The sequence below is a fragment of the Medicago truncatula genome, chromosome 7, assembly GCF_003473485.1.
Source record: "Medicago truncatula cultivar Jemalong A17 chromosome 7, MtrunA17r5.0-ANR, whole genome shotgun sequence".
Lineage (NCBI taxonomy): Eukaryota > Viridiplantae > Streptophyta > Magnoliopsida > Fabales > Fabaceae > Medicago > Medicago truncatula.
The window spans coordinates 55,811,637-55,882,884 of record NC_053048.1 but is presented as its reverse complement, the minus strand read 5'-3'; the positions used below and the strand labels follow the sequence as shown (position 1 = coordinate 55,882,884).

General features: G+C 33.4%; 8 protein-coding genes and 2 pseudogenes across 20 annotated transcripts; 4 read left to right on the top strand and 6 right to left on the bottom strand.

Annotated features, from left to right (window-relative positions):
• Positions 1–12,885: 12,885 nt before the first annotated feature.
• Positions 12,886–14,728, top strand: LOC11435384 (3-ketoacyl-CoA synthase 1). Its single transcript, XM_003626553.4, has one exon. The coding sequence runs from the start codon at positions 13,007–13,009 to the stop codon at positions 14,609–14,611; it is 1,605 nt and encodes a 534-aa protein (XP_003626601.1). The 5' UTR covers positions 12,886–13,006; the 3' UTR covers positions 14,612–14,728.
• Positions 14,729–15,075: 347 nt separating this feature from the next.
• Positions 15,076–16,365, bottom strand: LOC11431347 (3-ketoacyl-CoA synthase 1-like; annotated as a pseudogene).
• A 5,233-nt stretch (positions 16,366–21,598) lies between these two features.
• LOC11425701 (uncharacterized) lies at positions 21,599–22,322 on the top strand. The gene has a single exon (XM_003626550.4). The coding sequence runs from the start codon at positions 21,715–21,717 to the stop codon at positions 22,090–22,092; it is 378 nt and encodes a 125-aa protein (XP_003626598.1). The 5' UTR covers positions 21,599–21,714; the 3' UTR covers positions 22,093–22,322.
• Positions 22,323–23,771: 1,449 nt separating this feature from the next.
• On the bottom strand, positions 23,772–30,019 carry LOC11423198 (heterogeneous nuclear ribonucleoprotein Q). Of its 2 annotated transcripts, none has more exons than XM_003626549.4 (9): positions 29,864–30,019; positions 28,624–29,055; positions 28,398–28,514; positions 28,149–28,289; positions 27,882–28,061; positions 25,034–25,238; positions 24,591–24,775; positions 24,396–24,481; positions 23,772–24,308 (listed from the first exon to the last, which is right to left on the bottom strand). In XM_003626549.4, exons 2-9 carry the CDS (start codon positions 29,017–29,019, stop codon positions 24,179–24,181), a joined length of 1,440 nt encoding a protein of 479 aa, XP_003626597.1. In that variant the 5' UTR covers positions 29,020–29,055; positions 29,864–30,019; the 3' UTR covers positions 23,772–24,178. The 2 variants fall into 2 exon arrangements, with proteins under 2 accessions (XP_003626597.1, XP_024626248.1); XM_024770480.2 differs by lacking the exon at positions 29,864–30,019 and adding an exon at positions 29,593–29,752.
• A 2,298-nt stretch (positions 30,020–32,317) lies between these two features.
• LOC11425700 (sugar transporter ERD6-like 7) lies at positions 32,318–37,005 on the bottom strand. 10 transcript variants are annotated; one of them, XR_005643019.1, is made up of 8 exons: positions 36,637–37,005; positions 36,471–36,540; positions 36,049–36,152; positions 35,107–35,482; positions 34,107–34,150; positions 33,954–34,016; positions 33,762–33,821; positions 32,318–32,825 (listed from the first exon to the last, which is right to left on the bottom strand). XR_005643019.1 is itself a non-coding variant. In XM_039827593.1 (6 exons), exons 1-5 carry the CDS (start codon positions 34,203–34,205, stop codon positions 33,471–33,473), a joined length of 309 nt encoding a protein of 102 aa, XP_039683527.1. In that variant the 5' UTR covers positions 34,206–35,100; the 3' UTR covers positions 32,318–32,825; positions 33,436–33,470. The 10 variants fall into 10 exon arrangements, 2 of the variants coding, with proteins under 2 accessions (XP_039683527.1, XP_039683528.1); XR_005643018.1 differs by having other exon boundaries at positions 36,654–37,005; XR_003007148.2 differs by having other exon boundaries at positions 32,331–32,825; positions 36,049–36,177.
• Positions 37,006–38,830: 1,825 nt separating this feature from the next.
• LOC25499782 (probable L-gulonolactone oxidase 6) lies at positions 38,831–42,415 on the bottom strand (annotated as a pseudogene).
• A 1,271-nt stretch (positions 42,416–43,686) lies between these two features.
• On the top strand, positions 43,687–44,196 carry LOC112416754 (uncharacterized). Its single transcript, XM_024771140.1, has one exon. It carries the CDS (start codon positions 43,687–43,689, stop codon positions 44,194–44,196), a length of 510 nt encoding a protein of 169 aa, XP_024626908.1.
• A 2,279-nt stretch (positions 44,197–46,475) lies between these two features.
• LOC11426712 (subtilisin-like protease SBT3) lies at positions 46,476–49,248 on the bottom strand. The gene is made up of 3 exons (XM_003626546.3): positions 48,437–49,248; positions 48,055–48,320; positions 46,476–47,886 (listed from the first exon to the last, which is right to left on the bottom strand). The coding sequence occupies exons 1-3, from the start codon at positions 49,179–49,181 to the stop codon at positions 46,600–46,602; spliced, it is 2,298 nt and encodes a 765-aa protein (XP_003626594.2). The 5' UTR covers positions 49,182–49,248; the 3' UTR covers positions 46,476–46,599.
• A 5,603-nt stretch (positions 49,249–54,851) lies between these two features.
• Positions 54,852–55,666, top strand: LOC11433356 (60S acidic ribosomal protein P1-3). Its single transcript, XM_024769617.2, has 2 exons — positions 54,852–55,016; positions 55,114–55,666. Exon 2 carries the CDS (start codon positions 55,121–55,123, stop codon positions 55,460–55,462), a length of 342 nt encoding a protein of 113 aa, XP_024625385.1. The 5' UTR covers positions 54,852–55,016; positions 55,114–55,120; the 3' UTR covers positions 55,463–55,666.
• Positions 55,667–58,892: 3,226 nt separating this feature from the next.
• On the bottom strand, positions 58,893–63,671 carry LOC11432273 (probable protein S-acyltransferase 12). Of its 3 annotated transcripts, XM_024769433.2 has the most exons (7): positions 63,045–63,670; positions 62,851–62,942; positions 62,102–62,234; positions 61,910–61,995; positions 61,417–61,482; positions 59,217–59,347; positions 58,893–59,007 (listed from the first exon to the last, which is right to left on the bottom strand). In XM_024769433.2, the coding sequence occupies exons 1-6, from the start codon at positions 63,472–63,474 to the stop codon at positions 59,231–59,233; spliced, it is 924 nt and encodes a 307-aa protein (XP_024625201.1). In that variant the 5' UTR covers positions 63,475–63,670; the 3' UTR covers positions 58,893–59,007; positions 59,217–59,230. The 3 variants fall into 3 exon arrangements, 2 of the variants coding, with proteins under 2 accessions (XP_024625201.1, XP_003626591.1); XM_003626543.4 differs by having other exon boundaries at positions 58,913–59,347; positions 63,045–63,669; XR_005643135.1 differs by lacking the exons at positions 58,893–59,007; positions 59,217–59,347 and having other exon boundaries at positions 61,448–61,482; positions 61,910–62,014; positions 63,045–63,671.
• Positions 63,672–71,248: the final 7,577 nt, after the last annotated feature.

Sequence of the window (71,248 nt, the reverse complement as noted above, 5' to 3'; positions counted from 1 at the left end):
CCTCGCCTAGCTCTCCCAATTGCTTCCTTTGCCACTTGTCGTACCTTCAAAACATCCATTCCATCAACATGAACCCCCGGCATTCCAAATGTTGGGCCTTTCTTCCATATCTGAGGATCAGAAGTTGCCCTGAGATGCGACATCCCAATAGCCCACAAAAAATGCCAATGTGACATAATCAGCATCGAACGACAAGACATTGCTTTCCTCCGAAGAATGAGAGACGGAGGAAACAACTCTCACTCTTCTTTAACAAAAAATTAAAAGCTATCTAGCTTAAAATTTTGATATTAAAAGGGCCCAACCGGTGACCTCTTGATCTGCAGTCAAATGCTCTACCACTGAGCTATGGACCCCTTCCTAAGATTATTTCAACTTAAACTCTATTTTAACGACTTCCGCATTTTTTGCAGACTACATAGAATCTGGATCATCGAGAAACAAGTGATCGTTATATTATTTGCTTTCAATTCCTTTCAGGTTTTGGCAAGGATGATGATCATACCAAAAATCATATAGGCTGCAGGAAACTCTCAAAATGTCAAACCACTATTCATTATTCATGTTTTTTTTTTTTTTTTAAGAAGAAGCTATTCATTATTCATGTTAATTTTAGTTTGTAGTATATCAATTAACAAACATCTATGCAAAAATAATTAAATGAGAGATGAGAGAACATAATATCATTATTATTATTATTATTATCCCTTCACTTCCGTCAATTCAAAAATTGCTTCTTCAAATTCTACACCACTCTTCCGATACCAATTTATTTATTAAATTTAAATTGGTTATTTGAACTCTATCATATATTCATGTTTACTCAGTAGAAAATTTAAAATCTGATTGGTTATTTGAACTTATTTCTAAATTACTTTGGTTGAAGAATTTGTACATATTTCAATTTTTAAAGAAATCGTATATAGAGATGGTGGCTGGGCTGAGATTGTTGGTGGTTAAGCTCCTTATGATTAAGATTTGAGGTTGTAATTGGAGACTGAACAAAGGAAGAAGATAATTAAAAGAAATCAACACAATCTTTGGCAAAAATAAAAGATAGCTCATAGTTTATAATCGATGGTTCATGACTAATATAATATAATTGATAACATGACTTATACTTAATAAGCTACTCGAAGTGTTTGATAAAATTAAAGGTTCAACTAATTGATAAATGTAAATTGACGTAAAAGAGTATTTTTTTTTAATTAATTCATAATAAAACTTTATCAATTATTTTTTTACAAGAAATAACTATCTCATTTTATTAAAAATAATTTTTTTTAAGGATTAAAAATAATTAAATATTATGTCTTTATCCAACTTCATATCATATTAATATCATATCCCGACCATAAAAAAGAACCAGATAGTTAAATATAGTATAAAAAATAAATTAGTGGAGGATGACTTATAAAGTTTGGCTAACATTTTATAGTTATGTATAGACACTTAAATGCAATTGTCCGTAATAATTTATTTTTTTGGGTCAAGTAGTGTGGTGGTTAGAGCTCGCACAATTAAATGTGAAAAAATGGGGTCTCTGGGGTTCGAACCCCAGTCCCTGCATATAATATGCAATATTCGTACCAACTGAACTAAGCTCACAGAGACTAAAATTTAATTTTCTTATAGGGTTAATATGTTTTTCGTCCTTACATTTTAAGTCTCTTTGAAAAATAATCCCTACATTTCATTAAAAGTTTTTAAAATCCTCACGTTTTATTTTTCATTATCAAAATTAGTCTATGCTATTAATGCTCTAACGGAATGTTGATGTGGCAATTAGTGGGTCCCAATTATTTTATGGTTAAATATGTTTTTGGTCCATACATTTTGGGTGACTTTGAAAAATAGTCATTGCATTTCAATAAATGTTTTTAAAATTCTTAAAATAATAAGGATTATTTTTCACAGTCACGTAAAATGAGAGGACCAAAAATATATTTAACCCTAAAATAATTGGGACTCACTAAATATCACATCAGCATTCCGTTAGAGAATTAACAACATGACTAATTTTGATAACGAAGATAAAATATGAGAATTTTAAAAAAAATAATAAAATGTATGTACTATTCTTCAAATGGGCACAAGGAATAAAAACATAATTAATCCTATTTTCTATTTATCTTCATTTAAGTGACTATACTTTATAAAAGAAAATGAATAACGATGTACGATGGACAATTAACTGACTGATACTTTGAAAAACGATGGACAAAAAAAAAAAAAAAACTATGGACGATTTTTTTTTTTTTTTCTTTTTACAGAAATACAGTAGTTAATTTAAAAAATTGAGACCGACCAAAGACCTCATGATTTTATTTTTTTTACAATAAGGACCCCATGATTATCAAGGCCATTATTTGAATTACATTACATTGATTGAATCAGTTTCTAGTTGGAGAGAACCAAGATGTGATGCTTAATGCTTAATGAGACCCAAAAATCTTTAATCTCACTTGCTAACTGAACACATGAATATATTGCCTTTAATTGCTGTGCTCTGCATCTCCACTGTTATGGGGGACCATTATCAATTTGCATAATCCAAAGGGTCCTACACGTGGAATCAATAAAGGATTATTTTTTTTTGAAAGAAGCATCCTCGAGGATATGTTATTGTCATTCTCAGATAACGGTTCACCACCAGCTCAATTTCACTGTGTTTGGATGGGGAATGTTTGAGGAATGTAATGTTTTGAGGGAATTCAACTACTTTAAGGTGAATTCTATTGTTTGAATTCAACTCAAAGTAGTTGAATTCACTCAAAACATTACATTCCCTCAAAACATTTTCTCATCCAAACACACTCTTAAGAAAATGTTCATTCAACTGTCACACCCTCGTCTGGACACTATTTTCATGGCCATTTAAGAGGTATACTTATTTGAGAATTGGTCTTCTTCTGTTTAAAATTGTTGGTTCCAGTAAAAAAAAAGTTGAACGAGAGTTAATTTACATAAATGTATTTTTAGCGTGAGTTAACTTACGTAAGTGCATTTTTCAGCGTAAATTAACTTACGTTGGACAAAATGAGCAAAAATAAATGGAAGAAGAGAAATTCTCTACTTGCTTAGATACAAGCCCAGATAAATAAATAAATAAAATTTGTGGATTTTTTTCTAATCCCAAATAAATATATTTTAGCACACACACAAAACCAAAAATAAAATAGAGTAAAATTGAATAATGTCAATTGATGTGACTAAATATTTTTTTTCTTAAACTTTACTCATTTAATGTGAAAGGACCTAAATGATATTGATTTGTGATTGTGTCCATACAAGATTTTTCGGGTAATTCACTTTCATATCTTGCAGTTTTTTGTTTTCTACCAAAGAACAAACTACATGATTAAAATATTTCACATGCTAATACATCTTTGTTTCAATATTTGGGCAGTAATGGTTTCTGCCACAGTTTTTTTAAGCAAAAAGAGGTGCAGATGGTGAACCAACTGCAACATCCTAAAAATATATAGATATAAAGAACTCACTTGAATTGGCCTAGTGGTATTTGTAACGCCCACTTTCGTTTAATCGTTATTTAATCGAGTTTAGGCCATTATATTATAATTATATAGTATATGCGTGATTTTGTTATGTTTTGGTGATCCACGATGAATTTAGTGATTTGATTGATGACGTGATAAGTTATGAGTTTTGGAGGATTTGATAAGATTAGAGAATTTATTTTATTGTTAAATAAAATAAAGATTTGAAAAGTATTTAGTTGAGGGCTGTTTTGATATTTTAGATAGTTTTGGGGGAGAAAGTGAGATAAGATAAGTTATTAGAAAGAGATATAAATAGGAGAGGACCTAATATTTTAGAAACTCATTGTACGTGAAAACTTTTGGAAAAGGGAGAAAAAGCTTAGTTTGGGAGTTGAGTGGTACTCGCCACGGCGAGTAAGAACTCTCGCCTCACGAGTACAACCAGAATGTAGTTTCCTGAGTGTTTGTGCGATCTGTGTCGCACTTGTTGATCAAGAGTGAACCCCTAACTGGTAATGAGACCTAGTGATGTCGTTTAATGCAGACTGTAGAGTTGTTTAAGTTATATTAATAATAATTGAATATGAACTATTGTATTGTATATTCATGCAAGATAAGAAGATGTGATAATGATACAAATTATGTGCTTTGATATAATGATATCATCTTGTTATGTGACCTGTTTATGCTGCTTCCGTTATTTAACTAAGTGCATAATTATATGATGAAGTTTAGCTCCAAATTATTGGATGCATGTTGATAAGTGATTACGATGTTTTGTTCATATGTGTCCATGCATAGCATATCATTGAGCTTAGTCCTCACCACGAAAATTAGGAGCTTTGTCCTCCGCACGTTTTATAGGAGCTTTGTCCTCCGCACGATTAAAGTATATTAATACTTATGATGACGATTGGTACCACATGCATATAAGGAGTCTAGGAGCATTGTCACATTGCCATGATTAAGATGCCTTGTTGATGATGAATGGATATGTGATTACGTGATAAGTGTTCATTGATTATGTTATGTTGTTTATAATGATTGGATATATGATTACGTGATAACTGTTTAGCATTTATGCAAAGTTAATAATGGAATGATTATGATATTAATTTATGATTCGCAATTACATTGATTAATGTTATTTTATTATGAAATCTCACCCCTTCTGCTTGAAAATGTTGCCCTTCGTATGGGTAACTTGCAGGTGATCGTGCTTAGTGTGCAGTTGCCGTCGTGAGTGGCCTTGCCTTCACTGTGTCGTCTAGGTCGCTCTGATACGTAACGGGATGGGGTTTAATGCTATAACATGCTTCATTCTTTTACGTGAACTGCTTATGTTTTGATAAACTCTTTTGAGATACTTGTTGGGCCTGCGTGCCAAAACGTTTATGATTTATGTTTATGATTTTCCGCTGCTATGTTAAAGATATTTGTGAAGGTTAAATTATCATTTAACTGTTTTTGGATTACGTTTCTATGTGATATCCCGTTTATGGTTTTTACTCTGATAATTGTTTATGAAATTTGTATATTGGGAAAACGGGGTGTTACAGTATTAGCTTGGGATCTGCGAGTGTACTCCTCCTTGAGGTCTCAGGTTCGATTCTCCCCGGTGCCAATTTAGGTGGGACATATACCAAAACCATCTCATACAAGAAAAAAGCAAAACAAGAAAAACAAAGCAAGAAAATAACATAAAAAGCAACAAAAAAAACCCAAAAGAGAGCAAGGAAAGAAACGAAACCCACAGATGGAACTCAAATCAATTTGGTGGTCTGCCCTTAGAACGAGAGTTATGGACCTGAAAACGTTTCTGCACTTTTTTTTTCTTAGTCTTTGACACCTCAATAAAAGGCTCTTCTTCGGCAACAGAACGGTTATTCAAGTAGTTGATAGCTGCCTCTCTTTGTTCCTCATCAGTATAAACTCGAGGCTCACTTGTGTAACACCCTATTTCTATTAAAGCAATAAAACATGCAAATAATACATTTATTCAAGAAACAGATGCTACGTCATCATACAAAATTCAAATTTAACATGAATGCATAAAAATATCAACAGTCGCAGCGGATATAAATCAGAATTCTTTAAGGCATACATATTATGAACCAAATAATACATCAACATAGATGAATCTCCAAATCCCAACAATGAAGTAAATCTCCAACATGAATAAAAATCCAAACAGATAAATCTAGGAAATCTAACAGACACCTAGATCAGAGCCAACCTAGACTCGACTAACACCGATACCGAAGATAGCTCCCGATATCCACCAAGCAACAATCAACTCACCAGAGCAACTAATCCTGCACAGCGTCTACCCATCCATACAGACAGGTAGGCGGTCAAAACCACTGGGGGTAAGTATTACATCATCATAATCCACATAACAGTTAACATGAATAATTCAATTCAAATATCATGTACTTAATCAAATAATAATATCCACATATATATTCATACCATAATCCCAATATCTTACATCAATTAATCACCAATCACATGTGTCATGAACAATCATCAAATCACATTTATTCATGCACACTAATCATTCACATTTCATCAATAAGACTCATGTCATGATGTGCACCTAGTTCGACACATATATGCATGTGGTACCATTTCACTTCAAGGTCGTCACCTATATCTAGACCGCCAAAGGTCTCTGCAAGGCCGAAGCCCACAATCTAGATCACTAATGGATCTCTGCAAGACCGAAGTCCACAAAACTAGATCACTCTGCTAGGCCGAAACCCAATGATGCAACAAAAACATCATATAAAATCTCAACACGACTATGATGCATGGACATGTAACAAAGACTCGATAATGCGACATCAACTCACAATTTCCACCACAATATAAAGGACAACTTTCAAATATGTTGATCATCTCCACCACAATTGCATTATCAAGAAATCATGTCTATACACAATCAAGTCATATTTCAAATAAGATTCATCATCACATCATCAACATGATCATCATAATTAACAATGTCATTCAACATCAACTACCTCATACAGTTTTACCATTTCAAGCATTTCTTACATTCTAAGTAAGAGAACATACAACATCCCATGATAAACATCATATCCAACACATAATCATTCATTCATACAACTTCACTTAGTCATATAAGAATAGTCACGATAATTCATAATCCGGATTCCTCAAAAGAACATTTCTGACAAATCCGTATCAAGTGGCAAACGGCCAACATTGATAATTCCCAAGGCAAAATAACATAGACAAGTTAAAAGTTCTCAAACAATCTTAATCAATCATGTAGTCATGAGCTTAAGCCACTTACGGACTATTAGACATTAGTCTAAAGAATAGCTTAAGTTCGTAGGAAAAACCTAATTTCACAATCTATCACATTCCCACCCGAAATATCACTTTTGACATGATTAAGATGTTTGACCAATCTCACAAGCCTTACCTAAGTCTATATGAGTTGTAGGTTCAACTTGCAAGCTCCATTAGTTTGCAAAAGTTTGTTTCGACAAAAGTCTAAAATTCCCAAAAACTTCCAAGTTATGACTCAAAGCGGAAAATTTCAAGTTTAGGTAAGCTAATCATGTTCCAGTAGGTTTAGGGGTTTAAACAGTAGTTAAAGATGTTGAAAGAATCATTTTACAAAGCTCGGATTGGCCCCCTAAGACCCGGAACAAAAGATTAAAGTGGCTGAAACTGGGCTTGCTCGCTTAAGCAATCACCTGGTTCGCTTAAGCGAACGAGTCTAGTAGCCACCTGAAGTGTACGCTTGTTGGTCGCTTGTAGTACGCTCATCAGTTCGCTTAAGCGTCCACATGGTTCGCTTAAGCGAACGAGTTCCAGTAGCTACCAGAAAGTACGCTTATCGGTTCGCTTGTAGGGCGCTTAAGCGAACTGAACCCAGAACACCATATGAATGCTCGCTTACCGGTTCGCTTAAGCGACCCCTTAAGCGAACGTTCATAGTTCTGCAGAAAATGTTACGGGTTTCAACCTCTTTTCACCCAAAATCCTCAATTTTGATCCCTCAATGCCCAAATGTGTTTTCAGATGTTGTTTACAGGTCAATATGACTAATATGACTCACAAGGACTCAACAAACATGAAAACAATTGACATTTGGACCAATTCACCAATTTTTACCAAACTACCAACAACATCTCGTTTCTCAACAACAAATCATGAATCATGCATACCCAAGCCATGAATTATCAGCAACAACATCACTTAGCAACAACAACATCAATTGATCATGAATCTTATCACAATTCAACAACAACATAACATAATTCAACCAATTGAGCATATTTCAACATATACCACTCTCTCATACTTTGAACATGAAATTTCACCAACAACAATTCAATTATCAACAACTTCATGCATTCAAACATGTCATTATAATTGGAGCACAAATTCTAACAATTCTGAACAATTAATCAATTACTCAATTAAGCACTTATTCATATAACAATTGAAAAATGGCAATAAATGATTATGATGAATTCTAACCCCCTTACCTTAGTTAGATTAATTCCCTAGTTCAAGCTTCAATTTAGCTCCTAGCTCTCTTCCAATCCTTGAATCTTCAAGTTCCTCTTCTCTCTAACCCTTTTCCTCTTTGCTCCCACTTTCTCTCTCTAACTCTCTCAAAATATCTTGTAAATGAAAGTGTGAGGAAATTTTCTCTAAGACAAGGTTTATATAGAATGTCCCCTTAATGGGCCTAACCCTAAAGCTTAGTGGACTTAACCCACTCCAATTCAATTCTAAAATGTTTCTACACTCTAACGGTAAAACACTACAACAGTCACTTAACGGTAAAGTTTCTAATAGCTAATCACTACGATAGTAACTTAGCAAAAATAACGGTCCTCAATAACCACTAAAAGTAATTCTCACCAAAAGTTACTAATTTACTCTAACACTCAAAATGACCAAAATATCCCTGAGTCCAAAATGGCTAAATTACCCTTCTAACACAGAAACCCATGAAAATGCACCCAATGATGAATGATCACACACAAGCACATATAAACACATAATAAAACAATTAAAAAATAAATCTAGCAAAAATTGGGCTGTTACAACTTGCGCAAGCATCCTTGCCGTTCATATATGGCCTCAAAATCTCCAAGTCATGTGTAATGTTAGGATTTAAAACATATTTAGAAATCATGAAATTGGAAGAACATAAATCATACCAAGATGGGGGATCTTGATTATAATCTAAGTCTGTCACAACGCCATTCCAAGGACCAGCGATGCGCATATCAAGAAGTTTGTTGCTCAGTTGGTCTTCAACTTGTATTTCAGTCATCGCTTCAACATGTGTTGATTGAAACTGAATTGCCCCAACGGAAGAGTTAGAATATAGTTCTTCCTCAAGGTTTATAACATCACCCACCAACACATTAGTTGTTACTTTCTTAAACCTTATTATGTCAAGAATAATAGAATCTTCATCAACCACAATATTACTACAACCTTGCACATGCCTTTTAGGGACATTCTTAACAAAATTATCTTTAGTGATCACCTTTTCACGAGCAATTTTGTTGGCATGATCTTTTTTACAATGATTCGATGAATGGCCAATAGAATTACAAGTGAAACAAAAGTATGGTGGATGTTCATACTCAATCTCAATACATAAAGTATCAGGAATAAATCCAGCAAAATTGAAATATACTAGAACATAAGCATAATGACCAAATGAATTGTTTCTAGTATTCTCATAAATTATTATAGGGGTACCAATAGCCTCATCAATCTCAAAAAGGATTCTATCATGCCAATATTCCAATGGAAGATAATGAAAACATACCCATATCTGACTATGGGTTTGAGTCTGATTAGAGAGATTAAAATCCAGAGACAAACGCGATATGCGTAACAATCCAGGCTTCAAGTTCCAAGCGTCATTCGACCAGACATTTCTAAGATCATTCGTAGTGGAGAAACGAAATTAAAAAAAAATGTACCTAAATGAATCATCTTCATCGATAAAGAGGTTTTCACAATCGTAAGAGTTTAACGTATAAGTCTTTAGACGATAAAGGCTTACCCCCTTTAGACATCACTAATCTACCATGGAGGTCATTGTTGCAATTAGCTAGACAAGATTGGTAAACATCCTCCAAAATTTTGATTGAAAGTGAATTACCTTTCAAACAAAATTTTGGGAGATCATACAAAGGAACATTCACTTTGTTGAGAAGAGCCTGTGCAAAACTTCGAGTTGAGACAGATTTCGGCGTAGGCTTCGGCATATGTGAGACCAAGCAAGGCCAATGACATACGAATTGCACCGTAAGAGCAGACATAACAAGATCTTCAAAACCTAGAAATCAGAAAACAACAATTTAAAAATAGCAGACAACAGAACAGTTGCGCAAATAGCAAAGAACATAACAATTGCGCAAATAGCAGTCAAACCCCCAAAATAGTTGCGCAAACAACAACAGATTGCAGTATCAAATCAAGCTCCAAATCGAACCCAAAACCAAGCCAACAGTACTAAAATCGGAACAATCAATCACACCCAAAAACTGTGATACAATCGGAACTGAAGAATACAAAGCTGGCAAACACCGAGAAACGAAAACAGAAGAGATCCGAAGAATAGGTGACTAGAAGGACCACCGTGTGAGGTGGCGCCGTTCAAACCCTTGTCGGGTTATTGTTCATCGGAATGGGTTACGCCTCTTCTCTCTCATTGTTAATAAATGTTGTATTAGGAAATGGTGAAAAGTATTAGTTTTGACTTTTGAAAAGTTAAAAAATTATTTAATTCAATGCAAACTTACCATTTTTTGTTTTCTTCACTAGCACCCTAAAGGCACTTTTTTTTTTTTTTTTAATAATCATAAAACTTTAAATGAACCCATAATTTGATACGGATGGATCATTCATTTCGAAGTGAAGAAGTATAGTACTACCTCCGTCTCTAATTATAAGACCCTTTTGAAAAAATAATTTGTCCCTTTTTATAAGACCTCTTTGATATTTCCAAGTACATTAATTATTTCTTTACCAATATACCCTTAATTATTTTGCATCTTTTTCTTCAATCAACAATAAATATTATATTGAAAACATAAATTAACTCTCTCTCTTAAGGATAAAATTGTAAAAACAATAGTAATTGTATACAAATTTAATACTACAACCCACTTTCTTAATCTCCGCAATTTTGGCAAAAGGCTCCTATATTTAGGGACGGAGGTAGTAGTTTTTTTTTTTTTTTACTAGATCACAAACTTAGGGTAGCATACCCAATTAATGAATTGTGCCATTAATTTCACATTCTGTTGACCAATGACTCTGAATAAATGAATCCTTGTGGTCAACTAAATTAGTAAAAAATTGAGAACTGTTGAACGAGGTCGGTGAGCTACATCCTAATTCCTACAACATGTAATTCACATGTTGTTATAGTATTCATTCAGCTTAATTCACCAACGGTAAGAAATCCCCATTCTATTCTATAATTTGAGGGGCTCTTCCTGCATCTATGGATTGAAATTTGAAAGTTATGTTTGCGGTAGGTTATGTAGTAGGGAATAGGATATTTCCCTTTGGATCAAGCTAAACCATAATTAGAATGTGGAAAAGAAAATCAAAATACTTAAATAATCTGCTAGCTAATAAAGCCATGCCTTCCTCCTTTCACACTCAATAAATAAATTAATACATATGTAACCAGAGGCTGTAGCATGTAACTCATTCACGTGTTGTTAGGGTAGCCACGAAATGGATTTAAAGCAAGATATTATAATGTCTTAAGGATTTGGTAATTTCCAAATTTCTAGTCAGGATGTTTGAGCAAATTTCAATTACAAACCTTAACTTAACTTAACTTGCATCTTAAAAATAGTTTACAGTGTTAATTGGGTTGAATGACGAATGGGTTTGTAAAACTAGGTTATGAAATTTGAATTTGTTGGCCTAATGAATTTTCCACCAACCAATATATATATGATCCGATTGCATTTTAAGTTTAGTCAGAGAAGTCAAATAATATCTAATTCTACCATCCATCACCAAACTGACTCGCATTTCTAGCTTCAGCCCAACAATTGATAATTTAGATTAGCTACTTAGAAATCATATCAATGTTATATTCGGTTTCCTGTATCCAACTTCCTTCATTAAAAATTGAAATGTATTACCTTTTAATTGAAATTGATAATTTTTAGAACAATCCTTTTTTGTATAGTCACATTTTATTCTTATTTTCTTTTTCTTCATTCAAAAGTAATCATAAAAATAAATATCATTTATTTTAGGATAAAGACATTGCATTTTGTTAGTCGGAAATCATATCATAATAATTCGGTAATCACATGATTGATATAACACAAAACTGATCATACTTTAAAAATTGGGTTTAAGACTTTGTCAAATTCAAATATGTGAACAAACCTACCACACAATACCATTTATTGTTCCTTGATGACCAGCCAACAACAACCACCAGCCTTCCCATCAATCTGCCCATTTCCCTATTGTCTTGCCAACTGCTGCACGACACCCACAAAAATGGGAATAACTTTTTTTTTTTTCATTAGTCCATTTTATTTTGAGGTGTTATTTGAACAACCATTTGTGTGATAATTTTTGACACAATCATAAATTTATAAAGAAAAGATACGGAAATCAAAGCAATAAAGAAATAAAGTAAAAATATAATATGAATATGAGAGAGAAGTTATTATAAAATGGTTGTACAAGTATCATTTTACTATCAAAAACATACACGACAAAATATCATTTTGCACCCAAAAAAAGACATACACGACAAATAAATAACGCAAATGGTAAAAAGACCAAAATGCAAACAACGAGAAAACCTCACCTCCTTACACTCTAGTCTTTGTCCATTCAATTGGATCACGCTATATATCAACTAATGCAAATCATTAAACCCAAAATTAAGCAATCTAATCTATAACCCATAATAATAGTTTTCCTTTTAAAAAAGAGGTGGTTTAATTTTCTTTAAGTAGTTGACCAATATATCCATAACTCCATCTTTCTTTAAACTACTTTCCCACAATTAATTTCACATGAATAAAAATGATGGTTGTTACGGTTAAAACTAAAAGTATCATGTGATCTAAGTATTCATTGAATCTTAAAGGAAAGTTTATATTTTCAAATACTTCCTTAAAGTTGATAACGAGTTGACTTATACTCCTATAAAGACGAAATTTACTTATTATCATCTTTACAATCTATTTAAATGGTAATTTATAAAGATGAATGGATTTAAACTTTTGATTTAATAATGAAAGAAAGGAGAGGGACAGCTTCCGTTGAAGCAAATTTTGTAATTTTCCCTATAAAGAAATGACAGTTGAGCTTGCTCCAAACGCAAGTCCCTCTGCTTTATAAACCAACGATACCCAAGTCTTTTAGAGAAACATCACAATCCCAAACACAAACACAAACACACATTGCAGAATAGCTTAAAAGGAAAAGAGTAATTGATGGGTCGCAACAGCATAGACATGGATAAAGAAAGACTAACGGCGGAGATGGATTTCAAAGATTCAACCTCCGCCGTTATCAAAATCCGGCGACGTTTACCGGATTTTCTACAAACGGTGAAACTCAAGTACGTAAAGTTAGGTTATGGCTATTCATGCAATGCCACAACCATTCTCATTTTCACATTCGTCGTCCCTCTCTTACTCTTCCTCACCGTTCAGTTCCAACTCACCGATCTAAAACTCCACCGTCTCTCACAACTCTTACTCGAACACACCGTCCAACTTGACACCGATACAGCCATCGGTTCAATCTTTCTACTCTTCCTTTTTGGTCTGTACTACGCTAAACGATCCCCACCAATTTACCTGGTGGACTTTGCTTGCTACAAACCTGAGAATGAGCGGAAAATTGCAGTTGAATCTTTCGTTAAAATGTTAGAAGATAGTGGCGAATTCGGAGAAGAAACACTTCAATTTCAACGCCGCATTTTGTCAAGAGCAGGTCTTGGTGATGAAACTTCCTTGCCAAACGGAATAATGTCAAGTCCACCAAATCTATGCATGAAAGAAGCGCGTTTAGAAGCCGAATCTGTAATGTTTGGATCATTAGACGCACTTTTTGCTAAAACAGGTGTTAATCCAAGAGACATTGACATTCTTGTTGTAAATTGTAGTTTGTTTAACCCAACTCCTTCACTTTCTGCAATGATTGTGAACCATTACAAGCTTAGAACAAACATTAAAAGCTATAATCTCGGAGGTATGGGTTGTAGTGCTGGTCTTATTTCAATTGATCTTGCTAAAGATCTTTTGAAAGCAAATCCAAATTCCTACGCTGTCGTCTTGAGCACCGAGAATTTAACCCTCAATTGGTACTTTGGAAATGATCGTTCAATGCTTCTTTCTAATTGCATTTTCCGAATGGGTGGCGCCGCCATACTTCTTTCCAATAAGTCCTCTGATCGAACCCGTTCCAAATACAAGCTTGTTCATACAGTTCGAACCCATAAAGGAGCTGATGACAAGAACTATAACTGTGTTTACCAGAAAGAAGATGAGACAGGGAAAGTTGGTGTTTCATTGGCTAGAGAATTAATGGCTGTTGCAGGAGATGCTTTGAAAACAAACATAACAACGTTGGGTCCATTGGTTTTGCCATTTTCTGAACAGTTGATGTTTTTTGTTTCTTTGGTTAGAAGGAAGTTGCTGAAAGGTTCAGGTGTGAAACCTTATATACCAGATTTCAAATTAGCTTTTGAACATTTCTGTATTCATGCTGGTGGAAGAGCTGTTCTTGATGAGTTGCAGAAGAATCTTCAACTCAGTGAGTGGCATATGGAACCGTCTCGGATGACTCTGCATAGATTTGGAAACACTTCAAGCAGTTCTCTATGGTATGAACTGGCTTATACTGAGGCAAAGGGCCGGGTTGCAAAAGGGGATCGGGTCTGGCAGATTGCATTTGGGTCGGGTTTTAAGTGTAACAGCGCCGTGTGGAAGGCCGTGCGTGACTTGCCCGTCGTTGGGGATTGGCGGGGCAACCCCTGGGATGACTCTGTTCATAAGTATCCCGTTAGTGTCCCTGTTTCTGTTGCTTCTTAAAAATTTCTAAAACGCTATTTTCTTGTTGTTATTAATTCAATGTAACGAGAAAAAAAAGGTGTATTATTTTATTAGCACTTGTGACTTGTGAGTTAGTACATCATTAATTAAATGTGAGTGTTGATATACTTTTTTTTTTTTTTAAGAAATATACTTTATGTTCTTCAACTATCTTGTTGAGATATAACAAAGGATTTGCTATATCATAAAAATTATAGCTAATACATATATAACTTGTATTAGTTTGTGATTTCATGATAAATTTGACACTCGGATACTATTCAGCATATAGTAATGAAATTGAAGGTTATCCTTAAAAACCATTCTTAAGGTGAGGATTTAAAAATTGGTTTTTAAGATGAGGATATTCTCCTCTATATAAACTCTTATCAAGAGTCTTATCTATCCGATGTGAGACATGAGTTTTTTTCCAATATACAATATCCATGGTTGCTATATATATATATATTGTATGTAAACCATACTTTCCATTACATAAAAATACTCAAAAAGTAAGCCAAGCGTAAAATTTATTCTTATTATTAAAATTTATTTGTTGATGGCTATGATGAAGGAGTGATTTTAGAATTTGAGAAATGAATAGGGTAGTTGTTAACAGAGTCATCCCATGGATTTCCCGTCCAGTCATGTAGAAGTGGTATGTCACGACATGCCCTCCATACGGCACTGTTACATTTAAAACCTGCCCCAAATGCAATCTGCCACACCCTATCCCCCTTTGAAACTCTACCCTTGGCCTCTACGTATGCTAACTCATACCAAAGTGAACTACTTGAAGTGTTACCAAAGCGATGTAATGTGGAACAAGATGGCTCCATATGCCACTCACTTAGTTCTATATTATTCTGCATAGCATCCAACACTGATCTCCCACCTGCATGGATGCAGAAATGCTCAAAAGCCAATTTGAAATTCGGTACATAGTTTGATGACTTCTTTCTAAACAACGATATCATAAACATTAATTGCTCCGAAAATGGCAAAACCAATGGACCTAACTCAGTTATGTTATTTTTCAAGGCTTCTCCTGCCACTTTCATTAGCTCCTTCGATAGAGACACACCTGTGTACCCTGTTTCGTCCTCTTTTTGGAACACACAATTGTAGCTCTTGTCATTGGCTCCTGAATGAGTTCGAACGCTATGAAGTAACTTGTACTTGGATTGGGTCCTATCAAAGGATTTATTGGAGAGAAGTACGGCAGCTCCTCCCATTCGGAAAATACAATTGGAGAGTAACATGGAGCGGTCATTCCCTTTGTACCAATTGTGGGTTAGGGTTTCAGTACTCACTACGACTGCACATGAATCTGGATTTGCATTTAGAATGTCTTTGGCTAAATTGATAGAGATCATACCTGCACTGCAACCCATGCCACCAAGGTTAAAACTTTTAATATTGTTCCTAAGATTGTAGTGATTCACAATCATAGTGGATAGAGAAGGTACTGTATTGAATAGGCTACAATTCACAACGAGGATGTCGATGGCTTTTGGTTCAACATTTGTTTTCGCAAAATTAAAAGAGCATCAAGTACTCCGAAGATAACTGTCTCTGCCTCCAAACGTGCCTCCTCCACGGAATGGTTTAATGGTTCAAACGACAATGCTTGAGCTGGTAAGTATGTACTCGTCTCCAAAACCAGACTTTCTCAATATTCGGTGCTGAAATTCAATTGTATTTTCGTTGTATAGACCACATTCCTCCATTTTCTTCATAATTGTTTCGTTTATTGTTTTTCTCTCTTTCCCTGGCTTGTAGCAAGCAAACTCTACAAGATAAACAACTGATGATGAAGACCTTTTTGCCAAGTACACACCCAACAACAACACTGGAACTACCAAACCAATAATTATGTTTGTATTTTGTTTGGCTTTAAGGAACAAAATGAGGACAAAACTTAATAACTTAACATTATTCAGCTTCTTCACCAAATGTAAGAAATCCATTAGTATATTTGAGGGGTTCTTCTTGCACCTATGGAATGGTAATTGGGATTGTAGCGTCGTCTATCAAATAGGTATGTTTTATGTTTGTTTTTATATCATAGAAAAGTTGCCTTTGGAGCAAGCTAAACCATAACTACCAAGTGGAAAAAAATATAATTAATTAAATGATCTTCTATATAATAAGCTATGTCTTCCTTTATTAACGGCAATAAAGCTAGCTAGTATTATGAATGGTCCATTAGTGGACCATCTCCGTGTATATTAACCCTAAATACCATCTAGTATTATTTTTATTTATTCATGTTAAATTAATTTTGAGGGAATTGAATAGTTTATGGACGGATTGTTAACTCACCTAATTTAGAAAAATCATTTATTTCTTGTTTTCTTTTACGTTCATTTATTTCTTGTTGAACAAAAGAAATGTGGAAGTCTGGAAAATTTATCATGATTTGGAGTTTTGTACTTTGTATAAACTTGATCATAATCTCATGTAAGAGGATCGAAAAATTGAGTACAAGAATGAAAAGTGACTTTTTGCTACGAAAAATGGGATGTCAGAAATTTGATTGCGAAATTTTTCTTTCTTAATTCTCCAGAGTAATAAGAGGAGTGAATGAGATAAGCAAATGTAAAGAATATAGTGACGGAAAATGACTATATTCGATACTATAGAAATAAAATATTTATATTTATGTAATATGAGGAGTTTTTTATTTTAATTTTTAATTTGTCTTGTTTTTTCCTCTTCTATTGGATTAGGTATATGATTTTCCCAATTTTTTGTTTTTCCTTTTTCATAAATGAACTTCAAACTTGTATAAAAAAACAGTCCACGTAACAATTCTTACGACCATCATACACTATTAACTTGTAGATGCAATAAGACATACCCTGAGTTGTTGATGGCCTTGTATATAAAAAAAAAAAATTGTGATGAAGATAAACTAATCCACCTAAATTGAATTATAATTCCTATTTTGTATATGTCTAACTAAGGTTTCAAACAAAAATCAATTTTGTGATTCAATAACGGCAGAGAATATAATAGAAAGTAGGTTTAGTGGTTAGGATGAAGGTGTTAAGAAGCATAGTGATAAGGGGATCTAGAGTTCGATCCTCAAAATAGCGTAATACTAAAATTACGGAGCTACATCTTATCTTATTATTCAAAGGAAATGATAACTTCAACATAAATTTTTAGACAAAATACAGACACCGTATTCGTATTTCACTGTTCATATATACATCATTTTTTTAAAAAAAAAATAATGCTATTCCTTGTAACGTTTCTCTGCAAGATCACTCACCGGCGACTTCGAATGCCGCCACCAAGAGAGATGTTGGTCATGAGACAAATTTGGAGGTCAAAAGATAGAGAGAGCGACGGAGGAATTCGACGGTGTGATGGGGAAGCGACGGTCTCCGGAGGTGTGATGGAGAAGACGAGATTGAAGGTCAGGTCTAAGATTGAAGATGCGAGGAATGACAAATGTGATGGATGACGGCGACGGTGTTGAGGATGGCGTGTTCAGATCTGACGATTGAAGGTCGAAGACGACGGTGGTGAGGGCGGCGTGATGGAGTGGTGGTGTTGAAAACAAAGGGTGTGATGGTGAGGACGGTGGTGGTGGTGATTGACAAGAACGATGGTGGTGGTGACCGATGAGTAGGGTGAGGTGGTGAGGTCGGTGGTGGTGAAGATTGTAGTTGCAGTGAGAGATGAAAATAGATCGGGGAAGAGAAGAAGAGGAAGGAAGGAATAGAAAGGGAAGAAGTGGGTGAAAATACCAAGTTGCCCCTATGTTTAAAATCATATTACCGTTTTGCCATTGGTGTCTAGTATTTGTCTAAAAATATGTGTTTACTTATCATAGCTCATTATTCAATTAATAAACCAAATCAAAATTCCATTAACAAATAACAAAAGTAGGTACTATAAAACAGAAATAAATATACAAACATGTATTCAAATTGTGGTATGCATTCTCCAAATTTTATGGCAAATTGTAGAACAGTAATAAGCACTAGTGAGATATGTGGGCTAGTCCGGCACCGTTGAAAGTGGTAGCGTTTGCTTGGAGGGTGTTTCTTAACCGTATACCATCTAAGGATAATCTTGCTTTGAGGAATGTTTTACCACCGGAAGCTTCGTTGTTGTGCGTTATGTGTGATAGGGAGGAGGAATCGGCGATTCACCTTTTTTTGCATTGTGAAGTAGCGACTTCAGTGTGGTTGAAATTGATGTTGTGGCTAGATTGTCGGTATTTAATCCCTCCAAATTTATTTGTTCATTGGGAGTGTTGGAGCCTTGGGGGAACTAATAAAAAGGTTCTAAAAGGCCTTTGGTTAATTTGGCACACAACCATTTGGGTTTTGTGGAAATCAAGGAATTATAGCATTTTCAACGGGTCAATTATTGATGTGGACGAGTTGGTCGAGGAGGTTAAGGTGATGTCGTGGAGGTGGTTGTTGGAGAGGACTCACACGCCGACTTGTCTTTTTTATGAATGGTGTTGGAATCCTAAGCTTTGTCTTGCTAGGTAGTGGTGGTGGCCTAGCTAGTTCTGCTGTTGAGGACCTGTAGGTGGAGGGGTCGTGTTTTTATAGTGCAGGGAGGTACTTTGGGAGTTCCATTTGTTATAAATGGCTGTTGTTTCTTGTAATAGCCTTTCCTGCACTTTTTCTTCTTTGTATGTGTTTGTTGTACTGTGTACAGAGGGTATGTCATGTGCTACCAGTTTAGTTTTGGTGTTGGAGTTTTTGCCGATCAGTTTGGACTTTGGCAGGAGGGATTGCTAGGCAGTTTTAGTGAGGCAGGGGTATACTAGGTTTGAGAGAGAATGCACTTGGCTGAAGTTTGTTTGTGTTGTTGCTGGTGTGTGTATTTGGCTCGGCAGTTTTGATGGCTTTTTCATTTTCTGCCGTGCTGTGCAAGTCTCCTGCGGTTTTGGTGTTGACGCAGGGGTATGCATGTGGTTTGTCATATGTATATGCTGCGTCGTTACTTTTTTGGGTGTTCCTTTGTTTATGGGTGGTTTTTTAAGGGGTTTTTGTTCGAACCGGTGTTTATGTGGCAACCGATTTCCCCTTGTTTGTAATTTTTTTCTCCACCCGAGCTTATTAGTGCTTCTTGTACGGACTTGTTGGTTAATAATATTAGCCGATTAAAAAAAACAGTAGTGAAATATCACAACATAAAAAAATTAGAAAGTTTTTAAATTAGCAAATTATACAAACATGATTATTATTATCTTGTTGTAGATGGAAAATTTGAAGTGTTGAAAGATAGAATCTACAAAAGAAAGCTTTCACATCGACAATCTAGAGCGGTGTGTGAAAATATTTCTTTTCGCCGGTCACTCCTTTTGTTGTCTCGGAACATTTTAATCAATTCACTTCTGGTGGTGTTGGCGCTAAGGCGAGACAATCGATTTTGCAGGTTTTTTGGTTTCCAACTGTGTGAGAAATTTGGAAAGAAAAGAATAACAGATTATTCAATGGCAAAGAATGCTCAATCTTGCAGGTGGTTGATAATATTAAATCACTCGCATTCGTGGTTGAAGGCGAAAGTTGCTTCTCTTCCCTTCAATTATCATGGTAGGTGTTAGAATCCGTTCACCATTCTGGGCATAGGCTAATAGTTTTTTTTTTTTTTGTCTTCATTGTTTTGTTGTTTTACTTTGTAAATATTGGTTTGACACTATTGTTTTTCCTTGGTACACATTGCGCTAGGAAGAACATTTTGTTGTAGTAATATATTTAATTTTAGCCTCTTTAAAAAAATGGTGTACATGAAATATAGCAATGTTGTTTGTAGGGCTGGAAATGAGTCGAATCGAATCAAACATGTCTGAGCTCGGCTCGACTTGATAAGATTTTGCTCGGCTCGAAACTCGACTCGAGTTTGACACGAACTCTTTTTTTAGCTCGAGTTCGACTCTTTTAAGGTTCACGAACAGTTCGATTCGGCTCGTTAGGTTCAGTTTGTTTGCTCAAATCACATAACTAGAGTTGAAAATGAATCGAGCTAAGTCGATTCGACTTGATAAAAATTAACTAGACTCGAATTAAATGAACCAAGGGACAAAAACAACTATGGTTTTCATGAGGGCACAAAAAACAGCTCACAAACCTTGTAATTGGTCTAAAAACCACTTACGTAAAATGGTAAATACTATTAATTAAATTAATTAATTAATTAATATTATTGTAATTCCATTCCCATTTTAGGTGAATGTACTGTACACGTCTCTTTTTATAGACAAGTTGCTTTCCGTTTTTCCCGAAATTTTCGATGTGGGACATAAAATTGCAAGCTTAATTTTTTTTTTTGAATAAGCAAGCTTAAAACTTTCAAGTGTATGAATTATGTTATATACTCCAGTTGCTATATCGATATATAAAAAACTTTAGGTGAGGATTACCATTATTTTTACTCCGTTGGACATTTTTATTTTATATTGTTAATAAAGTGGTAATAAAAAACTTTGAGAAAGAAAAATGTTAAAAATAATATTTCATTTAAAAATTAGTGTAATTGATTTAGGATTATATATATATATATATATATATATATATATATATATATATATATATATATATATATATATATCGAGTTGGTTCATAAATCAAATGAGTCGAATTATATGTAGTTCAAGTTCGACTCATTTATTTGACGAGCTTAATTTTCAACTCAAGTTCGACTCATTTGGTTCATGAACCAAGTTCAACGAAACAATTACCGAATCGAATTTCGAACTATTTTCGAGTTGGATCGGTTCGTTGCCAGCCCTAGTTGTTTGTATTCAAGTTTTTCTAATGCTTTAGGTTTAAAATATTTGATGGAAATTTGAAAAGATAATGGTAGAGTGACATAAATTTATAAACTTTTGTATTTGAATAATAATAATCAAATTGTGTAATATTAAAACATGATACTATGTGAAAAAGTAGAAGAAAAAAATGTAATTGACAATATAGCCATCGTATTGTTAATGTTTTCAACACTTAAAAAGAAAAAAACAGTGGCCACAATAAAAATTAGGCGAAAAAAGTAGAAAAATGAATAAATAAAGAAATCTGGTCCTGAAGATAAATAAATAGGATTTGGAAAGAGAAGAAAAGGAAAAGATGTGGTGTTGGTGTTCCAACGTTGTCATCTCAGTAGGAACAGGACGACGGCGGGGGCACTGGAAAGAAGTAACGACGGAGCATCATCGATTGGGTATTCATGCGAATATGGAATCATCGAATTCAATTTCATCAAAACAGGAAAAGCAGGAGATTAGTGGGTCAGATGTACTGTGGGCATTGCAGAAGAGAGTAAGCACGTCTCGTAAGAAGAAGAAGAAGAAGGAGTCATCATCATCCTCTGCGCCCAGTCGCATGGAAGAGATTCATGTGGACTACTATACCGATGTTCGCCCACTCTGTATAAACGATTATTGGGGTCCCAAATTGGATCAATTGGAGAAACGTCTTCGTCACCTTTCACAAGATACTCTTTGATTTCATTTCATTTCATCATGTTCATTACTACCATTCTACGGAAATATGTTTTTTTTTTTTTTTTTTTTTGTCACTATTCGCACCATTTTAAATTTGATTCTACTAAACTGTTGTTATAGTAGGCAAGTACTTGCCGTGTACGAGTCGCCTTCCATTTCCAATCTACCATGAATTGTTCCAATCCTTTACCTATTATAACCAATTTCCTCATTATTTTATCTCTAAAACCATAGTTTTAAAACCCGACCCGGATCGGCCGGTCGGACCGCGAACCGGAGGGATGACCGGTTCGGTCTGCCTATTAGATCGGTTGTGCAGTTGAACCAGTCAGAACCGGCGTAACTCGGTAAAAATTGCTGGAAACCGGTGACTCGGCCGGTTTGGTGAACCAGACCGGTTCAATACACAACATTCTTCAAAACACAGATAACAGAGAAAGAAGATGGTGAGATCTGACGGCGGTAGCGTGTTTTTCAATAGTTAAAACACAAATAACAGTACTGAGATAATTGAGATTATTTAGATCTAGTGTGTTTTTTAATTTGGGTGAGATGAAGGTTTTGGTTTAGAAAGAATAGGAGATGAGGGTAAGAGAAAGGAGGCACCGCTCTAAGTCTGCAGCAACATTTAGAAAAGAAAAGAAAAGTAGGGTTATGGTTTATGCTTCAATTTGGCATCCCTTTAATTATTATTATTAGTAAGTGTTTTCTTTTTTAGTTCTGAAAGTAAACGCAGTGGGTTTAAATGATACAACCAATAATTTTTAATTTAATTAAATTATTGTGTCAAAAAATCTTAACTAAATCATTTATCTAAAAAAAAACTAATTAAATCGTTCTTGTCTACTAGTATTTGTTTTTTAAGAGAAATCATTCTTGTCCAACAATTACGTTTTTTTACTATTCAATTTTTTTTAGTGTGCTGTACAAATATTTGTGTTATGTTACTTTATTTTATGAGGAAAAAAATATTAATTTATTTTATTTAATAGGTGCCATGACACTAGAATATTTTTATAGAAGGAATCATCTAATTCAGGATAAACCATAGAACAAACTTTTCATAGAGACCGGGTCATCTTACCGAGTCAACCGGTTTAATACGGTTCAGTTATGCGGTTCGACCAACGATTCAATGGTTCGACCAGTGACCCAGTACCTTGACCGAGTCGATGTCCGGTCTGAGTTTTAAAACTATGTCTAAAACCATTACATTTTCTCATTTCTATTTTTTAATAATCTGTTTGTGAATTGCCAAAACTACATTTAAGCCTACTTTTAATTAGTCCTATTATAAATCTTCAAAAAAATTATAAGTTGAAACGTCCACCAAGTTGCTGAACAACTACCATCAACAACTTCGTGTATGCGTTCCATAGTCACAGTTATGATGTATTACTTGGGATTGTGGTAACAACTATTGGATTTATCTCTTTATAAACATTAATACATTTTAACAACTAAATACAAAAGATTTACGTTAAATGATTCATTTCGTGTCATCAAAAATAGGTTCTAATAGTTCTCTAGAAAGATCAATTTTCACAGTTAGTAGCTTCCAAGTCACCACACAGTTGCAACCTCACAACATTAGCAAACATGCTAGTAATTACGTAACACTTTGCTTAATCGATAATCATTAAGAGTTGAGTTTCTGAATCTGAGTGCAATGAAGTAGCATCAACATTGCCAAAGTGCTGATATATTAAGATCACAAACGGTTTACATGCGACAACAAAAAGTCAACGGCTTTTGAGTAGTGCACGAAAAATGAGCAACAAAAACATGGTAAAGTTGCTGAAACCAAATTAACACAATTTTCTACTGGTAGTCAATAAAAAATGCCAAGCATTACAAGAAGAAAAAGTTGGGCAATTACTCAGCTATAATTTAATAGAAATATCACTGGTCCTGGTCCTAATCCTACCTTAACATTTTCTTCATATTTTTTTTTTCTTTTTCCCTTTTTCTCAGTTCAGGATTGAGAAAGGATTTTCTGTCAATGCATCAGATCACCCCTCAAGGCCCCCTACACCACCAAGAAGACAACCAGATGTGAAGAGCCACATTGCATTTACCTCCTACCACTAATAGGGTCGATACCTTCTATTACGATTTCCATCATCATTACCACCGCCTCCTCCACGCCCGCCTGGACCATTTCCCCGGTCATTTCTACGGGGTCGGGGACCTGGCACCTGTACACCAGGCTGTTGACTGCAGAACATACACAATACGAAGATTAAGTATTATATCAAATAAAATAAGGAAATGAAAACATGTACATGAGTTTTAACAACTTACAGGACATAGCCAATTCGACCATCTGGTAAAACCATTGGAACCATCTGCATTCCTGCTGGCATTGGACCCCTACCATATATCATTGGCTGTTCGATCATACATAAGAACCCACAAGGATGCAAACATATTAGAGCAAAGAATAAACTGAGAATCAAACACCACAATTGTAAATATCTGCTGTGAATTGCTAAATACCTGTTGATAAGCAGCAGCAGCAGCAACACCATATCCAGCCCCTACAGAGCCATAAAGATTTCCAGAGAAGTTACCATAACCAGGATGTGGAAGATGGTTAGGATGGAGTCCAGGATTGTACGCGTAGCCGCCATCAGGTTTTTTTTCAGCCTGAGGCTTCGCAATAACAACTTCAAGAGCTTGGCCTGCAATTCAAAGACATAAAAAACATATTTAGTAAAAACAATGAATCTATTTGACGAGGAGCATACTTTACCAATAAGACCAGTGACACTCTTAAAACATTATTAATGCATAGGTTTAGTTGATTTCACCATATTGTTATTTTTCATCACTCAAACAGGAAAATCGATTGATAGATCAAAACCTCTGTCGAAGAAAGAAAAACAAACAAACTTGCAGGGGCAAAACTGCTTTATAACTACATTGTATTTAACAAGTACCATCAATTTCATATTTCTCCGTCTCTTTTACAGCTTTCAATGCACTTGACCTCTCTGCATAATGAATGAAACCAAAATCACGTTTCCCTGAAGCTTTGCCAGGTGGCATGACCACTTTCGTTACTTCCCCATGACGACGAAATAGCTCCTTTAGTTGTTCAGTAGTAACATTCTCAGGTATGTTTTTCACATATAGAGCTTTAACCTGAAAATAACAAAAACAAAAAAGTTCAAAAGCTAAGTATAATTAACTAAAATTTTATCACAGACAAGCCCCAAAAACATGTAATACAAACACCTCATTAAATTCACATTGTAGGATGCTTTCAAATTTCAACATGGGTCAACACTAATAATTTTTTTTAAAGAAACAAAACCAGCATTCTGCAAAAGTCTCAATTATTGCAATTTACTAGTTGACAAACATCGCAGGAGGCAGATAAAAGTATGAGACAAGGGATGTCAGAAGAAACTAAAATTCATTGAACAGGTAAAGGCTGCATTAACACAGACTTAACTGATTAAGCATTAACCACATGTGGAGATAGATTCTAGCATGCAGGACAAAAAATGAACAAAAACTAAAAAAAAGAAAATCCAAAACCGCATCAGTTAACAAGGAAATATAACAACGAATGAGAAGGAGAACAGGCAAAAAACCAAAGGGTACATCTCTTAGTCTTCAAACATTTAATATTGACAATCTAAAATCAATGAATTGACATTAGCACATGGAAGCATGTCGCTTAAAATCATGAAGTCAAAAGTCAATAGAAGGGAATAAAGGAGAGGAATCTGATTAGGAAACAAATAGAGAGGGAGGAATGAGGGAAAAAAAAATGGAGAACATGATTGTCAAACTCGAGATTTCACCTAAAGATCTTGGGTAAAGAAAAATTGTGAATCGTGGGACGTAACATGGATCGTAATATTATTGGTGGGAAATTAGAAATATTATTGGTCGAATATTAAAATTTTGTCAACGGAATAAAGGAGAAAGAAATCTGATCAACAACAACAACCAGCCGTATCCCACTAAGTGGGGTTGGCTACATGGATCAAATGACGCCATAGTGTTCTATCATACACCAAATTTGGATCCAACTCATTGACCTCTAAATCCTTTCTAATGGTTTCTCTAATAGTTTTCCTAGGTCTTCCTCTACCTCTTTTAACTTGACTCTCCTCCATTTGATCTATTCGTCTTACCACGGCATCTACGGGTCTTCTCTCTACATGCCCAAACCATCTAAGCCTATTTTCTACCAACTTTTCTACTATAGGTGCTACCCCCACTCTCTCTCTAATGGTGTCATTCCTAATCCTATCATGTCTAGTCTTACCACTCATCCAACGTAACATCCTCATCTCTGCTACACTTACTTGATTCTCATGTTGACTCTTAACCGCCCAACACTCCGTACCATACAACAACACCGGTTGGACTGCTGTCCGATAGAACTTTCCTTTCAAGTGGTATTTTCTTATCGCACAAAACACCTGAGGCTCTTCTCCATTTCAACCAACCACAACCAACCACCCAGCTTGAATACGATGGCATACATCTGCTTCTATTTCTCCATCATTTTGTACAAAGGACCCAAGATATTTAAACCGTGTAACTTGGGGTATGATCTGATCTCCAACTTTCACCTCCAAGGTAGACCTACTTCTCCTTCCCCTGAAGTTACATTCCATATACTCCGTCTTGCTTCTACTCAAGCGGAATCCATACGCTTCTAAGGCTTGCCTCCAGGTCTCTAGCCTCCCACGACTCACCTACCAAGACTACATCATCTGCAAAAAGCATACATCTTGGTGCTAACTCTTGGATGTGTTCCGTCAATACATCCAAAACTAAAGTAAAAAGATAAGGACTTAGGGTTGACCCTTGGTGCAATCCTATTGTTATGGGAAAATCTTCGGTAGTCCCATCCTACGTCCTCACACTAGTCGAAGCTCCCTCATACATATCCTTGATAGCCCTAATATAGGCAATCCTAACCCACCAAGAAATCTGATAAGGAAACAAAAAAAATTGCGAGAGAAATGAAAATAGAAAAATTGTGAATCGTGGGACGTAACAAGGATCGTAAGATACCACCAAAGAAACAAAATTATATCATAGTTAAGATTAAGAAAATAATTAATATTACTAAGAAATATATTATTAAATTATATGATTAAATATTATGCTATATACATAACGATATTAACTATTAAAATATAACGTGTGTGTGTAATAATATATTAAATTTAAGATATAATAAGGCTAAAAACAAGCAACAAAAAAAAAACATTAAGAATAGCAAGCATGCAAACTTTCCAAAAATCGTAAATCAGATCCAGCAATTCTTCCCTCTCATCATTTTTATGGAAAAAAACAAGCACCACATTCGGCAATCGGCACAAATTAAACCACTCATCTCCCCCTCTCTACCATTCATCGTTTAGGGTTTCTGCGCTGCGAAGCGGGTCAGTTTGGGCAAGGAAATGTTTGCCACAGACCAGGTCAAAAGGTTCAAAACCAACGCAAGAGAAGAGCTCTGGAACGTCTGAGGGAAAATAATGTGTGAGATAGCATAATCTCATGATCTAGCACACATGTGCAACAACCAGGATAGAGAGCCCATACATAAATATAAAATTAGGTAAAATGACAATCTACAAAAAAACAAAAAAAAATGCTTCGATTTTCGGCAAAAAAAAAATTGTTTATTGAGAGATTAAAAATCCCACTTCAATCAAACAAATGCTCAATCAAACACTTGGTGCAATGTAGGAAAAAAAAACAATTTGAAATCACTTTTAAAATCTATAATCCACATTCATCCAGAAAATCACACACCTGTGAAGCAGCAGCAGACTGGTCAGGTGAGGTCTTTGGGTCAGCCCATGTGACAGTGGGTGTGATACCGTCTAGCTTGAAACCCACACTTGACATCTTTTGTCGCGAAAAATCAGCACATGCATTGTTGTAATACAAAACAAAAGCAAAACCACGATTTCTGCTTTGATTTTGAGGGTCCTATAACAGACAAAAATGTTTAGCTCTAAGAAGTAAGATTTAAACAATTTAATATAAACTAGTGGCACAATGAGTTCAAGCCCAAACCTTTATGAGATCAATGCTTTCAACTCCGGGACCAACACCCTCAACGGCTTTCCTAAACTCATCCTCTGTCCATGTTTTTGGAATGTTACCAATGAATAACCTGTGTTTGGTTTCAGACAGCAAACACCTCAAAGTTTTTCCCTGATATCATGACAAAAGTTAAACGATTAAAAGTAATCACCAAAATAAGATTATTGATATAAAATTGTAATTATCATGAATAAGATTTTCAGGAAGCACCACAAACACCTTAAATTCCTTGTTATGTATATCATCGATGGCCTTCTGTGCCACCTCCTTTGTTTTATAACCCACGAAAGCATAACCCTTGCTTTCTCCAGTCTCCCTGTCTTTGATTAATTTAATCTGAAAAGCAAGAAGAAATCAAACTCTTGTTAATAACCCCAACTTGTTCCCTACGGTACGCTGAAATGAAAAGCTTCGTAATATCATTAAGAGTGTTTTATCACTTGACCTCAACAATATCACCCATGGGCTCACACAATTCCCTGACATCATCGTCAGATGTATCCCGAGGAAGTCCGCCAATAAAGACTTCAGACCCATGAGGAGGACGGGAAAGAAGTTCATCATGCTTCTCTCTCTCCTCTTCATCAATGAGAGCTGGTTTAAGCTCATCTTCTTCAGCGCCGTGGTCACTTTTTTCTCCTTCGGGAAATTGGTCTTTCTGACCAGCCTCTGCTGCTGTCTCCTCATATTCGTGTTCTTCAACACTACCTTCAGCATTTTCATCTTCGCCTCCATCCACTCCATCGTCATCTATCTGTTCCTCAACATCATCGTCCATCTCTTCCATATAATTTTCCTCATCGAGGTCAACACGATCATCGATCTCAGCACCTTCTGACATGATTGGCTCAGGTATTTGTCATAAACAGGTAAACACCTGCAGGATCACACATTAATCATAAAACATATATATATGGAATCTGTATTGTTAAATAGCGGATACAACGGCGCTGTTGCATAGCAGAATTTGAACAAATTGCTATTGTTCTGCAATAAGCTATTTAATGCTCCCTCGGGTCCTAAATATAAGAAAAGATTCTTTTTATAGGTTTGGTGAATAATAGATGTATCTAGTCAACACCATAGACCAGATACATAAGTTATTCAATAAGATTTAGGAGCAGAGGGAGTACAATTACCCGGTAAGGAATACTAGGCAGCTGCATTGCAAAGGTTGAGAAATAGATAACGGTGGGTAGTTAGCGAATTTTAAAGCCAATTGATAGGGTTTAACAACATCCATAAGTAAAACCCTAAAATGAAATACCCTAACTAACTAGACAATAAAATAAAACAACGGTCAAGGACATGTGATGGAAATCTAAAAAATTTGAAAGAGAGGAAAAAATAAATGAAATCTGAAAAGTGTGAATGTTAGGATTGAATGAATACGGAGAAGAGAAATGAGACATACCATACCAAAAAAGATAGAAGAAATTGGAGTTGTTGTTGTTATGAGAATAATAATAGTTAGACTTAGAAGAATTGGATCCAAAGGAGTTGATATTGATATTGATAGTGAAAGATGAAACCCCCGAAGAAATGAGATAAAAAAGGGACATATTTATATATTTATTTATATAAGATTTGATTTGATTTGATTTGATGGAGCTATGTATGTATGAAAAGTAAAAGAAAAATTGAGTGAGTAAGTGTGAGTGAGTGAGTGATTTTGTATAGCATACCAGTGTTTTTGTGAATTGAGAAGGGTTTTCAGATTTGCTTGTGTTCGGCGATGATGATTTTCTTCTTCTTCTTCTTCTTCTTCCCTTTGAAGAGAGAGAAAGAGAAAGAGAAGTTTATCTATCTATTTGATTCTGACTCTGACCAAAACACATAACTACACAAAATGAGGGTGTGTCTACTATCATGCGCTCCTTCTCACTTGCACCCTTGCATCTTCACCAATCATTCTTCTCCACGTCTCTTTATGTCTTATTTTTTTTGGGTCTAACCCGAGTACCTTATTCAATATCGGTTAAATTCAATTTTGAATATTCTTACCACACCCCCAAAGTTACTTTCAATCCATCCTCCGTGCTTTCTGCTAAGAAATGATATTTGTACAATTATTTTATGACAACTTTCTCTGACATACTTACATGATGTTATTTTTCTCTCTCTTATTTTTTATCTCTCCGTTGTTTTTGACAATTAAGAAGAGAGAAAAACAAAATTGTCATCAAATTGATATACAAATATCACTACTATTTTCTCCTCTAATGGTACAATCTCTAAAGAGTTCATCGTAGATGCCACAAAATTACTACCTCTAAAGAGTCACTCTTTACTTTCGGGGACTCTCTCAAGGACAATTAATTCAACATATAATTCTTCTTATGTCTTGTTGACATACCCTCATGGTCAACTTAGTAAACTTTATGGATATTTGAATCTAAGAATCCAAAGATGCTAGGATCATTCAGATAAGAATTTTTTATATTTATACCTAATCAATTTAGGGTTATATCTTAAATTGATAAAAATATCTTATAGAATGTTTGGAATTGCGTTTACTATGCCTTCTCTGCGCCCCCAATGACGAGTTAACATAATTAATGAAGCTACAATTAGTAGCATCTGGGAAAACACGTGTTTTGGGCTATACATCCGCTAAAACAAACACATGCTTAGTCCCTTTTCCAATTTTCACTGATTTTTTTTATTGATTTTTCTTCATATCATTTTCCTCCCTCATTCTTCCTTCTCTTCATCTTCATTTTAATTTTCTTTGTATTCTCTTGATTGGTTTGCTGAAGATGCACTTGATGGTCATGATGAAAATGGACTGATGGTCTGTTTGGTTGAGTAGAAATTGTGAAGAGAGAGGTTGAGAAGAGAAAAATTGAAGAGAAATGAGCAACCTATTGTGTTTTGAATGAGAAAAAATAGGGGAGAGAGAGGAATAATATGTGGGTTCTATCAAAAGATTCTTTCTCCCCATTGAAACGAATAAATGGGGAAGAGGTGCAAGTATATCTATCATCCTTTTACAATTTAGTTTTTTTTTTTTGACGGAATCCTTTTACAATTTAATCTTTATTGAAAAATGTGCAACTCAAAACATTTTCATTTTTTATGTGTAAAATAAGTCAATGGTAGGGGTATTTTGATACTTTTAATAATAATCAACACTTCTCTCTTATATTTCTTTCATATCTCTTTTATATCAAATAATACATCAAATCTACCCTATTTCTCACATTTTTCTCTCTTTTCAAACTCTCTCTTACCTATTTCTCTCTTCACAACTTTTCTCCTAAACCAAACACACCCTCAAAGTGCAGGAAATTGCTCGGTTAGAATATTGAGGAAAATGATTTGATGATTAAATAAAAAGATTTGAAAATCCAAGAAATGGATATGAATTACGAATATTTAAAGACAAAGAAAGAAGAATAAGGGTGTGTTTGGCCTAGTTTTTTTGAGGTTTAGAAGCTACTTTAAAACTAAAGTTGAAAATAAGAACTTTGTAAATTAAGTTAAAGTTATTTGGTATTAGCTATTTTTTATAAGTTCAAAAAATAACTTTAAGCTTAAAAAGTTTGGTAATTTATTTTTTGGCAAAATTACACATTTAGTCCTTTATCTTTTTTTCATTTCAATTTGGTCCTTTTTGTCCATTTTTATATACATTTTCAAGTTTCAAATCTAATATTCTTATGCAAACATAGACGATGATTATAGATTTGAAGATTGAAAGACCATAAGAAAAGAAAATCATAAATTTTAAACTTAAAAATTCATATGAAAATGGACAAAAAGGACCAAATTGAAATGAAAAAAAAGATAAAGGACCAAACTGTTACCTGAAATTAAGTTAAGGGACTAAAAATGTAATTTTGCCTTATTTTTTTCACTTATAATTTTCTTTAGTAGTCATAATTGAATTAAGCATTTAACTGATCGGTTTTTTTGAAAAATGCATTTAATTGGTATTATCACTATTTTTTTATTTTTTATACATATGCATCTAATTATTGATAGAGATATTTCACATGCACCTAATTTAACACATTCATATAACTTCATATCACCAGGTGAATATTGTTTGTTTTTTTTAACACAAACTAGTTACAAACCCGTGCTTCGCACGGGTTGAAATAACCGCTAAGCATATTCTACAAAAATACGTAGTATTTTATTTGTAACTAATGTCAATATAATCTCTTACCATAAATTATGAGTTGAAGTATACAACTTGATGTCAATTACCAGCTATACTATTATGTTTATACACATCAACTTAGTTGTAAATAAGATACTACTAATATAGCAGTAACATTATAATAATATACCAAATTTAAGAAGCTCGGGTTGTCATTCTAGTTATAAGCTCTAATAAGAGAATGCCGAATCCAAACACATCAGTTTTCTCAGATGATTGGCCAGTCGAGAGGTACTTCGGTGCAATGTGTCCAACAGTGCCACGTACAGCAGTGGTGACATGGGAATCAGCATGATCAAGGAGCTTTGCAAGGCCAAAATCACCAACTATAGCCTCATAATCATTATCCAGAAGCACATTAGCAGCTTTTACATCTCTGTGTATGTTTTTTGGATCACATTACTCATGAAGATACAGAAGGCCCCGAGCAGCTCCAATTGCTATCCTCTTTCTTGTGTTCCAATCTAAAGCGGGTTTTCCTATTACATCACAAACATGATATGAAAAATCAGGAAAGTGAAGGTAAAAAATCAACTGGCTTTATCACTTCTCTTTACAGTAGCCACAGAGACAAGTAGTAAATAATAACAAATCAACAACCATTATCGGAATATTCGGACCAATTCTAGCCCATCACTTGAATTCTTAGCGATTAGTCAAATTATTTCCAGAAGGTAATGCTTCAAACTTCCAGTAAGACCATTTAAGGGTTTGTTGTTGGGTACAATAGTTAACTTTTTAGAGCACATGATGGTAAATGTCTTAGAGAATCATAATACTAACTGTCTTTAAACCATTAGTAATTTGTGGAATCTTTCACAATGGCACTTTGACAACATTCACACATTGATGAATCAAGGAATACAACAACCTAAAGTCAATTCCTTTAAGCTAAATTAATCTAATTGATTGAAAGAATTCACATTTCAATAATTATAAGCAAATTTTATAACAGATTTGAATGGTCTAAATACTCGAAAGTTCCTGAAAACCTGCACATAATAAATCAGTAAGTAATTCAGCCTGAATCTTAAATTTCTAACAGTTTTCTCAATCTTTCTATTTAAATTTCAAGTATAGGAACATAACCATGCACCAAACCAGTTCACTAATGTTGCTATGCTTCATGCCTGCCCTTTAATACTGACAGGAAATATCTGCAACATAAGGTAATTTTTTAGCAAACTTTATGCCGTCTTTTTACTAAGAGGACACATTTTGCAACTGGTGAGTTCGAAGTGCAACTCTTGTTTTCAGAAAAGAAACTATTTAATTTACCAATATGCCGGTTACGGCAAGTGCTGGGACTGCTCCCACAGCCACATCATGAACCTGTTACTCACACAAGGATATCAATTTTACATATATATTAGGAATAATAACTTGAAGTTGTAATGTTCTTAGTTGGGATGTACCTTGAGATAGAATGCAACTGCAGTAAATATACATCCTGCAACCAATCTTGATCCAGATACCTAATTGAAACCAAGAAATAACAATAAGAGTATCATACATGTTTTCATAAAAAGAATAAGAGTATCATACATGAAACGGAGATAAAAAAAAAATGAAAATTTGAAGATAAGTTGTTTGTGCTTTGAATTTACCAAAAGTAGGGGCTTCCGGCCTGCTCTATTTATGAGGGCTGCTCCAACACCCGTGATCACAATCTGTAAAAATAAAATCATGATTGAGTTGGATTCGGGGGGAAACACAAATCAGATCTTCCAAGAATTATTGGTTAATTTAAAAATAAGAACCTGAAGGATAGCGTATATTATACTCCCCGTCGCAGAAGGAAATCCTACGACAAAAATACACCAATAAACCAAAACAAAATAAAAATCTGAGTGCTTCATGAAGGTTATCCAAGTTTCAAAACATGCTTTAATTTTGAGCTATAGTTTACATGCAAAAAGTGATATGCAAGAAAGTATGATGGTGCTAAACATGGAATGAAGAGATACAATTACAGAATTAAGTACATGCTAGATCAAAAATACTGCCAGTATAAAAGCAAACACCGTTGATTCCCCCTAATTGCTGGCAGACCATAAGCCCTACTCCAATCTACTCATGAAGAAAAATAGGAAGATGAAAATTTTGAATGGAAATGAGTTCAGATTTGCTTAATAAATAATAACATGAGAACTGGAAAATAAACTATCATATTCAACCACTACTTTATTTTCCACCTCTCAACCTAGTAGTCCACCACACACATTCTTCAAGAGAATGAACTACTATCTAGAGTGAGTGAGCGCAAATATCTTCTTTGAAATAAATCCAGCACCTTTGGTTTTTCATCAAATAAGAAAAGCAACAAATTGCCTACATCATTGCCAGAATTTTCTTTGCAAAGGTTAGAGGAGTTGGTTAAGCTGTTAAATTTATTATAAGTGACAGTATGTCTGATTAATCTATTGATCAATAGAACTTGTAGTATTGCAAAATAACACATTAAAAAGATTTCAAAAGTAGTATTTGATTAGCAAAACCATGTGTCAGTAGGATTCAAGAATAGGACAACATGTAGTGTAATAAACTTCACTGTAATACCACTCCAATAAGCAATTCAAGTAGCACCACTCCAAAACCATACACATCGCTTCGAGCAGTCAAATGCCTTATTCATATTGACAAATAAGTTACATAACAGATATGATCACAACTGATCAATGATAACAGACACACATGTTAAAGCTTACATACATTCTTATTTTTAAACATCGGCAGAAGTCACCGGAAGATAAAGCTTACCTACATCAACTCAATTTCAAGCCGGTCATGATGAATGAAAGGATGGCGACATTGAGGATGATCATCACCGGAAGTTTACGGCGGCTAGCGAATCCTGTTTCAGAGATTCGAGTTCAATGACTGATTGAGCATCAGATTGCAAGAAATATTTGATTCAAAGATTTCAAATTCAATGAAAAAGATGGAGAGAAAGATTGAGGGCGATTCACTTCCTTGCACGTTTTTGTCTCTCTTCCTTGCAACGCTGCTGAACCAATTTATAACAACCCTTCTAATGGTCAGAACCCAAATCGTTATTCTGTCTTGCCGCTTGTTCGCCGTCTTGCAAAGCCATCTCACCGCGTCGCCATTATGCAGCCCACTGCAATACTTTGTTCTGAAACAGTGAAATTTAGAGATGAATTGTTAATTAAAATAAAGAAACAACACATAACTTCAAACACTAAGCATATATACACCCTTGATTTATTTAGGGCTAGTTTGGATTGACTTATTGTAGCTTATCTGCTGACATATGTTTTGTGAGACTGTTTGGGAGAACTTGTGGAAAAAAGCTTATGAAAATTTTCACAATCTTTTTTCGGTTTATTTTCATAAGTTCTACAATATAACTTATAAAAATAGCTTATAGCATATACAAAAACACCATTTCTATAAGCTATTTAGATAAAATTAAGATTTTTCACAATTTAGATTTAAGGACCTATCCTAGCCAATGTCATCAAAATAGCTTATAGCATACACAATTTAAGTTTTTTTTTCACAATATAAGCTATTTTTAACACCTATTATGACAACTTAACGACCAATGTAATCATCAAGGTATGTATTTTGATAAAATTAAGATTTTTCGCAATTTCTGTGAAACTGTTTTTGTATATACAAAAGCACCTATTACGACAACTTCATTTCACAATTTACCATCAGGTGCATACTGCATACCTTGATGAGGCCAGTTCCAGTAACATGATCAGCATGTACATGTGTATTCATAGCATACACAAACTTCAAACCCAATTCTTGAATGAGTGATAAGTCTCTATCTACTGTCCTATCAGCAGGGTCAATCAACTGAAGTTTTCAACAAAAAAATTCAAAAATCAAAATCATCAATCAACTAAAATTTTCATAAAAACACCAAAACAACTGAATTTTTCATAACAAAAAAAAAATCACCAATCACCAAAACAGAAGAAATCCATTATTCAATTCAACAAATAATTCTGACCCACATAAAAAAATTCCCACAGATAATCAAACAGACACTTCAGAATAATAGAAGAAACCCATCATCAAATTCAATAAATAATTCCAACCCAGATGTAAAACAAACTTCAGAAAAATCAAGTAAAAAGGCCACATACCTGACATTCTCTATTTTCACTAATCAATTCACCAGAAGTTGAATTCGATGAAATCCCTACATCAATTTTCCTGGACAAAACCAAACAACAACCCAAATCCAAAAAAAGTAAAAAAATCACCATTGATAATCAAAAAAATGGAAGAAGAAAATGAATAAGCAAGTACCTTTCCTAATCCCTTACCTCCCTTAACAGCCAAACCTCTACTTTGTACCATCCTCCAATTAATTGGTTCTGATCACCAACACAACACACAAACAGTTCCAAAATCACTCATGCATAACTCTTGAAGGTTGAATTTGATTAAATCTCAATAATGGTGAGAATGGTGGTGAGGTTCAGTCTGGGACAAGAAAGGGGAAGATTAAAAAAAAATAAAACTTGCATAAGATAATTGAGGCTACATGGGTCATGATCTTTGAATTGCATGCTGCTTTGTGAATCAAATTTGAGTGAAAAGGGAGAAAGATTTGGAGAAGATGGTGAATAGTGGGGAGGGGACGATGCATTTTTAGAAAAAGCAGGGGAAAAAAAATTCTGAAATTGTAACTACACATATATATATAGGTGAAAAGGAGAAATTACTAATTTACGAAAATGCCCTCCTATAAGGGCAAAATGGTCAAAAAAAGGGACAAAGATTGTCCTATATAGTAAGTAGACGAGCTAAATATTGGTGGAAATATGTTCTTTATACAATTTTGTGAAATATTTTATACAGGAACAAGTATAACAAAGTGATCCTCTCAAAAAAAAAAAGTATAACAAAGTTAAAATATTATTAGATATATAAGTAGAGAAATTTTTACACCAATATAAATCCTTTATAAATTAAATTACGAAATTTCTTATAAAATTCTATTTTAATGTATTAAAAAACCAATCTAAAAAATGGACAATGAATTTCATCAATTCAACTAGTGAATTAAAACTTTTTATTTATTTGAAAAATTGAAAATAAAAAAGAAAATATTAATAATATATGTATGAATAAATAAAAAAATTAAAAAGACATAATTTATTTTTAGATTGCATTGCAGATAAATAAAATTGAATAATAGATGTTATTGAATTAAAGTGGGGAATCAAACATAAAATTAAGACTAATAAAATAACAAAATGAGTTTGCTAGGAATCGAAGATGGAGGTAGAGCTAAATGCTCCGCATAAGTTTGTTTAAAGTGTTTTTTTTGTTTACTAAGTTTGTTTAAAGTTTATTTCAACAACTTTTGTAATAGCTCCTTTAATTGAATTTTTCTTTGTTAAATATAAGTGACACATTTTCGGAAGAGCTTTTGTTAAATATTGTTTGACCTTGCTTCTTCTTTAAAGTAGAAGAGAAGTTAAGAAAAAGTCAGGCCAAATACACCCTAAGAAACTTAAAAAAAAAAGTCGTGTGTAACAATATATAGATTAAGATATTTTTGTCTGCAATCTTTTATGTTCTGGCATAAATACAAGAGAAAATTTAAAATCAGCTTAAAAAATAGTCATCAATGTTATGCTCAACGTGAAACATAAACAATTTAGAATGTGATAGATAAAAAAACATCAGGGTTCATAATTCCTAGTTAAATTGGCAAAAAAATGTTGAAATTGCTTAGTCGAACGCCACAAACTCTTCAATTTATGCGTGAATTTTTAATGATTATTGTTATTTTGTCTATCGTAATAAAAAAAACATCAATTTCGTAACAAACTAATTCAGCACCAATAACTTTTATCTTATTTTATTTTCTATTTTCACTTTAAATTACAAAATTATCACATTGTTTCAAGGACATTGGTGACTTACTCAGTAGTTGAATTACTACTTGATATTGAAATTGAAGTATCTAAAAAATCCAGTGAAAAAGTGATACGACCTAATTCGAATAGGGATCACACTCCATAAATTAGAGAGAGAAACTAGAGATAAAAGAAAGAAAATATATTATATTTTTCATTAAGTCTCATAATAAGGCATACAATGCTTATACAAACTTGTGGATAGTCATAATAAGATAAGTGCATCATAACATACTCAATATCAGGGGCGGATCTCTTTAGAGACCCCCAGGTGCCACTGCACCCCCCCAGCATTTATATAAATAGCATATTAGCCATAACATTACAAAAAATATATTGGTGTTCCAGCGGTCATGTGGTCTTTAAAGCAAGTAATTGTCGCGTGTTTGAACCCCATGGCACCCTGCATCCCTCAAGTTACTTTCATGAAATTGTACCATCACACCAATTTACAATATTGTATATATTTTGAAACGTTTTAGTATATATTCTAAAACTATTTGACACCCCCGAAAAATAAACTCAAGATCCGTCACTACTCAATATCATCCCCTAACAAATGATCACTAACAAGGGAGAGCAGGTGTTTAATTTAAGAAATGTATTTATGAACTACATTGTCGTGAAATCTTGGAGATTATGCCTCGCTATAACCATCAACAAGCCACTCTATCATAGCTCGTCCTTGGTATGTTTTTCTTCTTAGGTGTTAACACCACGCCTACAAACCCTTGCATCCTTATAAATCCTGCCTGGTCTACAGAAGTAACTGTTTTTCGGTGCACAGTGAGTATCTTGTGAGCATATACACAACCCTTCCAATGCACATCCATCTTTTAATATTGTCACCCCTTCTTTAAGTCCAAGCACTTGGTTTGTCCACTCACTAGAGAAAAGACCTCGTGAATCATACTCTTCTTTAACCTTCAAAAACTTACCTGCTTTCTTATACTTACGGATTGCTCCCACAAATCCTAAGTTTCTATTTTTCCCCCAATGTGGTAACCCTCCATATTTGAACAACCCAATTTGTTCTATCTCTTCAATTATGTCTTCAAAAAGCCTAGGAGTCAATGGATCTTTACTACGGTAATATGTGATGTCGAAATCCACAGCATTCTGTGTTTCCCAAGTATGCACTAGAAGTTGTAACGTAGCGCATAAGGATTCCATTGTATAGATCTAAGCCTTTGGTTCCAACTCAACAAGCTTTTGAACATCTTGAATAAAGTTTTTTACGATTGACAAGGAAATACTAAATGTTGTTTGGTGATAGAATTCTCCCTTGATTCTAGAGTCCCATGAACACGCTGTGACCATTTGATTATCCAAACTATCTAAACATGTCCCTAATGACTGCATTCGGTTAATGAATCCAACAATAGGGTACCTAAGAAAGACTCCTACAAATATTTAAAACAAAAACAGCATTTGATGCATGTATATTTAAAATTGTAATAACTTTCTTATTTCAAAATCAAAATTTACTTTCCGTATTGATAAAGATAACAAGTATCTCATGTGATCATAAAAACAAATAAAAATACCATTGTTAGACAATCCATAACCAGTTCCCACAAGTGTTGTAGTTAGCAACTTTGCAACAATGCACTTCCCATTAACACTGAGAGTTGCTTCTTGAAGCTCCTCTGTTAATAAAAATTGTAAAAAAAAAAAAAAAAAAAAAAAAAAACTATGTTAAACAGATCAATTTTAGTTTCTACTATACTCTACGATTTTGTTTGGATATTTTAAAAAGGTGAAATGGAATTGAGTGAAACAGAGAGGAGCATAATATAACAGTTTTTATTTTACTTCATTGTTTTGGTATTTTATGATAGAACGAAACCAAGTCTCTCTTCCATTGTTTAGAAAGTAGAAAAAATAAAATGAATTATATATATTTTTTATTTACCCTTATTTAAAAATTACTCTTATGTACAATTAAAACGTATTATATTTTATTAAAATTCTATAGCTCATACAAACTCTACTCTTTTCTTAGTCATTTTCATTCACTATATATAATAGACGGAGCTAAGTAAAAATTATAGGATGACCATTTAAAAGAGGAAAGTTTAAGTCCCATGAAATATATATAGCCTGGTAGGCAACCAACAAAGGCTTTGCAAAAGCTGTGATTTACATGTATGGCCGTCTTTGAAATCTAGATACTTCAAAATGGATGACATACCGTATCTCATGTGTATCATACACCGATACCTGTCTGAATCCGATACGTATCAGAAGAGTATCCAACGATTAAATTTTATTTTTTTTAAAAACAATTATCCGATACTTTTCAAATACATTTGGGATATGAGCGATAGGCGGTGGAAAACCGATACATGATGTGTTCTATTATATTTGGTATATATGTAATTGACTAAGTAATGATGTTTTATATTTAGGATATATCATATATGTAATTGACTAATTGTGTCTCTTTGTTTGTTTGAGAACGATGCTATTGTTGATTATTGTGTGAAGGCAATTTCATTGCCGTGTCTTATCGTTTTTCTATGTCTGTTTGGTCTAGGTTTTACGTCAATTTTTTTTACTTTTGAGTTTTAGTCCATATTTTGTATTTTTGAGTTTTAATATGTAGTTTAAATTTATTTATTTTTATTGAAGTATCACAGCTGTATAGTATCTTGAATTTTAAAATTTTCCTGTATCGGCGTATCAGTGTTGTATCGTATCATGTATCTGGGCTTTATTGATGGCCATGCGTTGACTTATTTGTTTTTAATGAATTGAATATTTTAGTTTTCTTGGTTACAATTGAATATTTTAGTTTAAGAAATAAAATATTTTATAAGTATACAACCAATTTGAATCATGGAACTTTCAAACCCTTGCATGATTAAGTGTAGATAAATAATATTAGTATAATTATTTTGTGATAATTTTTGTACAATTTTCTCTCTCATAAACTCATTATATTTTTACTCTTTCGCTTTCTTTTTCTCTCTACATTGTTTTTGACCAATAAAAATAGAGAAAAAGATGTTTGTCCTAAAAGTTGTCACAAAATGGTTGCATAAATATCATTACCCAAAATGTAAATGCATGATTATTAGGTCATTTATATTTGATGTGATCTTATAGATAGTTATATGTGTGAAAGATATATTAGAAAGAGTAATGATAAAATTTTAATTAAACAACCATAAATCCCTAAAAAAAAAATATATATTATAAAGTTAACTAAACCAATGATTCTATCTCATAACTTTCAGATTTGGGGATGCAAGATACTAGAAAACAATGGAATGCGATAGAATGAATATTTATATGTTCTATTCCATCTTATTTGAATAAATTTTTAAAAGAAAATATTATGTCATTTCATTTCATTCCATCTCATTTCACATTATATCAATCCAAACATAGTCTACAAAGTTAACTTCTAGAAATACATTGACATGAAATCAAAATTAAGTTAATTAACCAGTAACTCTACGAACCGCTAATAAAGTAACCTATGAAATTATAAGTGATAGACAAATCATCATGTAGCAACTCAAAAATGATCATAGAAAGTGTAACTTATAAGAAGTCACTACACTTATTGTCTGTCACTACATATTGCAGCCTCACTAATGATCTGTCTCAATGTCACACCACTCTCTACACTTATTGTCATTGCATCCACATCAATTTTCAACACATTGTTGAGAAATTTTGTGCTTACCAGAAGTCCATTTTGGGTATCATCATCAGGACAAGTTAGCTTTGGAATGCTGTGGGAGAAGCGCGTCGCAACTTTCATTTTTCTGTTGTTTTCTGAAGCTAACGCGACTATTGATATAAGCTCTACCTCTGAGGTTGGATACACAACCTCGCTAGCTTTGCAAATGCTTTGGTCAGGGAACGCGCCATTGGAATTCGTGATGGTGCAGTTTGTGTTATTTGATGAACATTTAATTGGATCTTCTGGAGGAGTTGAAATCACTCCATAGATTACAAGGAGAAAGATAAAGAGAGTGAACTTGATTATAATTTTAGAGCATAATGAAATTAGCATTGTCTAGCTAGTTGAGCTTGATTATATCTCTCAATCAGACACGTTGATGTGCAATTTATAATTACAGAGCAAAAGTAATATGATATGGTTGTCCTTGCTTGCTGGCTTAAGGAAAATAATCTCATATGGGAAAATGGTAAACCTTACGAAATAGTCAAACCACTAAATACACCAAGGCTATTCTTCTCGAGGTGAGATCTTCTCCATTTCCTACAATAAATAACAATGTCCGTTACTATAGTTATGTAGTAAATACATGATATAAATACACACATTTTTATAATATGTGACATTAATTGAATATTTATACATCAAAAATATAGGAGAGGATCTCAACTCATTCTTATGCGTCACCTTCCCCATGATTTTCGGCATATGCTAAGATAAAAGTATCTTCCTCAATTATAAATAGAGGTTTTAAAACCGAACTAATTCAATAGAAAAACCGTAAATCGAACCAACCCAATTAAAATCGCAACAAAAAAAAAAATGTATTCACTTTGGATGTAATTGGATCACTTTTAATCAACTATGTGGTTTGGTTTAGTTTGCAATTTTTATTTTATCATCTAAACTAAACCAGGCCAAACGACAACATAATAAAAACATTATCCCTAAAAAAAACCATAATAAAAACATTAATTAAATATATGTCACATAGATTATTACACAAAGAAACTCAATGAATTTTTTTATAAAATGACATAAATATTTCATTTTTCTTATGAAAGAATATATTTTTCACTTGTTAAGTTTCTTTTTTGCTTTTTATTTAAGAAAATATGTTTATGTTTTTTTTTGTGAGGTAGTCTAGTGATTATAATTCATCTTTAAAGGTGAATAAGTAGGGTGTCTGGAATTTGAACCCTGACCCCTTCATATAATAATGCATTGTCCTACCAACTGAGCTATGCTCACGGGACAAATATATTTATGTTCTATTTGAACTTTTCAAGAATGATAAAATCTTGTTCTTTTGCATTTCTTACAAAATAGAATTACTTTTTGTCCACGTTTTTAATTTAGTCCATGTAGTTGGAAACATTGTTGAATCAAATTTAAAACATTGGTGAAAATATGTTGAGTTTTTTTTAGCTTTTTAACTTGATTTTAAAGTTGGAAATAAAAAATAGTTGTCACGAAAAAACTGCACGAACATATCTAATCCAACACGATTTCTTTACTGAAGTTAACGCTTGCAATTGGGTTAGAAACAGCGCTTCTGGTTTGAGACAACCCATCTTCCTGGCCGCACTCTGGTGGTCTTGGAGACACAGGAATTTGATGTGTCTGAGCCATGAAACATGGTCACTACAACGGCTCAAGTTTCATATCAATCAAACGGCCGAAACCATCACAGCTAGCTTTTACTCTGTGTCCGTTCCCCAATCTGACATTATGGTACGCTGGAACAATAATGATACTAACTGTATTATTCTGAATGTGGATGGAAGCTGTTTAGGTGAACTTATTCGAGCCGGTTTTGGAGGTGTTATCCGGAATTCTGCAGGGTTCTTCATCTCGGGTTTCTCAGGCTTCATCGCTGCAACAACGGACATTCTGCTTGCCGAGCTTACTGCTATTCACCGTGGACTTCTCCTGGCAGTGCAATTGGGTATTGAGGAAATGGTTTGCTACTCTGACTCCATGCTCTCCGTAAAACTACTCACTGAACATGTTCCCACCTATCATGTGTATGCCGTATTAATTCAAGACATCAAAGACATTCTAGCCACTACAGATTTCTCAATTCAACATTGTTTTAGAGAAGGGAATCAATGCGCTGACTTCATGGCGAAGCTAGGAGCAAACTCTAATGCAGATTACATTTCTCACAACACTCCTCCTCATGACCTTCTCCCTTTAATCAGGACAGACGCCATGGGAACCTTGTTTCCCAGAGCTTAAGTCTTTTTCTTTTCTTTTTCTCTTTTTTTTTTACTTGTTAGCTTTGTAACCAAAAAAAAAAACATATCTAATCCAAATCGTATTGATTTGGTTTGGTTTGGTTCGAATTTCATTTTGAAAGTCAACCGAATCAAACTTAACCGCATATTTTTTATCTTGCAGTTCACATAACTTTTAGCCTCAAAACCGAATTAAATTGCACCGCGAACACCTCAAATTATAAACATAACCACGTTGGTATTCTTGCTATTCTTGCGTTGTCTCTTTGTACTACGTCCCTTTATTTTTTTTCTTTTGATGTTTTAGGACTTCAACTATATTTCAAAACATTTGATGTTTTAGTATATTTAATATATTTTTTCAAAGTTTACCTTATGAAAAAAACACACCATAAAATTATTATAAAGAGTTGTGACCTTTATAAGGCGATTAAAAAACATCATAAGATAAAAAACGGACGGAGGAAATAGCACATCTCAATAATGTGGTATTCTTAAGTGCCGTGTTTTGGTAGTGGATATGATTAAGAGGCGATTAAAGCCTACCTCATTCATAACTATTTTATTGTGTTTGGTTAGCTGTCATTTATCAAATGATTTTCCATCATTTATAATTGGTTTAATTATTGAAATTGTCCATGTAATATAAGTAAAGATTGAAAAGTAAAGTTTGAAAAAGATTCCGTAAAATAAAAAACACATATTTTGATATAGTCATTCGAGATTTTTATTATTTATGACCCTGTAATATACGTGAAGTCCAAAAAAGTCAACTTAGAGATTATATTTTTACATGATTTTTTAGATGCATATTAAGAACGATAAAATATGACTTTACACAAAAAATTAAAAAAAAAATTGACTAGCGATAAATTAATTATGAATTTTTAAAGCGTAAAAAACTCAAAAAACTAAACAACGAAAATCTCGACCTATAAATCAAATTTTTAGCTCACTGTATGCATGCATAGACATATATAAAAATACATAAAAACGATTTGCAAAGTTTTATAGCATTTCAATGACGATTCTATTTATTTTTATTTTTAAACAAAAACGTGCAAAAATTGAAATTTTGTTCCTAATAAGCGTATACTCACAGGTCAAATTTCGTTCCCTAATTTTATAAGCATGGTTAGAACATAATAAGAATCTTCACAATGAAGTTTTGCAATTTTTAAACGAGAGACAAATTAATTATAAATTGTTTAAGAAATTCATAATTATGGAAAATAAAAAATCATAATTAATATGTTGTAAGTCTGACAAAATATATATTTTTTTTGTAAAGTCATATTTTAACATCTTAAACATGTCTAGAAAATAAATAATTCAACCTCGCCTATCATTGATTAAAGCAGCGAATAAAAAATCTTGGTCTCTAGAAATTTCTTTTTGCAAACATTCATATCTTACAATAAAACAATATTGTACATAGTATAGTATAGCATCATATTTCTCTGAAGACAATTAATTGATGGCTCTCTAAGATTAATGGCAATGCTATTAACCTACTTGTCAATATCCATGTTGTTGTTTTGGATTTCATTTGCAATGGTAAATTTCACATCCACAATTTAATTGCTCAAAAGTCTCCGAACATAGCCTAGAAAATGCACGACCATATCCTTCCTAATTCTACTCAAAATGACTCTATTTATTGGAAGCATTTTGAATCAAATTTGTTCATCTTTAAAAATGTTTTTGGTTATTTGAATCAACCTTATTTGTTGGCCTCCTTTGTTTTTACACGCTTTCAAGAGTTCTCTTATTGTTCCTTAGAGCCCTAGAAGCAGGAGGCAAAATTGAATATGTTTAACAAGGGACATCTATTTCTGTATATGTAGAGAAGAAAATTGTTGTGCATGTCATTTAGCAAATCATGATTTCTCTCTTTCTGGCTTTTCTTTCCATTATATTGAGAAATATCTAATGATGCCAAAAGAGAGTTGAAGAAGGTTGTAATCACTATGAGGATCTCCAAGATGCTCAATGACAACAAGAGGGTGTAATTATCATAAGTAAAGCTAAGATATTCAAATGGATATGGAAGGAAATTTTGCTATTTTGTTTATTTATGATGAATTTGGCTCGTCGTTTTTTATGCCCTCCAACTGTATTTTTTAAATTTATACTGTTTGAACATGAGACTTTGCCTAAGCAACCAAAGTCGAGTTACATTTAAAACAATGTAATGTTGGTGAGTTTTTCTATGATTTGGAGATTAACAAATAAAATAAAATAAAAATCTAGAGACTAAAAGTGAAAGGCAATAATGTATAATAAAAATATCAAGTAATGATCTGGTCATGAATTGAGAAAAATGAAATCAAGGATTGGTAGAAGCATAATATCCTCATCTTAACCTAAGCAATCATTAATATTCAAGGAAACACTTTAAGCTCTATGGGGGTGTTAATTCTGAGTTGAGGCTAGTCACAACAATGGGACTTCTGACATTGTGTTTCGAGTCTGTCCAAGTGAGATACCCAAAAACTACTTTATTTTCCTCCATTTTGGGACCTTCTATCCTCAACTTGTATGCCACCTTTTCATTTTTCTCCTTAAACACCAACTTGTTTGGGATAACACTAACATGGAACCCTTCAATAGGTGTAATGTTGGCTACGTAGATGGTTGGTTCCTCTCCAACATTGGTTACTGTTCTTTGAAATTCTTGTGTAATCACCTTTGATTTAACACTAGCATTATTGAAAAAGGAAATAAAAGAAGGGTAATTAAGGTCCAAAGAAGGGTTAGAACAATTGTTAAAAGACGATCTCGTGATGGCTGCGATATTCTTCTGAGTGAAGTTTAATGCACATAGAAGATTCACATAATCTTGTTTTCCTGCATCATAAACAAGTCCAGGATCAAGTGCTCTATTGGGATTGATATGTCCGGCTCCCAAAGCTAAAGGTGAAGCTGGTCTGTAACCATTACCAATGTCTGTGATGAGTTCTTTTGTGTTGTCTAACATGTCTGATGTTGTCATCATAGCCGATCTAATGGCTGCTGGGCTCCAACAAGGGTGCATTTCTTTTAAAAGTGCTGCTACACCTGCAACGTGTGGACATGACATTGATGTTCCACTTAACAAGTTGAAGTTGTTGAAGAGATTGTTCTGGAATTGCAGCTCTGTTGCTGGAACATTTTGAGGCCATGAAGCTAAGATTAGTGTTCCTGGTGCTGTGATGTCTGGTTTCAATACAAATGGACAACTATGTGATGGCCCTCTTGAGCTATAACTATCCACACTTGGTGCTGGTTTTGTACCTAAAACAGTTTTATTAAATTGCATGCTTGCTTTTGGATTAGTATTGCACTTAATGAAATCCTTGATAAGTTCTCCATTAATTGGATTCAAAAAAATAGATGGAAACTTAGTTTGAATGTAATATGTTATATCCTCAGAACTATTTGATATGAAAACACCCGCAACAACTTTTATTCTGTCCAAGTTATCCACTTGAGTAGCAAGTGTTCGGTTCTTGTCTTCACACACCACGATCTTGTTTCTTGCTCTGATGAGTTCTTTCAAATTATCACATGAGCTCAAGAAAACCATTGGGACCTTGCCTGAAGAAAAATTCCCCGGATAGAGAGACAAACCAGTGACTTTGGCTCCATTTCCAAGTGTTAAATCCCCGTGAAATTCACGATCCATTGTGCCAGCAGCAACTGTTATTACCTATTAGAGATAAAGTTAGTTAATTGTTAGTAAAGGGTGAGTTATGTTAATTATTCTTGCTATCTACTTCACTTTCATATGGACCAATCATTTCATATGTCTAAACAAAGTCTTTCGTATTTATTATTGATTAAGCTATCAATAAATGAGATACTTCGATAATATTACCCATGGTGTTCCATTGTGGAGAGTTTCAAGCACTGGTCCTCTGTTCCCTGCAGATGTAGATACAAAAATGTTTTTCTCCATAGCTGCAAATGTGGCTATAGCTACAGGATCTTCATACAAAGGTGCCTCATCAAACCCCAATGATAATGAAAGAACATCTACACCATCTGATATTGCACTATCAATTGCAGCTATTGTATCAGATGCATATGCTCCTTCTTTCCACAACACCTTGTACATGGATACATGAGCATGTGGAGCCATGCCTATTATTCGATATAAATTTGGTTAATTTTGATATGGATTCATATGTATTATAAATAAAAACCTCCAGTATTCGTTGTTGATCAAGTTAACAATAAGTGAGATATTTTAGTGATACCTATGGCTGATCCAGCGGCATAGCCGAAGAAGGATGCATCCTCAACTTTACTTCCAGCAGCAGTGGTTGAAGTGTGAGTACCATGACCGTCTATGTCACGTGTGGAGTTCATGGTTATAGTGATGTTAGGATTATTTGCTAGTAATCCTTTGTTAAAGAATCGAGCTCCTATGAGTTTTTTGTTGCACAATGAGGAATCAAATTGAGTACCATTTTCACACTTGCCTTTCCATCTTGAGGGGATATTAGGCATCTCATCATCTTTGAAGCTTTCACTTTCTGGCCAAATTCCACTGTCAATTAAACCAATGATGATGTTTTTTCCATATTGTGTTGTAGGCCATGTTCCGAAAACAGGATTGAGGCCAATGAAGTGAGGTGAGTGTGTTGTGTCTGGTTTGATAGGTAAATCCCTTATGGATGAAATATATCCGGGAGTGGTTTTCAGAGCTTCAAGCTCTAAAGGAGACAAACTTGCGCTGAAACCATTCATGACATTAGTGTAGGTATATGTGAGTTTTGGAGAAAATATATAGCTCAACTGGTCGTTGTTAGAAGTAATGTCAAGTAGTGAGGAAAGGGTGGCTAAGTACCAACTTTGTTGACTTAAGAAGGGTTTTGGCATGGCTGATAAGTTCATGTGAATAATATAGTTGTTGAAGTTTTGATCACACAATGTAGATGAAAAAAGGTGAAGGATTATGTTAAAGGATAATAGTAGATAGTGATGAATATGTGAAGCCATGGTGGAGTATTTGGTATGGCTTTAGTGCACAAGCAGAAGTGTTGAAACCATGGAGGCTTAAATAGAGATTCATGAGTTGATTAAGATCCAAGAGGTAAGGCACACTAAATCAACATATTTATCCTCAAAATTTGACTTACAAAATTAACAACACAATTTTAGAAATTCCACCAAAAAAACACACAATTTCACCAAGATGGGTAGATCTTTCATTGATTTTGATGAATAATTTAATAAAAATTTATTTTAGAGGAGAGACTAAAGTAACAAATGTTTTATAATTTAATTCACTAAATTATCATTTTACATTTTTGAAGAATAATTTTTCTAAGCCTTAAAATTTCAAACAAAAATACAAATTTAAATTATTTTTTTTAAACTCGGTATTCGATCCAAAGTGTAACTAATTTAAGTGGTCCAATCCCGCCATTAGAGAAGACCTATTTAAAGACAGAGTAAATTTTGTATGGATTAACCAACCAATTCTCCTTATTAGACTTGCTTAATCGATCCGACATTGTATGACGTCACCATCTTTGCAACTTGTGTCTGAAGGTATTTTTCTAGGAGAGCCAAACATATGTGGCCATGCTACGGATTACCATTTTGGTCCCATTTTGGACAACTTTTTTTTTGGCAAGGATTATCCAACATTGATTCCAAACTTTGACATCGTTGTTGTTGGTCTGGTCCATCAAATGTTCAAACAGAGAAGGAAAACTAGAGCAAATGAAGAGAAGCAACGCAAGAATATGTACAAACGTTAATTAAGAGGAAATATAAATTAAATTTGAGTTTAATTAGTATAAAATTTACACAGTTTTTTTTTTTTTGTCAAGTAGCTAGGTGGTTAGAGCTCACACAATTTAATTGTAGAGAAGCGGATTATCTGGAGTTCGAACCTCAGCCCCTGCATATAATATGCAATATCCGTGTCAACTGAGCTAAACTCGCGAGAATAAATTTACACAGCCTTTTGTTATGAATAAAAAAATACACTATATGTGTATGATGATCATTGAACTCGTAAAATTTTGATAATTTTAGAATTAAATTAAAATGCGTGGTTTTCAAAATGAAAATTAAAGTGAAACTCATCACTCGAGCCCCCCCTTTTTTTTTTTTACAATCACTCTTGAGTCTTGAGCACACACGTTATACGGATCACGATTTGACATATCTAAAATGATGCAAACTACAAAAAATCACTCTTATGCAATCATTAAGTAATGTTTTTTTTAAGGAAATCATTAAGTAATTTTGATAACGATAATAATTCAAACTTTTAAGAAATGACCTCGTATATTAAGTATTGGAAAAAAATTTGTTCTCACGTAAAATAAAGGTCTAAAATGAGTTTATAAAGAGTGAAAAAATTCAGCTTAGGAAATTGATTTTGTAAGATGAGTTAAACCAACATGCATTTGTTATATTAAATCAAAGTTTTTTGATTGTGCCATCTTTCAGGTACTAAGTTCAATAGTGTTGGGTATGATGAAGAGATCTATTGGAAAAAAAATCAAATCTCACGTAGAATAAGAATAAAGTCTGAAATAATTCTATAAAGAGTGACATTACTCATCTTATAATGTAGGATTTGTAATGATAGATTAAGTTCAAGATAAAAATTGAATATGAAAATAGAGTCACCTACCGTTATATCCACACACCAAGTTGAATAGTGTTAAACAAACGCAAATAAAATTTGTAAGAATGAGTTAAATCTAATATAAAAAGCAGAATTTCACTTTTTTTTTACATTATTCTGTGAACCCTAATATAGAGGTGACTATTGTTCTACAAGTTCTTGTCAAAAAATTGTTCTGCAAGTTAGTGGAGCTCCACTTTGTAAGATAGCTGAAGGTAAGGTATATATATTGGACCATGTATGTTGGACCTGAATTTCCAGCGTTGGAGATAACCACACAGTCATGTGATTCTTAATCGGACCACTAACATTCTTCTAATTTTACAAAAGTGGCAGAGCCATTTTGCTAGCTACAGTGCTTATTATTACATCATGAGATGGTGGCTTATGATTAATTTATTTCGGAGTATCTCATAGCCAATACGTGAGCAAAACCAGAACTAAAACTTTTAAAAATTTTATATAAATAAATCCATACTTACAAAGGAGGGAGAAAATTTATGTAAAATGCATGATATAGCAAAACTACTTGGTCATTAATACATCGGGAGCGAGAGTTTCAGCTATGCTTTTCAGAACACGGGCTAATTCAAAGCAGTATGCTATACATCAAAGCACAAATATTGCAACGTTATATGAATTGAGAAAATAAGAAGCACAAATAGAATCAAACATTAAGAGATCAAAAGAGAATAAATAAATGAGAAGAATTTTGGTGGAAGGACATTGTGGTTGATCAATAAAAACGATATAATCTTTGATATATCTGTTTTATTACATTAAAGTTTAAAAATTAAACTACCATGGCCGAGGAACAATAAGTTGGGAAAAATTACCTAAGTGAAAAATGGAAAGAAAAAATGATCCGAAATTAAGTGAGTTCATACTCTTATGAAGAAGTTAATTGCAAAATTAAAAATAGACCAAAACTACGTGCTGAATTTTTTTATAAGGACCAAAACATGTCACTTTATATCATGAAAACTAAAAACAAAATTGACTATATTTTTTTTGGTACAAAATTAATTATATTTATAAGGAATAAAAACTAATTTAACCCTTCTTTAAATAATATTTGTGTCAAATGAAACCGTGTATTGTTGGAACTTGGATGAGGAAATACAGTATGTTATTGATAAAACTTACGACTTTAAAAATGTAATGCCCATACGTGTATTGTATGGTGTACCACAAATATCCATTGTTGCATTTAACTAAAGAAAGCAATAAATGAGAATTGAAATAGGAGAAGCTTGGCGGCTACAACAGCAAACCATAAATGGAACAACAAATTAGGCATAATGGTCTTGGTCCATTGCCTTCATCCGATCAATGTCAAATTTTCAACCATAATGGTTTACGTATTTAATGAGGGTGGTCGTGCTTTCCTAAACTTTCCTTATATATCCCCAATACTCTCTATACATATAGAAACTACTTCTAGTCAACAACAAAGGAACTGAAAGAGCTCATTATATTGCAAAGGAGTAAAAATGGGTAATGCTTGCTTTGGAAAGAAGATGAGCAACAAGGGAGTGGTGCACCCCGTGGTAGTTCACCGCATTCGGGATCAAGCCGTGACGATCAAGGTGAAAATGACCAAAGGCCAACTCAAGGATTTAATAGGGAAGGTGGATACAAACAATGACAATTTAGAATTAGGCCATTTGATCGTTCAAGAATGCTCCAAAGGGAGGCTTCGTGCTCGTGTTGTAGCTGCTGCAGTTGGGGATCATCATGATCATTCCTACAAGTTTTCAAAGGGGCAGAGTTTAAGGCCAATTCAAGAACATAGCGAAGATGTGTAGGTGACAAGAATGGTGTTGTAGCTTAAACATTTTCTTTTACCTCTCTCTCTCTCTCAATGTTTAAATTCTAAAAAATTGAACCAAAACAATTTAGTTTGTTTGCCTGTAACTTAGTCCCTTTTTAATCATTGTAAAAGACTAAATTATTGCCTTTTAATTATTGTTATACAACTAATTGTCTTTTTTACGTGGTTCATGTAGCGATCACACATGTCTCAACTTTTTTTTTTTTCCCACAGATTAACGGTTGTTTTTCTTCACTTAAACCAAAATAGATTGCAGTTTTTGTGTCAATGACTCAAACGAGTCTTAACTCTTATGCAAAAAGAAAAAATGACTCTTTAATAGATAAAATATAAGGGGCTTTTACAGTGTAGTCAGAAAACTGATTTTTTTGAAAAAGTTATTTTATTTAATCAATAGTATAATTGTCGATGTCATAGCAGCTAATGTCCTGCTGGTGGACCACTCTAAAACTAAACTTTACCTCATTACAAATCAGTCCTCATACAAAATATTAAGGGGAATTTTAATCTTAGTGCACAAATGGGAATCTATGTTTAATTTTGATTTAATCAGACACACAATTGCAATAAGTAAAGATATAATGACACCTTAAGGGAAAATGTGCAATACACCATATAATCTGATATGGTATGGATTAAATACACAAATACTCAATGATTGTTCATTTCACTTCATAAAAAAATCATTATCATGACTTCATATAATTTTCCTAAAATAGGTTACCAGCTACAACGTTTAAATTTTTGTGTGCGTATAAGTAGAAATGTGTATGTGCTTTTCATACTTTAATAAGTTGAAATAAAATTCTTCAATTTATTTTTGTAGAAGAGGTTATTGTTACCTACACTTAACTCCCCTAAACTGTCACTCAACATTTGTATTGTACTAGTAGTATTACTATTGAAGTTATTTTGTTCAAAATAAGACTAGGATGTAAATGAGATGAGTTGAATTTGTCTGGACTTAACTCGATAAAAATTGGTTAAATTCGAGTTTAAAATGAACATTTTATTTAGTTTAAGTTCGACTCATTTAAAGTTTACGAAAAACTCGGTTTGATTCGTTAGGTTAAATTTGTCTGCTCGAATCACATAATTAAAAAAATTATCAAAAAAGTAAAATAAAATAAAATTATATCGTTGACCTTTTAATTTTTCATTTAAAAAGAAAAGGATTGAATTTAAATAACAGCTGTCATAAACATACATTACTTTAAGGATTGGCACAAATACAGAGTTATAACATGCATATAAACATACAAATAAATATAGAAAGCTAAACATGTAGCAAGCTATAAAAAACCAAAAACAATAATACAAAACAACACACTAAAACTAATACATGTAATTCCACGCACGTCCATGCACACACACGTATACGCATACACATAATCAAGCTAATTTTGTTTTTCAAAAAGGAGGAGAGCATAAAAGGACATGCCCTCCCAAAGTACATAGATCAGATGAAAAGAAACAGACGGGTGAGCAAACTAAACCCTCTCAAAAATTTACAAAACTGAAAGTAGACATACATACCCAACATAATTATACTAAAACAACCTTTGACCTGCAAGGGGATAGTTTCAAAAAATTATAACAAGATAAGGTTAGGCCTAAATTATTCAAGTCATCTTTCAAAAACCTCATGCTACGAGTTTTAACGATCCATTTGCCCCATCTGTTTCAAAAGGAAAAACTACCACCTTAGAATATGTTTCCAACCAAAGACTATTCAAGTTATTACCCGAGCTATTTCAATAGCTCTCATAGATAATTGAGACAACTTATAAACCAAACGAGCTGAAATATATAGTTCAAGTTCGGTTGATTTAGTTAACGAACTTAATTTTCAGTTCAAGTTCAATTTATTTTGTTCATAAACTAAGTTTGATGAGTTAATTATCGAGTTCAAATTATTTGTTTGAACTAAGTTCGAGTTGGCCCGGTTCATTGTCAAGTAGGAAAAGAGTCGAATCGTGTTGAACTCACTTGAACTAGACTTGATAAGAATTGGTTCAATTCGAAACTCAACCTGAGTTCTATGAAAATTGGCTCGAGTTTGACTCATTAAAATAGAGAACAACTTTGTTCAGCTGGCTAGGTTCAACTCGTTTACTCAAATCACTAGGAAGGGAAAAAGAAAAGAAAAAGGAGGGATACAAAGAGCAGCAGGCCGGTATAGAATAGAAGCATGGTTCTAAAATGGGCCAAAACATAAAGCCCAACAATCAGCACTAGAATAGCTTTAAAACCCTGAAACCCTAATCTCACAAAACATTTGCGGCGCTGCGAAACTCTCCTCCTCCTTACTCTTCTTCTCGTCGTCTCCGATCTCATTTGGTTCCAATTTCAGGTAACACTGCTTTTGTTTTTGTTATTGGAATTAGAATTTGAATATCATTATTCCTTCCTTACAGATCTTGATTGGTGGTGTGATAATTTGTATGTAGTGTGAAAATGTCGCTCGGAGAAACTGCTTGCTCATACGCCCTTCTCATCCTTGAAGATGACAACATTCCAGCAACTGCTGACAACATAACCTCTTTGTTGAAATCCGCAAAGGTTGATGTTGAATCTTTCTGGCCTGCTTTATTCGCTAAACTTGCTGAAAAGAAAAATATTAGGGATTTGATTGCCAGTGCTGCTGGAGGTGGTGCTCCCGGAGTAGCTGTTGCCGCTGCTCCAGCTGCAGCATCAGGTGGTGGTGCCGCTGCTGCTCCAGCTGCTGCCGAGAAGAAACCAGAGCCAGAGGAAGAAGAGAGTGATGAGGAAATGGGATTCGGCTTGTTTGATGAATAGGTTTTATTTTTAGTATAATTTGGTGTCGATCTATTATTAGCTCTTGGAATACTTGAGGATTCGGCCAAGTAAATGTTTTGTTATTTTGCTGTTGTTTTTGTTTTTGAACATTTCACTGCTATCAAATCTTCTTATTTTGTGTTTGTCTTAACATGTTACTTGAATTTCATAATTGATACAAGATGATTGCTTGGGTTATGTTTATTTTATTGTTGTTTTCAAGTCTGAATTTCATAGTATTCATCGAAAATGAAATCGAATGTTAATGATTTTGTGAGAAAGGTTGAAATAGACGTTTGTTCCTGCTATACCCTCTTTCGTTGGAGATCATCAAAGCTTGGGATTAACTCCCATTGCTTCTCTGAGCTTGTAATCAACTCCTGTTGGTGCTCCTTCTCTTAGAAACCATCATTTGCCTAGAGCTTTGAGTCTTCTCTGTCATTAGTTTTAAGTCCTTTGTTGCTGACGTTGGATTAGGATTTTAAAAAACAATTTTTGCTTGAAAATGTCTAAGAATGCAAGAATGACTTCTAAGATTTTAAAACACCACCAAGATTTCAAAGGATTTATATCAATAATTTAATTGTGTTTTTCCTAGGTGCTTATGGGGTGTTTTATTTTTTTAATAGTGTATTATGCTATTGAAAATAGGTTCTGTACATAGAGTCGTCTTGAAATAAAAAGATTGTTTGAAGTAGAACTAATAAGTTGAACAAATAGCTAAAATTGTACTCCCGGCGAAGGTAGCTCTAACTATATACGCTTTTTCATCAGTTTTCAGAAGGAAAAAAAATAAATAACAGAAGAGTTTTCTTCACCCGGAACAAAGTAAGAAACAACTTTTACAATGCGCACTTGGAAATGAATCTCGTTGGACATCAATGAAAAGGAAATTGATCAATCTCAAAAAAAATTTGAGATTGTTAGAATGAGTATTGTGTACATTTTTAACTAAAAAGTCTTTCAAAATCTACTCTATAAAAGAATCCATCACAATCTATAAACCAAAGGAGACTATACAAGTTGTGAGAAATTTCAATTGAATATCAATGGATTTCGTTGATTGAATTATTTATCACAAGATTAAAATTGTTTAAAGACAAATAGCTTAAATATCACAAGATTTATTTATATTTTTTTAGTCTTGATTGAATTCCACTAGTTTTTATAATAAAAAAGTCTATGAAAATCCTTCGAAATCTCAAATCCAATTAACCCAATAAGTAGCAAAAATCCTAAAAGTTTATGGAATTGTGAGACTTTTTCGATCAAAAGAAGATGGAAAAAAAGGTTGTCCTAAAAGTTGCTAAAAAAATGGTTGTAGAAATAAAATTTTGCATTCAATAAATAAACTCATTTTCAAATGAAACTCCATTTGCATAATGTACTTGAATCAAATGTCAGCTGCAAACTTTGAGAATGAAATTGAATCAAATGTCTGCTTGCAACTTAAATCTAGACATAGTTTTGAAATGTACACATTTATTGTTTTCTAACAATCTACAGGAAACAATAGTTAACTGATGTTGGTGTCCAGTTTTAAAATTTTGACGCCTTTTATATTTATTTATTATTTTTGCATCGAGTCATTGGATAAGTTAATGATTTTTTTCTTGCAATGTTTTATTCTTTATTGAAAATTATGGTTGAAAATGTGGTTGAGTCAGAACCAAGTAGTGTCGTTTTAAAACTGCCTAAGGTTGAAGCTTTCATTGAAATGAAACCTTCTATTGAAGATTCCGTTGAATTGAAACATTATGGTGTTTCCATTCTTCTTGGCAATGAAATAGACACAGCGCCATTTTTTCACCAAAGATAGATGAAAATTCTGAAATGATATGATTAATTAGGTTCGTCAACAAGTAACAAAGATGAGATTTACTATAGCTATAGAGAGATCTAATCTCCAAAAAAAACAATGCAAATGTTGCGTTGTGAAAAGAGTGGTGAATATAAATCACCAAATAAGAAGACGAAATCAAAGCTTGAAGACATTGACTTAGAAAATGTGGATGTGAGTTTAGGATGTGTGATCTAATTTTGCTCTTCATATAAGTAATTGCTTGGTTTGACATTTGCAATTGCATTCTCGTGTCCCAATGTGACTTCATCGTGACTTTTAGGAAGCTATAGATTCTTTCTTCAGCTTAGATATGTGTTGGTGGCTTGTCCCACCGCAATTCCAAACATTGGATAAGATAAATCATTATTTCAAGAAAAAATCGAACTCAAGTTCTCTCCAAAAATTTCTCCAAAAATACCTTAGTTTTTTTTTTTTTTGGTTACACTCAATCACTTAGTTAGTTGGAACATATTTTTTTAGTTTCATATCAATTCAAACATGGCTATTTGAAAATTAGATTTAATTTTTCTTTTTGTATTAACTCTGATACTCATGGACGGAGATCTTAGTAATTTGAAATTTAACTGAAAAGTATGTAGAGTGTGACCAATAATTGTTTCAGTTATGATTCAAATTCAATTTCTTTCAAAAACGATTCATCATTATTCTTTGAATCATATAGTGATCGGTTTTTTTGTTTTACCATTAAATGTTCTTATTCTTTGGAGGTAGCAAATAAATCCTGAAATATGTTATAAATAGATCTTAAAAAAGTATTTAAAATTTTAAGCATCTATAAATCATCATAATGTAACTAATAACTAATACTGATGAATTAAATTCTGTAAATCTCTGATAATAAACCTGTAAATCAATAGTACTAATAAATAAAAATTATATACCAACTACTAACAAATTATGATTATCTTTATTCACTTAAATGTACATCTCATTTTTTTCTTATTAATACATAAAAATATTTATAAAATGTGCTATAACAAAGATTTAAAAAAGATGCAAGTAATAGTAGTTTGATAGATTTAGACACTACCAAAAAAAAAAAGTTTGATAGATTTAGAATATAATTTTAGCTTGAATCCATTTTAAAAATCAAATCCAAAATATAATCCAACTCGATTGTCAACTTTATTGCTATACTCTTGATTTATTTATTTTCAGTTTTTAAGTCTTTTTTTTTTTCAGCTTCCTTAAATTAAATTTAGACAAATACGTGAGATCCGTAGAAAACAATTTCCATTTCAGTTTCTTAGAATTGGTAGTTTTACATATTGACAAGGAGAAAAAAATACTTTTAAAGTGAGTCATTGTAATGTAGAGAAGATAAAATACCAGTTAAGATCATTTCAGAAAACAGTAAAAATTGCTCTTCTGACATTTCTTTTTATTTTTCCGGAAATGCAACACAGTTGTTCACTTTAAGCGTCTTTTTTTTTTTTTGTTAACAAGTAAAACTAACACAAATTTTATGAAATGAAAATAGAAAATGTTTTCATAAAGTAAATGAGCCGTAATACTTGGATACATTCTAAAGTCCAAGTCCCTAGTGACATCACTGGGTGCAACATAGAAGTCAAATTAATAATACATTGACCGATAAAAGTGAAAGTGCCACTCGGATCAATTAATTCCACATGTAAGAGCAAATTTACATTGTATCCCTTCGTATGCCAGATTCTTGAAACTGAGTATAAGAATAAGAATAATCAAATACAAATTGAATATAAAGATTACATACATACATAAATCTATCATACCATTTTTTCATTTTAAACATATAATATGACCAAGCACAATGCAATGTTGTCATGCCCTATGTCGAACCAGTATGAAATAAGAAAAAAAATGGCATATCTTTTCTTATAAAATTGACGTGCAAAGCCTACAACTCACAAGCTCCCTGATCTTCATACATCAACATCTGAACGGGTTGGGAACTCAATGCCCCTAAGTGCAGGTATGTTTTCTAAATCCTCTTCTGAAAACAGCGGGAACAACCATAGAGCCTTTTTTGTGCCAAAAACCTATAAAATAGGTAAAATAGAGATTTAAAAAACCACAGAAGAATGACTGCATTCACAGGCTATTAGTTTAATTAGAGATCATGTGGTCACAATTACTTTTTGATAGACATTGTTCGGATTATTCGTCCGTAGAAGACTTAGTTTCATGTTGAATTACATCAAATTCATCACATTACTTAAGATTATTCTGTGGCAATCGATATAATCTATGAAGATGATTCCTCAGTGGAAGACTTATGTTAAATTGTATTAAAAATATAACATTGACGTCATTAAAAGTTAAAACTATGTTTTGGTCACACAGAAGTAAGGCTGGACGACGGGCAAGTTCAAATCCAAGCCTCCTAATCTGACCCAAACCAAAACGAGATATTTAGGGCCCAATTAGGTCCAATGGCCCTTTTGAGATGGGCAGGAAGTGGGGTCATTAGTTTGATAGTTTCTGTTCCCACTTTTGAGTTTGCTAAAAAACTCACCCGGCGGCTAGAAATTCCTTATTCCGCGGCAGTTAACTGCCGAAATTTCATGTTTTTTTAGTGTAAATCCGGCAGCAGTTAATTGCCGGTGGGGGTAAATGTGTAATTTACTGGTGTTTCGTAGCAAAGGCAAAAGTGGGAACAACATTTTTCCATTGGTTTTGGTGAGTTAGTTGCGGCTTGTGCCAATATTAGGTTAGATTGGTTTTTGGGCCCCTTTTCCATTTTTGGGGCAATAATGAACGACAAGTCTAGGCTCGGTTACTGCTGACCTGACTCAGTACTAGGCCAGGACCACCAACACTTTCCAAACATGTTGTCTCCAATCTTCCCTAACCTAGAGAATAGAGGTAGCTCAAGATCTTGGTCTTGTCTCCGCCATTGCCTACACCATCGAGGACCGTCATCTACAACTTTTGTGATCTCTCTGTCTGCAACTCACACAATCTCTCTGTCTACAACTTGCCACTGTTTGTAACCTTATTTTGAATGGGCTCGGTCACAAATGAAATTCTTTTCAACCCAATGACCTGCAAACCCGATAGCAAAGGCAGAAGTGGGAACAGCATTTTTCCATTGGTTTTGGTGAGTTAGTTGCGGCTTGTGCCAATATTAGGTCAGGTTGGTTTTTGGGCCCCTTTTCCATTTTTGGCGCAATAATGAACGACAAGTCTAGGCTCGGTTACTGCTGACCTGACTCAGTACTAGGCCAGGACCACCAACACTTTCCAAACATGTCGTCTCCAATCTTCCTTAACCTAGAGAATAGGGGTAGCTCAAGATCTTGGTCTTGTCTCCGCCATTGCCTACACCATCGAGGACCGTCATCTACAACTTTTGTGATCTCTCCTTCTGCAACTTACACAATCTCTCTGTCTACAACTTGCCACTGTTTGTAACCTTATGTTGAATGAGCTCGGTCGCAAACGAAATTCTTTTCAATCCAATGACCTGCAAACCTGATATCCCCCACCCCCCCACACACACACTTGCATTTGCTACCAGGTAATTCAGGATCGGGTCAGTTCGCAGGCCCTTGTCCAGCCCTACTGAGAAAGTGACTTGAGGGAACCAGGGAAAAGTTCTTGCATCCTCCTGAAGTAAGAACTTTCTTACTCCAGCTCCCGAGGGCATCTTTACAGTCTATTTTAGTTCCACACATTTTATATTTCTATATCTTTCCTTTTCTCATTCTTTATTTACAAGAAATGGCTAGAGATCCCTCCTTCAGTGATAAAATTCCTGCTCCAAGAGGATGGACATTTCTCTTGGGGGGAAGATAGGTCAGACAGGTATATGGAAATGCATTTTTATGCTTTTACATTATCTCATTCATTCCTTACACTTGTTCCTATAACTTAATTCATGGATATAAACTTACCAAGTAGCTCTTGAAACAATATGTTGCATTACTCCTCACTTTAACTAATCCTTGTTTGGTGTTCATACACTTGAACTAAAGGTATTAAAAAAACACATTTTCTTATTTACATTATTAGTTTTAACTCTAAATATAGTTTAATATTGTTAAACATTTTTTATGCTGTTCCACCGTCATTTTGTATTCAATGGCTACTTGATATTTGATATTACCTGCTCAAAATTCTTCTTCCTTCCCACGTCGTACCTCCACCTAACTCCTTTTTTCTTTTCATGAACCTAAAACATCATTTTCAAAGATAAACTTTCACATAAAAGAAATCACTAAGCTGCCGGAAGAATAATCAAGAATATACAATGCTGATATCTTAGTTTTCTGAAAACAGGGCCAATTGTTTTCAAAATTACCTGGTATACCAGGCTTTGTAAACGTCAATGCCAATGAGACAACAACGAATGGATAGTTGAACAAATTAATAAGTGAAGCGAAAAAATAGCCCTCAAATACTTATGCCCATAGTGTCCTTATCAAAAATGACCAAACGGTTTTGATTATTCTGTTGTAAGAGTTTAAAAATAGCCTAGCATGATTCCATACCATGACAACAGGAATATGCTGGTTCTCAGACACAATTTGGTGATATTGAGCATGACCATTAACCAATTCAAATAGGGTAAATAAAAATAATAATATTGTATTGATTACCTCTACTGAAGTTGTGTTACTTAACAGAAGAGATAAATGCATGACTATGAAACAGAGAAGACTCAGCGCAAAGGCTAAATTGAGAACTGCATCAAGGCAATCAATCTGTAAGGAGCAATAATAGTCACAACAATGCAATAAAAAGCTAGTCTTGAGTAACTTGGTCTATACAAGAAAAATGCTTATACTTACTGGAAGCCAAGAAAATGGCAGAAAATCCTCCAGGAGACAATTTATGATTCTTGGCTCCACCTACACCGAAGAATCTGAGAAAACTAGGGATCAGAGCTAAGCAAACCAGCGTTGTCTCGAGGAATGTATACAGCTACAAATAGTGGGGGCAAAAAAAAGAAAGTTAGGAATAGCATACCAGAAGTAGCAAGTACTTCAATATCTTCTAACAGCACCCCTTAGTTAAGGATATATCATCAATGTATACTAATATAGCAGTTGTATTAAAATAATGCAAAAATCAACAAATCTCTAGCTAAAATTTCAGTGATAGGCACTTGCGAACAACAAACAAATGTTCCCTGGTTAAATTCACAGAAGCAATGGCTTAAGGAATTAAGAATTTTTGAATCGTTTGGTTCAGATTGACGGATTTTATTCATTTGGTGTCCTTTACAAATTCAAGAATGAATTTGGGGTATTCAATGTTACAGATCCAAAGGCATGGGTAGTCCACACACTTTTATTTTGTCACATCTGTAGGCATTTTTGTTGTTTTTTGCTATAAACCTGAGTGTTGCGAATTCATCATATTTTGATTTAGCTGCTTTAAGATTTGTATTGTTGTTGATTGATGTAAATTTTAAAAATTTGAATGAATGAATAAATATACTTTTGTTTGTCAAAGAAAGAAAAAAAGGAAGTAAGAAGTGAATTTTGAGTTAATTATAGTATAAGAATGTAAGATGAAGAGATAGATAGATAGATACCAAGAAGAGAAGAAAATACTTGTAGGTTCGTGCCCCAACGCAATTGACGACCCAAATGCAATGATGATCCATCTTAAGAACACATCTTTGACCTGTAATGATAATGATATAGTAATAAAGTAATAACTAAAGAGAAACATTAGGAGCAAAACCTAACCTAATTGATAAAAAAAAAAAGGTTAGAACATACTTACAGATAGAGCAGTGATGACAACGAGGAGGCTTGGCGTTTTGGCATCGAGTACAGTAACGACCAGTGGAAGGTGTTGTTGTTGATGCTGCCTCCTCCAGTTCGAATTCAACGTTTGAAGGTGGTGGAACAGCAACAGCAGGAAGTTGAGGAAGTGGTGTCCAATTGAGAGGAACAGAACCAGGATCATTAAAAACGGCCATAAAGTAAGACCAAGTGAGTAGAAGAAGAAGAGTGTGAAATAAGAGAAGAATAAAGAAGGCGGAGAAAAAGGAAGAGGAAGATGATAAAGGAAACAAGAGAGGACCCCAAGTAACGAAAACGACGGCGTAGTAAGTTAGGATAACAATAGCGGCGAATAAGAGAATCATGAAGTAACCTAGAACTCTGAGAGCGGAACACAGTTTAAAGAGATTCATGTTTTGCATTATCATTATTCTTATTCTTGAAGAGAATATTGAAGAAGGAAGAATTCGCCTACTGTTTCTTCGTGCTATTGGGAAAAGGCGTCTCCATATATCCGAAGCCAGGGTTGATTGATTGATCGATTTTGGGGTTCCTCCGCCGGATCAAATCCCTCCGGATGTTAAATAGTACTTCTATAATCTAATCTCTATTGCAAGAGAAAATTAAAATGTTTAATGGAGAGAGATAGACGCATAAAATAAAGTGGGTTCCACAATCATTAATTATTTTCAATTTTTTTTAAAAAAATTTGAATCATTATCTCTCCAAATAGAGAAATGGAGAGGATACAATATGGAGAATATCTTAATATTATCGAGAATTTGTGTTATTAATATATGGGTTAACATGTCTTTACCCCTTTATTTGGGAGAATTCTTTACACGCTCTAAAAAAAAGTTTATATTTCAACCCTATAATATGAAGAGTCATCACAAAACACCCTTGTGATATGAAGATTCTCCGCAAAACACCCATGACCTCATTCAGACGCTGACGTGGTGTAACGCCCACTTTGATTTATTTAATTATTTTGTTGAAATTAGAGTCTATTAAGATGATTTATATGATTGATGTGATTTTTAAGTGATTATGTGATGTGTGATATTTTATTTGAGAAGTCTTATTTTATTATTTAATAGAATAAGATTTGAAAATAAAATAAATATTGAGATGAGGGTAGGAATAGAGGTTGAATACAATATTGATGATGATCTGTGAAGCTGTTATAATATGATTTAATGTTGATAGTAATTGATATATTGTATATGCATTATCTGAATTATTTAAGATGTTTAAGTTGTTGTTGATTATCACTTGATATTATTATATCTGAATATGTTTTATATACTGCCTATGTTGTTGTTTGTTTATTAACTAAGCTGCATGAGTCGATCCAAGATGAAAGATGTTGTTCTAAATGATTGGATTTATATGAGAGGTCGATGTTTCTAAGATGTTAAGTTGTGGAGTCCATGCATACTCGTTCATGTTGGGGGCTTGATGCCCTGGAGCCTTTGCTCAATTAAGTTGAGGGCTTGATGTCCTGGAAGTATATTAATACTTAAATACATTGAAGGATTGATGCCCTGGATTGGTACCACATGCATGATTAAGAAGTTAAGTTGCATAGTCGAGTCGAGGTTGCATTGTCGAGTCAAGTTGTTAAGTTGTCAGTTTGTTAAGTTGTGTTTTATACATGAGCTGTTAATGAAGTGTTATATGATGACATTATTATCTATGATGAAATTATGATGTCTTTATGTTGTTAAATATAATTGATGAATTATATGCTTAATATTATTGTTTGTGAAATCTCACCCCTTCTGCTTGGAAATGTTGCTCTTCGTATGAGTAACTTGCAGGTGATCGATAATAGGTTGTTGCAATTGCTGCCATGAGTGGTTTCATTCTCACGTGTGTCTTTAGGTGCTCTGATACGTAACGGGATGGGACTTTGTTGCATGCTTTTCTATTCCTTACGTATTGATTATGAATTTACATGACTATGTTTTAGATTTGATATTTTATGAGATGTTTTGATGAGGCCTTCGCGCCAAAGACTATTTTAGATTGAATTAATTCTGCTGCGAAGTTTTGAATATTATGTTGAATTGAACTTTGATGGAAAATTAGTTAATTATTTCATTTATGTTTTTAAGAAAAGAAGTATGACATTCCGTTTATGTGGAAAACTCTGATTATTTTTATGTTGGGAAAAACGGGGTGTTACACGTGGCACGCTAATGTATAATTATTTTAATTTTATTTTTTTTAAAACCTGACACGTGCGTAATGGTCACTGACGTGGCACGCCACTCTGTAATTATTATTATTATTTTTTTTAAAACCTGACATGTGTGTAATGGTTTAAAAGATTATTTTTAAAAAGATAGAAAAAAACTGAAAATTAATTTTCAAAAATTTGAAAATAAGAAAAAAAAAATCAATTTTTTTAAAAAAACGAATAAAATTGATTTTTTTTCAAAAAATAAAAAAATTCAGAAAAAATATTAATTATTTTACCAAAACATTCAACAATTAGCTTATATTATTTTTTCCGAATATTTTTAAAATTTTAATTTAATTTGGATTTTTTCAAAAGTTTAAAAAATGCCCCAATTTTCAATATAAATAGCACATGTAACAAATAGATAAGAATAAATTTAAATATTAAAAAATTTCAAGATTTTCTTATCCTCAATTTTTAAATATCAAAAAATATTCTCAAATCTTCAACACATCATAAAAAAAAATATAGAATAAAATTTTCGAAAAAAATCTAAATTTTAAATAAATTTTTATCTAGATTTTTTAAAATAAAAATATTTTCCAAATTTTTTTTATGTTGAGAAAATTTAAAAAACCTCTTTTTCGAAAATAATTTGATTTTTTTTTAAATATATTTTTCAAAAATTTTGAAAATAATTTTTAAAAATTATGGAAAATTAAAAAATTTTGAAATATATATTCTTCGTAAATTATAAATTTTGGAATTTTTGAAAAATATATATTTCAAAATTTTTTAAAAAAAAAAATCCTAATTATTTTTTATTTTTACAAATTTTTTAATATGCACAAATGCCATGTGCACCTTTAAAAAAATGAAAAACAATTAACTATACAGTCAGCACGCCACATAAGCAGATATACACAATCAGCATGCTACTCAGCTCACCACGTCAGCAGTTCTGCACAGTCACATGGGTCGAGGGCTAAAATCAAAAAATCTTATTTTACAGGGTTGGAATCTAAACTTTTTTTTTACAGGGGGTAAACCGAAAGTCGCCCAAATTACAGGGGGTAAAGACATATTAACCCTTAATATATTCAAAATTGAAAATTTGTGTCTCAGATACTTCTTAACAATACACTAAAAAAATCAATTTTTTAATTCAATTAATAAATGATATATTTAGTTTATATTGAGGACTAGATCAGTCATTTATTAAATAAATCTAAAATACGACGTTCTCTTATAATAGAGATCAGAGATAGCAAAGAAGAATTTCTCCTCTTCTATGTAGGCATTGCAATGGGGAGGTGTTGGACGAGTTTTATCTTCCCCGTCTCTATCCCTGACATCCATATCCAATCAAAATGAGAAATTGAAGTTTATCTCGCTCCGTGACAAGTTCATGTATCCTTGTCCTCGCAGTGAATCGTGTTTTTTTAACTAAAAAAATTCAACATCGAGGTCAATGTTACAATGCATTATCCAATAATATGTTCACTTTAATATTTTCTTGATCGAACGGTTTGATTTCTCATTTAAATATCAATAATACCAATAGAGATTTGTAAAATGTAACACCCCGTTACCCAAAAGCAATTAAATAGCATATAAACATCAGAGTATTTCACCAAACGGGCATGCTACATTGCAAATTCAAAATTCTTAAATAGAAAATAGAACTATTTAATCAATCCACTTGATAAAATATGAAAACATAGCAGCGGAATAGTTTTCAATCCAACAACATCCTACGGCATTAAAGGCCTTAGCATAATTCATCAACATTGTTCAAAAGACAATAAAAGGCTCCACACCACAAGTGCCAAAATTTGATACATGGAAAGGAAAAGCAACAATAACAATAAAGATAAATCCCATCCCACGTATCAGAGCCCTAGACACGACTTTGAGCCACCACCAACTACTCAGGATCACCTGCAAGTTACCCATAGGAAGGGCAACGTTTTCAAGCAGAAGGGGTGAGATTCACAACAATAAATATAGATATTAAAAATCATCAATTGAATCTAACACCCTAAGCAACAACACATTATCTTGTAGACATATATAGGTATAAGCCACAAGCAACAACAACATCAACAACACACCATAATCACAATGAGTATAATATATATATATATATATATATATATCACATATTCAACACCAGAACCATTTTATCAGATAACAACTGAATAACCACTAAGACTCATGCAAATGACATGACCACTGCTAAGACACCATCTTAGACTTCTTAAATGAAATGCAATAATGCATGTGGTACCAATCAGGACCGAGGCCCTCACCGCTTTTGAATGGTTAAAGCATTCATCAGGGCCGAAGCCCTCACCGCTGTTGAGCAACTAGTACTCCAGGACCGAAGCCCTCACCGCTGTTTTATGCATATGCAATGGACCTACTTGTGTATATCTACATACAACTGACCATGCAATGCAACTCCATGTGACTCAACTTAAACAACATGTATGATTCGATACTTTGCATACATTTCATTCATCATCAGCAATCATCAATCCAGCAATCAAAACAACCACAATAATGCATAATTACATGAAACTATGCTCAACACAACAACATTAAGGTACTACCATTCAAGCACGAAATTCAACATTCAGGAACTGAGTAGCTCGCCTCGCGAGCACATCTACTCGCCATGGCGAGTTCACAAAAACACTAGCTCGCCATGGCGAGTTCAAGGCGAACTCGAGGCGAGTGAAAATTAGGTGCTCTCGGGAAAAAATGCTATTTTCTCACTCAAACTCCAATTCTAAGCTCCCTATTCATCTTTTTAACCTAAAACTTCCACCATTCATCTTTATTATCATCTAGGTACCTTAAACCATTCCCAAAACATCTTATAACAACTTTTCAAAAATCAACTTTTATCTGGGCTTACTCGCCATGGCGAGTTGGACTGCTCGCGAGGCGAGCGATGAAGTTGCTCACTCGCCATGGCGAGCACAGCTACTCGCGAGGCGAGCGATGAACTTATGTACGGGCAGAAAACTGGTTTTTCCCAAAAATCCCATTTTCCTTCCAATCACTCCCCAAATCAGTTTACAGATGAGAAATGAATGTTTCTATGCAACCAAAACCAAATTCTAACTTCAGAACAGCAATATCTACTCCAAAAACCATAAATTCAATTAAAACCCAATTCCTCAATTTCACTCCAAAAACCTGTTAAACTCAAATCAGACTTTAAAATCTATACTATTGAAGTAAACCTCACCCTTACCTTAGAAATTGAAGAAGAAATGCACAGCAATGATCAACTCTTGGTTCTCCTCTCTTGTTCCTGGTTTTCTCTCCCTTGGCTTGGTTTCACGTAAACTGCTTCTGACATCTATTTCCCAACTTCCCTCTAACTTAACTCCCTAATATTTCCATTAACTCCCCATTAATTTTAATAAATATTAAATAACTCCCCTAACTCCAAAATAACTAATATTTCATACTTATTCTAATTATTATTAAATAAACCATATAATAAAATGATACACCATATAAATCACCCAAAAATCACATATATATAAATACATGCATATACTCCACATAAAACACCAACATCATATATAATAATATATATATATGCTCCACATAGTATAAAATTAATTAAATAAATAACTAGGGCGTTACATAAAACATGACAATTATCTAACCAAATAGCATGACATATCATCATATAGTTGAAATATCGATGTTCTAAATTAAATTATATAATTCAAATTATCAACCAAATTACACTTCATTTCATTATAAAATGGATAGAAGGATAACAAGGACAATGAAAGATCTTTGTTTGGGATAAACCAAAACAAAAATCAAACATAACTTGAAACAAAATCAAACATAAATAATAAAAAACACACCCGAAGATGGTGGCAGAGAAAGTGAAGATATGGCGAGACTGAAAGAGATTTGTGATTTTGCGTTGTCAATCTGAGAGAGTGAGCGTGAGACCGCTTTGAGTTTACACATAGGTTGGTCTTAAACTTACATGCCTATTTTGTAGGTGAATTATTTTTCCGCGCTTTCCAATTTTTCGCGTTTTTACCCCTTCAAAACATACAATCCAAAAATATCTATATGACGAGAGAGAAATGTATGGGGCGGCGATAAAAAATGTATTTTAATCACACGAGTATGAAGTTCCAACTCCAAATCTCTACATTGTCAAACAAAACTTAGATATCAACTATCATGTTTTATGCATATTGGCCTATACATCTTTCAGTGGGACATTGACTAATTGAAAATTTACCAAACGGTAAGCAAATTTATTCAAATATTATTTCACTTAGAGACTTTTTTTAATCAAGCGCACAAATTAATTTATAAAAAAAAAAAACCGGGGGACATAAATATACACAATAGAAGAAAAAAGACAATAAAATTAAAAAAGATCCTCGTATAAGGATATTATTTTTATTTTATCAAATATAATCATTCTCTGTCACTGCATGACTTCAAGCACAAACAATAAGCATATCATGAAATGTATTATCGTATTGATATTGTATTTGTTTCTTAATTAGATTCTCCACCAAATTTGGAGTATGTACAATAATTAGTTCCTTAGTGATGATGATGACTTTGACCGAGACAAAATTTTGATCGAACTAAAAGTAAAAATCTGGGGAACACTCTTTCCCACATGTCTAAGACCATCTCCAATGTTATGTTTAATGGGCCATTCAACTCCTTTTTTGTCTTCAATGGTTTGTTTAATGTGTGTTGAATGGAGGAAAAGAAGAGAGAGAAGATGAATACATTCAACACCAATTAATCCTGCTACGGATGCCACGTGGCGCAAGCAAATTGGCCCAAAACGGGCGCGTGTATCACACGCGCCGACAAGGCGCGTGAACGGTCAGAGATGCGGAGAGAGAAACGGTTTTTGGATAGATAAGGACAGGTGGCGCGTTTTAATTGGTTGTTCGAATTTTTATCATTTTAATAATTTGACCTCAATTATTTCGTTGTAAATTAATTTAAAAAAAAAAATAAAAAAATACCAAAATTCATGATTTTTTTTTCTCTATAAATAGAGACTTGGATCATTTGATTTGGACACACAAAAAAAAAAAAAACCAAATTTTTCACTATTATTATCTTTCTATTAGTAAACTAAGTGAAGTTTTAATCTTATTTGTTGTACTTGCATTTTAAATTAAGAAAATAAAAATAAATTATTTTACAAATTTTTTTTCTTCCAAAAATACTAAAAAATAAATAGTTAATTGTATTATTTTAATTTAATTATAATCGATAATTTTATGTAATTATAAAAACAAAAATTAAATAAGAATAAGAGATAAAAAGTGGTGGGGTAGAGTGTTGAATGAAAAACCATTGGAGATGGTAAATGTTGAATGAGTGTTGAATAAGAGAGAGAAAATGATGTGGAGCGTTGGAAATTGAAAAAGTGGTGTTGAATGGTAAAAACCATTGAGGATGGTCTAACATATTTTAATATTTTTGCATGTCTTAAATCGAGCTCAAATTGACCTTTTCTACCTCCTAATTCATTACAGTCCTAAATTGTTACTTAAGGTTCACTTCAAAGGCTTGTAAATTGTCATTTCTCTTAAACCTGCAAAGCATGACGTGGGCCTCTCCCCTCATGAAATTTTTGATGCAACACGTGAACGATTGAGATGGGTGCTGCTTTTGCTTGTTATGTCTTTTATCCAACATCTAGAGACCGAAATTTTATGGAATGTCTTCTTAATTCATTTGTGAAAATTTCTCGTGAACAAAATGGATCTTTACCGTATACTTCAGGTTTACCCCTTAGGTGAAGAAACCTCGCATGATAAAAAAAATTAGGGTCTTGTTAATTAGTGTCACTAGTTAAGAAATTTAAAAGAAGAAAAATTATTTTGAAAACATTAACGGTTACTTTTACTAACTAATTATTACACCACTTTTTAATAAAATCTTACCTCTTTTAACTGCTTAACCAATTCCCCAGGGACACCGGT

Excerpts from the sequence above, each read along its gene's own strand:
- LOC11435384 (XM_003626553.4), top strand. The coding sequence starts at position 13,007 with ATGGGTCGCAACAGCATAGACATGGATAAAGAAAGACTAACGGCGGAG.
- LOC11425701 (XM_003626550.4), top strand. The coding sequence starts at position 21,715 with ATGTGGTGTTGGTGTTCCAACGTTGTCATCTCAGTAGGAACAGGACGA.
- LOC11423198 (XM_003626549.4), bottom strand. The coding sequence starts at position 29,019 with ATGTCAGAAGGTGCTGAGATCGATGATCGTGTTGACCTCGATGAGGAA. Across the intron at positions 28,515-28,623 it reads CCATGGGTGATATTGTTGAG|ATTAAATTAATCAAAGACAG; the intron begins GTCAAGTGATAA and ends CTTGCTTTTCAG. Across the intron at positions 28,290-28,397 it reads TACATAACAAGGAATTTAAG|GGAAAAACTTTGAGGTGTTT; the intron begins GTGTTTGTGGTG and ends TCATGATATCAG.
- LOC11425700 (XM_039827593.1), bottom strand. The coding sequence starts at position 34,205 with ATGAAGCACTCAGATTTTTATTTTGTTTTGGTTTATTGGTGTATTTTT. Across the intron at positions 34,017-34,106 it reads TAATATACGCTATCCTTCAG|ATTGTGATCACGGGTGTTGG; the intron begins GTTCTTATTTTT and ends TTATTTTTACAG. Across the intron at positions 33,679-33,761 it reads CAGTTGCATTCTATCTCAAG|GTTCATGATGTGGCTGTGGG; the intron begins GTACATCCCAAC and ends TGTGAGTAACAG.
- LOC112416754 (XM_024771140.1), top strand. The coding sequence starts at position 43,687 with ATGGTACGCTGGAACAATAATGATACTAACTGTATTATTCTGAATGTG.
- LOC11426712 (XM_003626546.3), bottom strand. The coding sequence starts at position 49,181 with ATGGCTTCACATATTCATCACTATCTACTATTATCCTTTAACATAATC. Across the intron at positions 48,321-48,436 it reads TGCCGCTGGATCAGCCATAG|GCATGGCTCCACATGCTCAT; the intron begins GTATCACTAAAA and ends ATCGAATAATAG. Across the intron at positions 47,887-48,054 it reads TCCACAATGGAACACCATGG|GTAATAACAGTTGCTGCTGG; the intron begins GTAATATTATCG and ends TATCTCTAATAG.
- LOC11433356 (XM_024769617.2), top strand. The coding sequence starts at position 55,121 with ATGTCGCTCGGAGAAACTGCTTGCTCATACGCCCTTCTCATCCTTGAA.
- LOC11432273 (XM_024769433.2), bottom strand. The coding sequence starts at position 63,474 with ATGATAATGCAAAACATGAATCTCTTTAAACTGTGTTCCGCTCTCAGA. Across the intron at positions 62,943-63,044 it reads TTGTCATCACTGCTCTATCT|GTCAAAGATGTGTTCTTAAG; the intron begins GTAAGTATGTTC and ends TTATCATTACAG. Across the intron at positions 62,235-62,850 it reads AGTATTTTCTTCTCTTCTTG|CTGTATACATTCCTCGAGAC; the intron begins GTATCTATCTAT and ends CACTATTTGTAG.